The 72089-nt window shown below is 37.3% G+C and overlaps 1 protein-coding gene across 1 annotated transcript; it reads right to left on the minus strand.

Moving 5' to 3' along the window:
• Nucleotides 1-10334: 10334 nt before the first annotated feature.
• Nucleotides 10335-34669, minus strand: Zc3h15 (zinc finger CCCH-type containing 15). Its single transcript, XM_070019527.1, has 10 exons — nucleotides 34497-34669; nucleotides 25914-26015; nucleotides 22582-22693; nucleotides 21975-22127; nucleotides 21456-21547; nucleotides 18422-18604; nucleotides 13586-13732; nucleotides 13379-13480; nucleotides 12737-12860; nucleotides 10335-11151 (listed from the first exon to the last, which is right to left on the minus strand). The coding sequence occupies exons 1-10, from the start codon at nucleotides 34569-34571 to the stop codon at nucleotides 10961-10963; spliced, it is 1281 nt and encodes a 426-aa protein (XP_069875628.1). The 5' UTR covers nucleotides 34572-34669; the 3' UTR covers nucleotides 10335-10960.
• Nucleotides 34670-72089: the final 37420 nt, after the last annotated feature.

Here is a 72089-nt window from a genome sequence, read left to right on the forward strand (position 1 = left end):
AGCAATGGAGAGTATGAGGCAAGTCTGAGATACACAGCAATATCCTGTTTACACACACATCAACACACACACACACACACACACACACACACACACACACACACACACACACCCTTCAGAAAAGTAGACAATGTGTGTGTTTTAATACTTGCTTGGAAGAGAACTACATATATATCCAGTTAAGAATTTGAATTCGTTGCCAATATTGTGAAATGAATTCAAGCAGTTGTGGGAATCTGCAAGGGGCAGAACTTGTTACACATGGGAAGCTTGCTCTTTGGTGGCAATACACATTCAGTAACAAGCTGTGAATAGTCAATAAATGAGTGGATAGAATCTTGTCGGGTCCTAGACATTATTAATAATCTCATCAATACTGAGCTGCAATATTGATTTTAAAAAAAGTCTTTAAAGCTTTGAAAGCAGTAAGTTTGGGATATAGACATATCATCCTATGCAGATGGTGACTAGGTTATTATTATAAACTTGTAACAGTGACATATTCTGAGGCTGAGGCAAACTTAAATCTCTTGTCCTGAATTTCTAGAGCCCAGCTTTAAACCTTCAAATCTTCAAGATGTTATCACATCATAGAATTTTCCCTATCTACTATGATGGCTTTATCAGATTGTATTGAAGCTGAAAAATTGCTACCACCTCGTGACATTGTAGCTTTCATGATGTTGAAACACAAGGCATTATATAGGTATTTATGATGATGCTTGTGTAAACAAACATATTTTGTTGCTGGTTACATAAATTCACAGCATCATCAGGTTCCAGTAGCTCATACTTCAAGCCTAGCTAGTGGGGAGGCTGAAGTCTGTCTTAAAGATGTAGGTTCCAGGTCAGCCCAGGCAGAATTGTCCATGAGACTGTTCCAAGCAAGCACATGCTGCCAATGAGAGACGCTGAGTAAAGCCCATTCTCAGAAACAGGGAAGAAAAAAATGTCATTTGGTCATCTAAATTGACAAAACCCAACATTAAACCCTGATAGAACTCTAAATACATTATCTCAGTAAACTAAGAAGCAAGTCCTCAATCTGGCATGAGACAGGTATGAAAAATTTTTAACATGATTTCTTAATGGTATAAGACTGCTTCTCATTTAAGATCCTACACAAGCGAAATGTTCACATTTATCACCTCTAACTCAACATCTTACTGAAGGTCATTGTAAGGCAGAGCTTGACTAACTTTCTGTAAAGGGCTCAACTCGGTGAGGTCTTGGGGCTTGTAGCAACAACTCAAGTCTATCCCTTTACCACGAAAGCAGACTCAGACAAAGCAGAAACAAATGGGACGGGTATGTCTGAATGAAAACTTTTTATGGTTACAGGTTTGCTGCCTCATGAAATAAGAAAAAAGGGATGAAATGTATCCATAGATTGGGAAGTGAAATTTATTTAAAAGAAACCTACTAGAAAGTTTATTAAGGTAGCAGCATATAATAAAAGCAAAAACAAAAAAATACCTCCCCAAATAAGCCAGCTATATTTCTTTGTAAAACAAGTTCTTGCTGTGTAGCACAAATTGGCCTGAAACTTGTTACGCAACCTGGGCTGGCTTTGAACTAGCAATCTTCCTTTATCAACCTCCAGAGCACTGCAATTTCAGCATGTACTATCACACCTAGCTATTAAATTATACTTCTATGGCAACTATAAGTTATAGATTGAATTAAAAATCATTTATAATAACATAAAAAACTATCCAATACTTAAGGATAAAGGATACTTTAATTGTATACTTAAAATCATTAACATTGCTGACAGATTAAGTTGGAGATTCATTTCAACACTTCATGTAAAGAAAGCTGCAGTCAAGATAGTAAGGCAAATTAAGTGAATCAGACTAAAGTTTAAAAAAAAAAAAACTTTCGGGGGCTAGGAAGGTGGCTCAGTGGTAGAGCGCTTGCCTTGCATGCATGAGGCCCTGGGTTCGATTTCTCAGCACCACATAAGCAAAAAGAAAAAAGCCGGAAGTGGTGCTGTGGCTCAAGTGGTAGAACTTAAGCCTTGAGCTGAGGGACAGCGCCCAGGCCCAGAGTTCAGGCCCCACAACCAGACCCCCCCAAAAAACAAAAAACTTTTGATAGTGAAAACAATTCAGGGGAAGAGAATCTTTTCAACAAATGGTTATAGAAACGGGTTGTTCACCACACACGAAAAGGGAACTGTGATTTGGATTTGAGACTATATATGCAATTTAACCAAAAATGGATTACAAATCCAATTTAGAACTGACCACATCAAATGGTAGGATTCATTGGAACTTTTGCAAACTGCTCATAAGAATATATGATGGCACAACTTTGGAAAACACAGTGGAAACTTTCTAAAAATTTAAAACATATAGCTAGACATTCTACTTTGTATTTACCCCAAAGAAATGAAACCATATGTTCATATGTTCATACAAAGACTTGTACCGGAGTGTTCACATCACTTTATTTGTAAGAACCAAACACAGGAAACAACCCTAGCACACAATGAATGAATAAACTATTTTATGTACAAAAGAAAGACACTAAGTAACTTAATGGACTATTAATACATGTAATAACAGAAAAATCTCTCATTATACCTAGTGAAAACACAAAGTACATATCATAATCAAATTTATATAAAACTATAAAAAATATAAACTTGCCTGGGAATGAGATATTAAGGTGTTTGCCTTAGAAAGGAAAAGATTAAAAAGGACTTGGATCTTTTGGAAGATAAATACACCTTATATAATATACATCATATACATATAATTAAATATATTTTATCTTGTGATTATTTGTCAAACATCAAGTATATGTTTAATGTGTTAATTATATCTTAATAAAGCTGTTAAAGTTTAGTAAATATGTATAAAAGCCTCTTTAGTATACCAAAGGAATTAACCAAGCACAATATTTACCTCTTTTGAGAGTTGGCTTGTTTTATACTTTCAGATGTTTATACCCACTATATAATCTCACATTTGAGGCAGGAATCACTTAAAATTGTGGCCCTGGCCCAGTGCAATGGCTCATGACTACAATCCTAGCTACTCATGAGGCAGGTGGGGAAGATCCTGGATTGAATCCAGCCAAGAGAAAAGTTCAGAACTCTATCTCAACCAATAAAAGGTGGTAGAGAGGCACAATTGTCATCCCAGTCCTGTAAGAAGCATCAACAGGAAACTCTCAGTCCAGGTAGATCCCAGTGTAAACATGGATCCCTATTTGAAAAATAACGCATAGTTCAAGTGGTAGAGTACCTACCATGAAAGGACAAGGCACTAAGTTCAAACTGTAGTACAACAACAAGCATACCAAAAAAATACATCCCCGCAAACCTCCATATTTCCATAAAGTTAATGCATGACCAAGTATTAAAGTTTAGTGACATTTTCATAGATGACTCATTCTCATCTCAATTGGCAGTATAAAAACTCACTTATTTGTGCAATTTAAAGCAGATATAAAGATTTAAGTATGATCCTTTTAACAGTAATAGACAAGAATAAACCTGCTGGCAGTCTACATTTGTTGTCAAAATCTTTGATATACTACTGGTTCACTTTAAACATTTTCCCTATGCTTTTCATTCTTTGCCTCTGAACAAGTTCTGACGGTTAATTTTGCATTTGGCTTCTAACATTCAGCTGTCAAAGGGGAAGAGACGAAAAAAAAATACTCTTTGGAAAACTATACCATGTCATTCTGTCCTGTCAGAATGAGGAATGATGCCTTATGTATTTAAAAAGCCTTTTTCTTTCTTTTTTCTTTTTGTCAGCCACAGGGCTCAAACTCAGGGCCTGAGCTCTTTTGCTCAAGGCTGTGCTCTACCACTTTGAGCGACAGTGCCACTTCCAGTTTTCTAGTGGCTATTTGGACATAAGAACCTCACAACTTTTATTCCTGTGCTGGCTTTGAATCCTGAACCTCATATCTCAGCTTCCTGAGTAGCTAGGATTACAGGCATGAGCCACCAGCACCTACCTACCAGTACCTGGCCTTAAAAAATCTTAATGAAACCTAAAAGAAACCCCACACCCTTCCACTTGACTTCTAAGAGAATTTGCACCAGAGTTCTAAGAAGTAAATAAAACTAATGAAGCTTAAGATGACTGGCTACAAAACTACTATGAACTTTGGAATGTTAACAGCTAATCCCTTTAAAGAAAACCAAAGTTCTGCTGGCCACCAGTGGTTTACATCCATAATCCAACCCAGGGAACTAAAAGCTAGAGGATAGAGATTCAAAGAGCTCTCAAGATTGAGTCCTGAGACTCAAGTCTCCAATTAGCCCGCAAAAAAACAGGACTGAAGAGTGGCTCAAATGTTAAGAGTATTAACAAGTGTAAAGCCCCGTGTAAGGCCCCAAATTCAAGCCCTCATAGAGGTTAAATTTTTTTTTCTCATTTTGCTGATCACTGAATGGTGTTTTATTTTGGAGAAGGGTTACAGTAGTAAATATTTGTCTATTTCCTCCTACTAGTTTAACGTCTAGAAATGCTCTAAGAACCATCTTTTGAATACCTAATTTATTCAGTTGACAGACTTAAAGATGATTTGAAGGCAGAAATGCCTGAAAAATTCAATACTTCACTTTCAGGCAGGGGATGCGCCTCAGCTTACCATGTAGGAGTACCTACGTTCAAACATAAAACTTCACTTTTATGGCACTTCCAGTGTCACACAAAAATTTTCAAACTTGATGGGCGTTGGTGGCTCACGCCTGTAATCCTAGCTACTCAAGAGGCTGAGATCTGAGGATCCAGGTTCAAAGCCAGCCTGGGCAGGAAAGTCCGTGAGACTCTAAATCACCATCAGAGAACTCGAAGTGGTGCTGTGGCTCAAGCAGTAGAGTGCTAGCCTTGAGCTGAAGAGCTGAGGGACAGCACTCACGCCAGAGTTCAAGTTCCATGACCTCTTGTGAAAACTTGATCCATTTCTAAATATTACCAGTAACTGGTAATTCTGCTTTAATAAAAAGTTCACTGTATTTAATCTTCTATCTCTTTGAATTAGCTGCACATTAACTTCCATACTCAAACTGGGGGATGGAAGTAGTGGACATTTACAAGTATGCTTGCTTCTTCCAATCTGATGGTTTTTATTGTGGCTTATTCCTTGCACGGACAATTGAAATTGCCAAGTAGTGCTGGTGAACGACATTCCCAAATTTGACACTCAGTGACTAAATTCTTTCATGTGAAACTGTTCTTTTTATGGTTATATTTTATAGTAATGTATTTAAGAGAATTCATTAGATGTAATCCAACACACTTAGCCAAGTAATCAAGTTTTTATCATTTACATTTCCCAAACACTTTTTTAAAAAAATTCTTAAAGATGGCTATAATGGCTTTATAATTCTATCATTTTCAGAGGCAGAGATCGAAATTGAAATTTCAAGCCAGCCTTGGGAAAAACAACAACAAAAACTTATGAGATTCTGTTGACTAAGAGCTAGGTGCAATGGCATGCCCCTGTTTATCCCAGTGATTCAGGAAAGCACAAATAAACTGTAGACCAGATCAGTCTGGACATAAAAGCAAGAACCTATCTCAAAAACAACCAATCAAAAAGGGAAACAGGGTGGCTCAAATGGTTAGAGCTCACACTCAGCTAGCACATGACCCGGAGTTCTAATCCCAGTACTGCCAGAAAAACACAAACTTTTCTTCCTTATGAATTCATATGTAAAGAGTGGAAAGTGTATTTGTTCTTGCTTTGATTTTATTCAAGTAAAATTATCAAAGGATATTGAATTTTTGATATCTCCTAGCATTCTTTTTATAGGCAGTATACTTTTTTTTAAAAAACAAGAGCAGAGATACATGATTACAACTCATTGTGTTAACATTTCTATCACTTCTAAATATGATTCAGCTGGACATCAAAAATCAGAAATCACCTGTGATATATCTCTTAAATAAACTTTGTTCTTACCCCAAATACTAAAGATATAAAATTATTTACCTAGGTATACTGACAAATGACTATAATCCAGCATTAGGAAGGTTGAGGCATATACAGAGTTTGAAACCTCTCTAGGATACATAGCAAGGCTGTTTCAATAATTCTTTGTTACCACAAACCTTTGTGGGGAAGAAGAGGGGCAGAGTATGTGTTAAGATAGGCCTAGGATCTCCTGTAATTAACATAGATTCGTACAAACATGTTAGCTGGGTGTTGGTGGTTCATACCTATGAATCTAACTACTCTGGAGGCTGAGATATGAGGATCATGGTTTCAAGTCCCCTCAGGCAGGAAAATCTTTCAGACTCTTATCTCCAATTAATCACCAGAAAACTGGAGATGACACTGTGGCTCAGTGGTACAGTGCTAGCCTTGAGCACAAAAGCTCTGACATAGCACCTAGGTCCTGAGTTCAAACCCCTTGACTGACAACACCCTTCCCTCCCCAACCTCAACTTCATGTTACATATCTAACCTTTTCCCTTGTAAGTAATCACTGCTCTGAAATACAAAAAAGACCAATTAAGTAACTAAAAATTTGCAATTAGCTCAACTTGATTATGTGATTCTTCTTTACTTGTATCTTTTCATCAAGAAAAAGGCTGAAAGTATCACTCACTTTTTTGTGCAGTAGAAAATGTTAGTAATCATAAACATACATGACTATTTTTCAACTAAAAATGAATTTAAAAAATTTAGTTTTTACTTTTTCCTTTAACATGGGTATCAGTGCAAGAAATAGTAACATTTAATAAGTCTTGATACATAAGAAGAAAATGGTCCATGGAGTGAATCAATGTGGTTAATTAGCATGTACATAACCAATAACTACATATCTCCATAAATTACTCCCTTTTCCAATCAAATGTTAATTTATATATTACCAAAATGATTTAATTACTTTCACTGCCTATTGAATTCTGCATAAGTATTCAAAGATGAACATCTCCCTAATACAGTGAATTCTATTTCTCCCACATTGAACCCTTATAAAAGCAAATATATACAATATATACACTAGTGCACAAATTCAAAATAAGCTACACAATTAATTATTATATACTATATATTTTGACTTGAGAGGTTTCAGTTAAATACTTTTGAATTACACAAGTCTTTGACACATTTCTATACATGCTGTAAAGTTGTAAACAAGATTACTCAGAATAACTACAACTTAAATATGGTAACACACCAAGTTCTTTAAATGTACAGTAGTAAGAGGCATAGGATAGCCTTTGTCATTAAAACAGTTTCCAAGTACAGACAAAAATAGAAAGGATTCACATGTAACACAGTTGCACATTTGGGAAGAAACTGATATATTGGTCCTTTGAAAATACTGGTATAATTTGGAGATGAATTGGCAAAAACACTGATAAGTACTCACTGGTATGTATCTGGGTATACACACAGTATTACAGGAATCAAACCTAGAATCTTAATGCTAGGCAGACACTCTATTACTCAGCACCTTCCCAGCCCTCCACTTTCTTTTGGATTAATAAGGCTAACTAAACAAGACTAAGGAAACTAAGCCCTGGTGCGTAAGTCCCATAAGGACCAGTTTAATTTTATCTACATCTGTTTAAAAAGCAGATCAGTTGCACGTGAATGTTTGTCTCAGCACAAAATAACCACCTTTGCCTGAAAAATGGCCATCACAGTATTTTCATGAAGACATTTATACTTAAAAAAAATTGATGTATGAACACAAAATCACTGAGCTTGTCTGTAGTCTGAAGGTATCCCTCTTAATGGCTAGGTACTACTTTAAAGTTGCATCTCCCTTCTAAAATATATACTTATTATAAGGGACAATCATGTCTAAAATTACAACCTATAGTTCATATTATCTATAGTGTCTAAAATAAGTATTATGTTTGAAAATACACAAACATGTATTGATCAAAATCATTTTCAAATAAATAAAAAAAACAAAAGGGATGTATAACATTAAAAAAGAGTAATATGGAAATGTATTTTGTTTCCAAAGCTAATATGAAGTGTGGTTTAATATATCACAGTGGCCAATTTTACTGTAATTAGATTAACTTCTAGTACTTTTAAGTAATGGAGAAACAAGTTCTATTTTCCAGAAAACACTATAATTAGAATATATAACTTTAAAAACAGAAGATTTTGGTCGTATATATAGTTGAGTTTGTAGGATATGAACAGTACACTGTATTAAATTCCTGGAAGCATTCATGTAATAGTATTTATATCAGAATCATTTCTGTATGTGATATATGGAAAATAGGAAGTTCATTACTTTGAAAAAGAATAGAACTTATAATACCATGAATGTTGTCTATGAAGCACTGTCACAAACTCTTTTTGTGAGTTAAGACCAGGGGATAGAAACAATGCTTTCTTCTTCTTCTTTTTTTTTTTTTTTGTCAGTCATGGGCCTGAACTCTGGGCCTGAGTTCAGTCCCTCAGCTCTTCAGCTCAAGGCTAGTGTTCTACCACTGAGCCACACAGCACCACTTCTGGCTTTTTCTGCTTATATGGTGCTAATGAATTGAACTCAGGGCCTCATGCATGCAAGGCAAGCACTCTACCACTGAACCACCTTCCCAGCTCCTACAATGCTTTCTTATGATTTACTACATCTAAATGTTCCATCCGGTCGTTTCATTACTATCACATTCTAACCATCACAGTTGATTACTTCGAAATCAAAACACAATGTTCAATTATACAATTTACATTAGTCCATGTACTGGAGGACAAGCAATAGCAGAAAAGCTATCTGTGCAATATAAAGTAATGGTCACAATTTATTTTTTAGTATGAAGGTTCTGGCAAACACAGAATAAATAACTATGGACCAGAATAGCTACTGAGTATAACAGTACTCTGGAGCAGGATTATGCCAATGACACCTTATAGATATTGAGGACAAAAAATTTTCTCATACATGCAAAATCGTCTTTTAAAGCACATAGGTAAAGAAGCACAAAGTCCCATTTCCTTTGTGGTAGAAAGAAAATATTTTAAGTTTTTGTTTTTCTAAACTATAATCATTTTAAAATAAACCTAAGCCACATCACTGAATATAGATTATATAGATAGCTTATGCTAACAGTGGGAATTATGTAAGAGAAATTTGGAAGAAAAACTACTTGAAATTTAGGTTATATACAAATGGATCAGTAGTGATTAACTACTAATTTGGAGTGTAGCTTTAGCAATACAAGTTATTAATATTAGTTGCTGGCATAACTATTTTAGAAGCACATTTAATTTTCCATTTTGATTTTCTCAGAATAAATGCTTCTGCTTTGTCTAGTAAGTGTGCAGTCTTAATGATCGAAAAGACTTTCAGGCCAGATAGATGAAGGCCATCCAAGAACCACTGACTACTTTCATTCAGAAACATTTTTTCTTTGACATCTCAACATGACTTATTTGCATTTTTAATTAATGCTTTAACTTAAAAACCTTTTTCTTTTGTTGGTCATGTGCTTGAACTCAGGGCCTGGGCACTGTCCCTGAGCTTTTCTGCTTAAGGCTAGCACTGTACTACTTTGAGCCAGTTTGGCTTTCTGGTGGTCAACGGGAAATAGGAGTCTCACAGGTTTTCCTGCCTGGGCTGGTTTTGAACCTTGATTCTCAGATCTCAGCCTCCTAAGTAGCTAGAATTACAAGCATCAGCCACCAGTGCCTGGCTTTAAAAAAAAATTTAAAAGATGGAAATGATCTTGGCTCAGGATATTCTCTATCTTAAAAAATGTCAACTTTATTGCTACTATTGGAAAGATGTTGATATTATTTGACAAGACTTATAATCATTGTTTAAATTTTAAAATTGTATAATTCATCTTAGAATCAATAGTTACCTTAAAAATTCATTGATAGTTGCAAATAAAGCCTATGTGGTCTTCAGACAATCAATGAGACAATGTAATGATGGTAATCTTTATGTAGCAAGCATGTTATTAACAAATTAAGTAAAAATAAAATGTGTTACGAACCTTATTTTCTCAAAGAATTCTCAATGGTGAACATTCTCAGCCCCAAATTTCCTGGTAAATGTTTACTTTTGCAAATAGAGCAAATTTTAGAATGTATGGATCTCAATATTGATTCTCAAGTATAATTTGGTTCAATTGTAGGCAATCTTTGATTAGGTCGATAATCTGTCAATTCAGTAATTACCCTTCCATATAATAGTACGTAGGGTATCTTTTGGAAACTTAGGATTTATTAAGCCCATTGTTAGTACTGTCAGTTCTGTAATAAGCATAAGGAAACACAATGTGTCTTTGCCTTTAGTGATACCTACCAGATATTTAGCTAAAATCCTCATGCTATAAACGTTAAGTACATTTTTACAGAAAAACTTAAAACAAAGGCCCATATTTGGATTTTAATGTATGATGGTCTTTATTTACAATTTTATTGGCAAAAAAGAAGAAGAAAAACTCTTAAGACAGTTTAACACACGACATTATAGCTGATCCTATCTGATCAAAGAAGTTCTATTTCAACTCTCCATCTAATTGTCCACAGATATACAATACTGAATCTGCATATGCAGTTTCCTTTATCAAGTACAGTGCTCACATTTTAGGCAGTCTTTAAGACACATAAATACAGAGGAAAGAAAGAAAATCATTCATTAAAAACTGCATCAAATGTAGGGTACTTTAAATATAAATTCATGTTGCTCCTAGTAATTACATTATGCAATGAAAATCAAAAGCTAGGCAAGCAATTGAACTTCCTAGGAACAGTTACAACAACCAATTATTTTCTGCAACGACCATTATATTTTTAATTTATCATGAACTACTCTGAACTTACTATGAGATGTAGCCAAAGTCAGAAGAAAAGATGTAGGGAGAATATTCCTTTTTTGGAGGAGAGTAAGCCCTCCAGAACCATGGGAAATAAACATCCTGTTGTTTCTAGGTGAAAAAAAAATTAATGCAGTCAATTTCAACTCATGATGAGCTGACTTAACTTTTTATCAACTTGTTTGGTGTCATTCTTCTAAATCAAGTGTGTTTAATTCTTCTTCTAATTCATCCAAATCTTCTCCAGTAAAAAGATTTTCATCAACAGGAACAGCATCGATGGCTCCATTTTCCTGTCCCTCCCCTTCGTTGTCCTCTTCCAAATCACTTCTTTCACCATTTTCTGCCCTACCTCCAGATGCTTCGCTTAATTTGTTTTCTACAAATAAAAACTGAAATCAATAAGGCACTCAACAGAAAACACTACTGCATTAACAATCGAATGCAAAGAGTAATTATCCCTTTAACTTTTCGCATTTTTCATGAAAGCATTTCCTGGGATTACAGAAGCAAGAACTGGTTTTTCTTTTCCTGAGCTCATTTATACTAATTGTCTATGTTTACTGCAGCATCTTGATTTTTACTGTAGATACTTGACAGATTTATGGTTTATACATCTGAAGGCAAGATGAAATGTCTACATCTGTTCCTTACAATAACCTAGTGATTTAACTTTATAGTCAACTTCCAAGTAATGCTTTGCTTGAATAAAAGGTTATTGACCAAAATATACTTTGCAAATAGTAGCTAAATTGCACTAGTTCTAATGTTTTGACATGAAAAAAAGACTATTGGGACTGAGGATGAAGCTCAGTGCTATAGTGAGCTGGAGAAACTTCTGCACGACCATATTTCCTCCCTTCTGGTGCGCTACCCCCCACTCTACATACAGACAAGACTCTAGCGCCTTGTACCTTTTTCTTATAGGCATAAAAGACTGGAAAAACAAAAAAGATGATAACGAAGTCTTGGGAATCATAAATTCTAAAATATTTGCAATTGTGCCTAGGGTCACCAAAGCCTTACTTAAAAAATTAGGCCTACCAGTTGGTATATTGGGGAAGACAAGAGTGTCAGAATTCTCAGATGCTACTTTTACATTATAACTTGTATACTTTTATTGCAAAAATAGTTTTGCCATTTTTATCTCAGCTTTGTCCTTAATTAGTATTCCTTTCCACACTAAGCATGTCAATCTTTTACTCCTGTTTTCAAACCCATCCCTCACTCCAAGCATAAAATGATATAATACAACCATTGTCTCCAAAAATAGTTCTGCCTTCTCCCATTTTGACACTTAATCATCATTTTTATTTCCAGCTCTTGCTTTCCCCTTTTAAAAATCTTCTCCTCTTCTATTAGATCCTTTTCTCTGATCTAAGTACACATTTCAGTTTTCCATGTCTTAAAAAGCTTCCCTTCTTCCCATGATCATGCCTCCTTCTCACATTAAGTGTGGGCAGTCTGTATTCATGTTATCCTCTTCATTCTCCTATCACTGTAGTGAACACTGGGACCCTTTCCTCTTTTGCCTATCATAAAACACTGCATCAGTGTCCGTATGTACCATATGTTATCTATGGCCTGTGCTGGTGAGCTCATTTACTCAGACATCAATGGAGATGACTTTCAAAACTTTGTTCTTCTGCAAAGGTTACACAGTATCCTAGATAATACCACTTTTTTGGTAAGAAAGGAAACAAAAAACCCTCAAATTCAAAAAGGATACCAACTGAACAATCTATAAACTTGTTTTTGCTCCCCTTCTAGTTTTAGTTAATGGTTTTAATATCCACTCAGATAATTAATTCTACAATTCCATTATTCACTACTACTTTTATATATGGTCAAACTATGTATTTATGTTATTGGTCTAATACCTGCACATATTAAATTTGCCAAACCTGGCTTGATCTTTAGATAGCATCCTAGTTCTTAGAATTCTTCAAAATTAAACTACTTACCATCTTTATCCAAAGCATATGTGTTGAATCTTTCAAGACTGGCTACTGTAATACCTGTCTCGTCCACAGCTCTAGGGACGTACAGACTTAAATCTATGTCATTTACACTCATGGAATCATCAACCTTTAACACAGAACAAGAAAAGTTGTTACATAGGAGAACAATTTTCACAAATTACTTTTACTTCTAACATTTAACATAATATCACTAATGTCAAGTAAAAACAAATGATCAACTACTGCCAAAATTAATTTCATTTTCTAAATTTCTCTTGTGTCATATTTGGTGCTTTTCCTCTACTATCATATATTTAGAGTATTATATCCAACTTACAATTTTGTAATGGCTATAAAAAATGAATAGTACATTATTGATTACTACTAAAATTGCTCACAGTCACATGACTACTCATATCTCTTACTCTGTACTTTTTAAAGCAGTATGGACTATATGATGTAGAGATTACCATTATATCCACATTGCAGATCGGGGTGGAATTCCACAATAAGCAATTTCCAACTGATGGAATAAGGAATGAATGGAGGAAGTCTGGTTCCAGGACTATGGTTTTTCACATGCTACTTTAGTCTATTATGTTTTGTTTTCCAATGAACACAGGCAAATGGAAATTTTCCTCTTACCTCATCACCTCCTGTTCCCTGAATGTAACGGGTATCATCTGCTTCTTCATCATCATCATTGACAAGTTCAGGACGAAATTCAAACACTTCACGACCACTGATCTATTCAGACACAAACATATTTATTAATTTTAAACAAATGCATGATTAAATAAAGACAGAATCCTGCCACTATTATCAATTAGTTTGTGTGAGCTCAGGACATACCACCAGTGCCTTCCCTGCTTTGAAGTCTGCTTTTCTTCTTTCCATATCTTGTTCAAGTTTATCAATCTTTTCTTGTCTTTTCCTTTTCTTCCATGCAAGAAAAGATTCTAGAGTGATTTTGGTAACGTTTGGACCTAGGGCAGAGCGCTGCAAAGACAGAGGGAGTTAAGGTTACCAGAGTAAAATTTAATAGAAGCATTCTCTCAAGGTAATTATCTCCTTGACTATCATACTCAAGACAAAATATGAACTAAATTAATGGACTTTTACCTTATATGGCAAAAAGCAAGATGAGCACCCACAAACACTGGTGCTCAAGATAGTATGTGTTATGTTGATCTAGATAATCTTCTTTTAATATTAAATATGAGTAGTAAAATTTATCAAGAAAATTATTTTAACACAAGGGAATTTATAAAAACAATAAATATAAAAAAGTATCAAAAACGATATCCATTGCTCATCAGAGGAGAAACAAAAGTAAACCCACAACAAAAAACCACATCAGCTCCTCAGGGTAACAATTAGGTAATAAATATATAGTAATAGTATTTGGTAAATACCTGACAAGTATTCAGTGTTAAAAAATACATAGATGTTAACACAAAAGCAAGGATGACAGGGTATTTTTCAAACATTAATAGCTACCTGATGGCAAAACAAGACACAAAAAAATTCCCACACATCTGACTCTAAAGTCTACATTTTTTATTATACTATGTTGTATCTTGTGCCACAAACCAAATAATATGCACAAATGTGGTTAGCCTTATTTGCCTAAACCTACATGGTGGCAGTGATGACTGTGTATCAAGTTCTGCATCCTCCTTAGCAGGAATTCCCATAAGTCTCCGGTGACATAGTCAATCTAATCCCAAATAAGGGCCTCTAGAATTTGTTTTTTTATTTTTTTGCAGTTAGTTGATTGAGGAATGTTGAGGTACAAAGAGAGCTTCTTTAATTCTCTAGGAAAACTTGCTGCTTGGTTAAATCTATGCTGACTACAAAAGGTTCTCTCATGCTCAGAGATGCTGTCCTGCTCTGGTGTCTCCAAGCTGAGGAGCCTTTCAATTTCTGAATCTGTCTGCATCTATAAAAGGGTGACCGAAGGGGTGAGAGGTGATACTTAATTCTCCATTGGCAACCAAATGTCTGCATTGGTAACTTGACCTTTCTTTAGACTATTTACTTGGGCATTTCCATACTTATTAAAATGCACAACTTGGGGAGTGAGGCATGAAGGTGTTATGAGCTGACATTAGTTCAATTAAATAGGGGGTGTCTGGAACAGAAGAGTAGTGCAATTTGTATAGATGTTAAGAGGATACAATAGAAACCTGACAGCCATTCTGTTTCATAAAATCTATTGATATTTGGCAAGTGGCTGTGATTATTATCCTTTCCAATTAAGTAGTTGCAATGAAACTAAGACACAGAAGGGTTAATGAGCAATGTCACTAAAAAGTGGTAAAGTAGCTGGTTATTACATGAATCGTGGTGAAATTACAACCTGAGCCAGGTTTCAAAACCTATCTTGAACTGAAACCCACTAGGTAATACCTGGTGCACTGGGTCTTTTCTGAAATAGGTGGGGGCCCTACTGTGCACCATCGGTATCTTTCCCTAGGATTGACTGCAGCTACCTGAGGGTGCCATTTCAAACTAGACTGTCCCTTTAGTGAGTTGACTTCCTTTACAGTGCTGAGATCCTTTAAATTGCTACACTGAATTCGAGGATGGCTTTTTCTGGAGAGAGAAGGCATGGAGTGGGGGAAGAAATGTGATTACCATCTCACTTTTGGAATATCACTTCTCATCCTACTCTAGATCACACTAATATAGGCTCTCCCTGGAGTCTACATGTACTCCTAGGCAGCACATCTTGAAGTGCAATTTGGCCCCACAGAGTCCTATGCTACAGACACAGATATTTAAGAATTCAACCATGGTGTCTGGGAGCCCTGGCCTAACATTTAAAAAAGTCAGTTTGAAAATGAACAGTTTCATCATCTCTTTACCTGAATTTTGGTGCTTACCCCCTTTAAGATTTCAAGGGAGCTAGACTGGAGCTGGGAAACAAGCAAAGGGCCCAAGGCAGCTCCATCTTGGAACCAAGGACGAAACTATTAGGGTGTGCCATGCCCTACTTGTATGCCTGGGCTACTCTTCTGCTCAAAAACCAAACATAATAATCAAAAACAATGGAGGGGACAATTCAGCAACATCCACCTCTAGGAAGAAAATTCTCCTTTGGTAAAGTGCATATGAACTTTCCAGCCTTTAATTTACAGCTTGAGTTTTCATATTTGCCAGATTAGTCATTATCCTGAGTGTCTGGGTTCAACAGTTTGAAGTCTGTGTCATTTATGTACACTTTGTCCATTTTGCAGTACTCAGTGACCTTTTTCTTCCCTTTCCCCTGTCATACCCCTGCTTTTCTGGGGTCCTAGGAAGTTTTAACTGTGGATGAAATTTGAAATTATCATCCAGCTGTTCACTTTGGGAAATCCTGTGTGGAAACAATAAACATCAAGGCCATACACAGTAGTCTATAAACCTTAGAATCAATGAGAAGACCTGCTCCACTGTTTGATGTGAACTGTAGGGTTAAGCAGTGTTTCATTCTGGAAGTCATTTGTTGCTATCAGATAAGAGCAGATAATCAGTACACTAAAATGCATTGGCTCTAGAGCACCAAAGGTATCTGAATTCCTGAATACGTTGTCTTTTCCAGAGACAAATCCAGAATTAAAAGCCACTTGTCATTCTTAGGAACCCTTTTCTATATTATGTGTCTGTTTCTTTTCTTTTTTTTTTTTGGGGGGGGGGTCCAGTTCTGGGGCCTGAACTCTGGGCCTGGGTGCTGTCCCTCAGCTCTTCAGCTCAAGGCTAACACTCTACCACTTGAGCCACAGCGCCACTTCCAGCTTTTTTCTTTATGTGGTGCTGAGGAATCGAACCCAGGGCCTCATGCATGCAAGGCAAGCGCTCTACCACTGAGCTACCTTCCTAGCCCCTGTGTCTGTTTCTTTCTAAATTGTATACTGTAACCTTCACGAGAAAGTAGGCAAGCAGAGAAATATTCTGGGAATGATCTTGAGAGATTTGTTCCTTGTCTGAATATAAGATCAGCTTAACCTACCAAAAGAAGACAGTTTTCCATCCAATTTATAAAAATTCACTTGGTGATGACTATGTCTATACTAAATAGTACTGAATGTCTCCAACATATAGAAATGGCAAGTGTCTGAAGTCAAAGATATGACAATTACCATGGCTTCATCATTATACACTATATACATGCGTTAAAATATTACATAGCTATCCACAGATTATAGTTAGGGCCAGAAACAAAAAAATGTATCTGGAAAACTGTGAAAAATAAACAAGTATACACAATTAAACATTTATATTAGATTACCAAAGATGAAGAATACTTTAAAATAGGCACTGCTAAATTTAGTATTTCCAGTAATCTATCAAGTCATTCTCTGAAGTCACATGTTAACTCAGAGTAAAATTCATTTTTGCTGAGCAGAAAATAGTTTAAATTCAGAGTAAAATTCTTTTTTATTTTTAGCCAGAAAGGAGTATTCAAAAACCTCTGTCATACTGCTCAGAGGGGAACAGTACTTTGAGTTCAATGACACAATATATGTGTATACTAGATCTAAAAGATAACATATACATAACACACATGGGATTACATACACACCCACACACACAAGGAAAGAAAGAACATGCCTGTAACTGTGGAACAGACTGAGGTTGATGGTGCAAGGTGGTAGGAAAGTGTTAGCAGATGTACATTACCAATTCCATCTGTGAATGAAGATAGCAAAATGAAACTCACTGAAAGCTGTTGAAGAATAGGAGGTGGTAGACATAGGAGAAGAGCAAATGAGTGGGTCAATATGATTAAAATATTGAATGTAAATGTAAAAAAACCAAGTGAAACCACTTTGGGCAATTAGCATATAATATAAAAAAGGACAGTAATAGAAAACAAGTACAGGTCCTTCTGGGATGGGGTACTGGTGGCAGGGGGAGGCTAACAGAGGAGGGTGAAAGAAGTGGGTATGGTCAAAATGTTTTATGCACATGTATGAAAATGTTACAATGAAGAGACGGGTTTGGGAAGGGAGATGGAGGGGATGAACCTGATCAATTACATACCATGCACAAATGAAATCTCCTTATACAACTGATGGATGCTAATTAAAATGTAAACAAAAATACAAAAAATACTAGACAGGAAGTTTTCTCCTTCCTTTATATATTAGTAATTATTGATAGCAAGGAAAGGATCTAAAATTAAAATTTTAATCAAACTGGAAACTGACTAAACATCTTTTTTTTTTCTCCTGGTGCAGGTACTGGGATTTGAACTTAGGGCTAGGCATTGTTGCTTGGCTTTTTGCTTAAGGCTGATGCTATACCACTTGAGCCATTCTTCCACTTCCAGCTTTTTACTGGCTAGTTGCAAATAGTCTCATGGGCTTATCTGCTCCAGGTGGCATCAAACCACAATCTTCAGATGTCAGCCTTTTGATTGCTAGTAGCCTGACTGACCAAGCATTTTCAATAATTCATTCTCAGGAAAACAATTTGCTAATCAGTAGCTAGCATTTAGCAATGTTACGTAATCCTGAAACAAATGTCCTGATTGGATAGTGTACAGGGTAAAGTTTACATTTTATCAGAGTTTACATTTTAGATACGAAAATAAAGTAGCACAATTTTAGGAAAAGACTGCATTTTTTAACTTTTCATAACATGCTATTGCCCCCAAGTGGTAAATATTAGAAATCACATTAGGAAGTAGACAATAATTACCTCTCTTTCAATCAGGTCTTCCAATGAAATTTCATCTTCTTTCTCCTCTTTTTTTTTGTCCTTTTTCAATACAAATCCAGGAGGAAGTGCATGACGATACATGCAGTTATCACCTCCTCCAGGACATACCCAAAACCAGCCATACTTGTTATTTTCAATAGCTTCAAGGAAATGCTTGCACACCTAGAGAGAAAATATTATTCAGAAATACAGGCTCAGTGTAGTCTGTTTTACTGGTAAACACTCAAATATATGGAACAAGTACATTTGTTCACATCTTGGTGCTAACTTTATGTACATATGCAAGCACCTTTATACACATAAAAAGTATCCTAAAATATTTAATACAGTGGCAAATTTCACATAACTTTTCTGAACTATATGATTACACTTGCTTCAGGCCTTTGTAAATGTTCGCCTCAAGTTTTCTAAATAAATTGGCAAGTATACAAGGGTATTAAAAAAACAAAACAAGTCCATGAAAGAGCTTAATGGTAATGCTTGCCTAGCATGTATGAGGCTCTGGGTTTGGACCTTTGCAGCATAAAAACAAAACAAAAAGACCCACGATGATTTTTGTTTTCATCTTTTCCCCAAACTACATGTGCATTATGCAACTCACTTGAAGTGAACACACTCTAGGGCAGTTCCCCATCTTCAGCCATGTTTACACTCAGCACATCTGCTGAGTGTTACCCTACTCAATTTTTGTGAAAATGTTTCCCAAAAAGCAAAACTTGTAGTAAGCCTCCCAAGACAGATCATATAAAGTGATTTCAGTGATAAAATGAAAATTTTAGATTTGTTAAGAGGCATTTCTCTGAATCAAGCATCAATAGTATTCAGGATAAAGAGCATAATGTAATACAACATAATGATGCTGTATTAATGTATACAATTAATTTTTGTGTTAGTAATGCAGCCTACCCTATGTGGCTTCAAACTATGGATGCTCAGATGCATTACATGTATAATATAGGTATGTTTTAGTAATTTTTTTAGAGCTCTGTACTCTATGTATATGGAGTATTCAAAATTTCTCAGGAATGGTCCTGAAACTATACTTGTGGATACCAAGGTTCTACTCTATAAGCTACTTCATGTTTTAGTCATGAAGGAACATTCTGCCCTTGCAAACATGTAAGAGTCCAGTTATACTGAAGCCTTAGGCAGTAATTATATTCTTTTCCTAAAGAACAAATAAAAAAGACCCTCAAAAACTAAACCCAAAAAACCAATACATGTACGTGAATCCAGCACTTAAACATATAGGACTGTCAAACTTGTCAACTGTACTGTACTTAATATGTAGACAGAATTCAGGGTCTGAGAAATAAATCAATTATTTTTAAAGTTAGATTTCCTACAATACTAGAGCATCTGCATCTACCTATCAAAATTTCATTTTGGAATTCATAGGTTAAATTTAATTAAAAAATTCTCCATAAAATCAAGGTTTTTTTATGTTTTTTGTTTTTGCTTGGTTGTGGGGCTTGAACTCTGGGCCTGGGCACTATCCCTGAGCTCTTCAGCTCAAGGTGAGTGCTTTACCATTTGAGCCACATGGCTACATCCAGTTTTCTGGTGGTTAACTGGAGATAGAGTCTCACAGACTTTCCTGCCTGGGCTGTCTTTGAACGGGATCCTCAAATCTCAACCTCCTAAGTAGCGAGGATTACAGGCATGAGCCACTGGTACCCGGCCACCCGGCTGTCTCTTTTTGTTTATGTGGTACTGAGAAATCGAACCCAGGGCAGGCCTCATACATGCTAGGCAAGCTCTTTACCACTAAGCCACATTCCCAACCTTCAAAGATAAATTCCTAATAGGTTAACTTATTTACAAGTTTCTTTCTAGTCATTTTGAACAAATACTTTTTTTGGATGAGTACTGGTAATTGACCTCATGACCTTGGTCTAGCTGGCCATGAAGAATACCAGACTCTTTTTGTTGGTTATTATTTTCAAGCTCCCAGGACTCTGGCTTTATAGTTAGTCTGGTCTGGGTAGAAATACTATTTGTAAGTTTCCCTGCCATTGGGAGACAGTTGTGTAATACTGCACTCAGTCTTGGATTAAGATAGTCTCAAACTTTTAAAATTTGAAACTTGTGCTGGTTTCAAACTGTGATCCTCTGATCTCTGTCACCTCAACAGCTAGAATGACAAGTTTATGCCACTGTGCCAGGCTTGGATTTAATTTTTCAACATTATCCAAAGTAAACCATCCCAGATGATGATGCATTTAAAGGACTTTATTCACATTGATTTTCCAAAGATGTTTTTTCCTGGGGACATTACTGGGATGAACTCAGGGCCTTATGCTTGTTAGGCAGACCCTCTACCACTTGAGACAATAGCCCTTTTTGCTGTGTGTGTGTCCCCTGAGTCTTGAGTTCGGGACCTGGGTGCAATCCCTGAGCTTTTGTGCTTCAGGCTAGAGCTTTACCACTGTGAGCCACAATGCTATTCCTGTTTTTTTGGTTTTTTTTGGTCACTTTTGTTTGTTTGGTTTAGTTTTTTTTTTCTGGGTAGTTAATTGGAGAGTCTTCTGGGCTTTCCTGCTGAGACTGGCTTCAAACAATGACTCTCAGATCTCAGCCTCCTGAGTGGCTAGGATAACAGTAAACCACTGGCACCTGGTGCTGCTGTCCTTATTTTTTAGACAGGCTCTCTCATTTTTTTCTAGGCCAATTTTCTATTATGCCTCTCCCATACCTGAGAGCTGTGCCCCACCATGCCCAGAAGATTGGTTGAGATGAAACAACTTTTTGCCTGAGTTGCCTGGACCATTATGTTCCTGCTCTCTTACTTTCAAATACCCGAGACTATAAGCTTGAGCTACCTACCATACTTGATCTCAAAGTCTCCTTTTGAAATTCATTTTCTAAAATCTTGTTAATTAAGCTTGATGTAACTTACACTGATGAAATTTTCTAACAACTTAATAATCCAGTAGAAAATAACAGATACCTTGCCATATAAATCTCCCTAATAATAAATGTCACAGCAACTCAATTCAAGAAAAGGACATACTATTTGAGTTTTTGGTTTTTTCTTTTCCGCCTCACCGTGCTTCTTGTTCACTACTTCTTCCAGCTTTTTCTCATCCCAATTTTCCATTGTGTCTAAATAAAAGAAATGAAGACTAAATGTTTACTTCTATCTTTGGGTCCTACCACATACACTTCTTTAAACAGACAACAATTCTCTTAAAACTCATGGTCAAAACAATATTTTTTTTAACCACTGAAACACTAAAAGATTGTAAAATTATTTACCAAATCTCTCCAAGTGGTGTGGGCAAATGAGAATGTAGGACCAGAGTAAAGAATAACAAATTCAAAATAAATCAATCACTGTAATTTTAAGCATCCGTATTTACAGAATCAAAGACAATAATATGAGAAATTCAACTTTTGTAAAAAAATTAGTAAAACCAACTTAATTCTTTACAAACAATACCACTAGGACTGTTACGTTTTTCAAGTTACTATCATATTAACAAACAAAAAATAATAAGCATTTATTTTTAAGATTATTAAAAAGAAATACCTTTTTCAAGTTCTTCATCCCTTGCATCAATGTAAACACTTCGTTTTTCACATTTTCTCTCCAAAGTCAAGTCATGAGAGAACTTACATTTATCTCCTTTAGTACACTGTCCTTGCTTGAAGAAGGCACACACCACAGACTTGGGATCCGCACCTGTACCAGATGGGATGCAGAACTTGTATTACAATCTGCCATGCCATTAAGTACAGCTTGAATTATGGGATACAGCTTGCTTTTCTTCTATTCAATCATGTGGGAGAAAAATACCCCTTACAGGAAATTAGGATCTTTCCAAAAGTTCTTTCTATAGAAGCAGTTTATGTATGTTTCTTTTTTAAAAAAACTTACTAAAACAGACCGCAGAAGGAGGGAAACCAAACTCATAGGTTATTCCAGAGCAAAGAGTTTATACAACTAAAGCTTTATCTTAGCTATTGCAAAAGATCAAATATTATATAAAAAAAATTTAATTTCTAATTTTGTCTTAAATGTGAGGCTAATGGCTGGAGTTGCATTGTACAATGACACAGCTAACAAACATGAAAACCTGAAAGGAATAAAATAATAATTACATCTAATAAAAATACCTTTGTTATTTAAATTTTACCTTTACTTATTTTTTGAGCAGCAACAACAGGTTTGAACAGCTCATTAAGTTCTTGTAATTCTTTCTTCTTATCATCCTTCTTCAATTTCTTTTCAGCTTCACTCTGTGCTACCTACAAATATTTCCAGGTTTAACATGTAAACTTGGTTGTTTATAAAAAGTGTTTTTACCACACAGTAATCACTAATAAAGGTATATGAATATTTAGTTTTTACCTCTTATGGTATATATTAAATATTGTGATTAAACTGTTAAATGAAACTGATAAACTTTGTGATGGATTCTCTTTTGGTATATAATCAGTACCATACCTAGTTAAAAGCACATTCAGAATCTTTTGACAAGGATTGTTGCCAATTAAACATTTAATACATGACCAACATTTTTATCAAATGGCTCTAAATTGAGGCATTTCTCCAATGAAAACGACCACTTCCAGAAATGGATGGCCTATTTTGATGATGTATCTCAAGTATACAATCACACAATCATGATTGTACCACTCAAAAAACTAGAGGATAGTTGTTGAAAAACATATAGTCTAAGTCAATGTAAGAGATTAAATAAAACACAAATGTATAACATAGCTTTAGGTATATGATTTATATACGTATCTAATACAATTAAGAGATTTCATCCAAACATTTATATATCAGCTCCTATGCCAGGTAAACAAAGATGTTTAACAAAGCTCAGAGTCCTGTGGGAATAGAGATATGTCAACAAATATATTATCATGGTATTTTGAGAAAAAGGAGTGCAATATGCCTAAATAAATTGTTCTGATGAACAAGCAAAGAACACAGAAAGTGTTAGCCAGTGTCAGGTCAGAGATGAGAGGAAAAAGCTATCAACAACATCAATGGGAGGACCGGGACTATGTCAGTAGGGGACAGGGTTCAACTTAAGGGTACAGAAAGCAAGCAACAAAGATTATATCCTACTTTATCTAGATCAGGATGGCAGTACTGTGGATACACTGGGAATCAAAGAATACAGATGAAAAACTTAGAACAATTGCTAAAGACAAGAAAACACAAGAGCTTAGATCAGGCATTAAGAGTAAGGATAAGAAAAGACTGCTCAGGTGAAGAATGGATAAAACCAAGTGACTGAAGTGTTCAGTGTACAGGAGCAAGAAAAATCTAGGATTATTAGATGTATGATTAATGTTGTAAACAAGACAGGAAATACAGGAGAAACAAGTTAGAGGACAGAAGGTGGAGACAACTCTGTTTTGGACATACTGAATACAAAATGCTTACACAGGATCTGGGTGGAGCTATTCAGAAGGCTGGTGCACTGGTTATAGACCCACTTCACTGAATCTAGAGAGTTTGGTCTGAGACTGAGAATTTTAAAATAGCAGTTTATAGATAATTGTTTACAAGTTTACAAATAAAAATTTTGAGAATGTGTGAAAATTCAAGGACAGTAATAATAAAAAGTTGCAAGAGCAGAAGACAATTCCTTGAAGATTATCAATGTATTAAATAAGTCAACAGAACCTGAATAGTAAAGAAGTCAAAAACATTAGAAATCAAAACAGAATGTTCAAGAAAGAGGAATTTTAGGGAAGGAATAGTCAAATGCTACAACTGGGTCACAGACTTTCCAAATTCTTACTCTGGCCAGATGGTGGAGCTTATGTGTTTATAAAGAAATAATTAAGCCATTCTCTTTTTAATAAAAGTATCATTTGCTCATTAGGTTCATTTCAAACAGGATAGGGTTACAACAAGAATGTAAGGGAAGACACAACTAATATATTAGAAGTTACAAGTTAAGTGTGGCAGCCTATGCATGTAAATGCCAGTGTTCAAAAGTCTGAGGAAGGAGGATCACAAGTTTGAGGGCAGCGTAGGCTATAGTCAGACTTCATCTCAAAAAAGAAAATAATAAGTAATAAGCAAATAAAATGAGTTGTTTACCTAGTTGCTATATTTTATGACCTGTAAGAATAGGTTCAAATTTAAAATGTAGGCTCATGCTACAGAGTTCTACGATGAAATCCAGCAATAACACAGTTCTAATGTAGCCAGCCCATGGCTCCTTTTCCTCTCTTTGCCCCTTGTTTCATCTTATCTTGCTGTGTGTAGGGTAAGCAGAAGGTGCTGGGGAGGAAATGGTGTGGATGTAGGTTCTGCCCTCATTCGTAGGTGTAAGAAACGGGACTTTGTAGGTCCTGTAAGGCTCAAAGTTATTGTAGGGGACTTCTGGATGGACACATCCTCTCACTCTCATTGACTCCTTCCTGCTGGAAAAAAAATGTCTTGGGACGACAAAAGAGTAGGGACATCCTCAATAACACAGGGCTGAGGGCAAGGTAGCTCAGACCCAGCAAAACTGCTGTTCATTTTCAAAAGTTACATAGTAGTTAGGTACTCTGTTTGTAGAGAGCCCATTTACACAAGGCTCAAGCCTATAAAACTAGTACTTATGAAAATGTATTTTTGTGTGTGGATTGATCTAAACTGTAGTCTATGAAAATGAGTAGAAAAAAATCTAATGAACAGTGCCTTGGAAAGTAAAGCCTTTAAACCGTATTTCACAAACCTAGACCTGTCTGACATAATAAAAACTAAAAGTCCATTGTTCTTAGTTTAGTCTGAAAAAAAAATCACAAAGTATCTACAATGTGTACAAAGTACACTCTCAAAGTAACAAGAAAAAGATAACAAGGAAAAAATAAAGAAAAGAAACAAAATCCACAAGGATCTGAACAGGCAAATCATATAAGTATAGACTCAAACATCTAACAGCACGTGAAAGATTGCCTCGTACAGAGGAACAATGCAAAAATACAGTACCACTTTATACACATATCATACTGGTAAATACTAAAGAACCTCAGAGACTATTACTCATGCATAGCAACTGAAAATTTGAAGTATTACAGCCCTATGGAATCTAATCACATGAATTTATTAAAATTAGAAATCTAATTTCCTTCCTCCAGAAACATAAAGACTACTAGCAGACAATTTCTGCCAAGAAATAAATGAACATGTTTAAAGAACACACGGAAGAGATTATCGCTTGTAGAAATATTCTTGGTGTCATAAAACTGAAAACAAATCATTCATGAGCAGCTAACAGATAAACTAAATATACCTACCCTGTAGAACAGCCATTCTACTCTAGGAGAACGAGAGCTGTATCAAAATGGCTTGGAGGAATAGACAAGAGGTACTGATGCATCAACAAAGGTTAATATGCAAAAATTTTAGAATAAGATTCTATTTTGAAATACAATGACAAAATCTAATACTTTTATATGTCACAGATACTATATAATAATGTATCCTAAGAAAATATGGAAATTTATTTACCTGACGTGGATTTTGTTGACCAAATTTAACTTGGTGAGTGACAGCCTTGATAAACTTCTGTTGTTTTGCTCCTTTCTTATTCTTTAGGCCAAAAGTTTTGTCCTAAATAAGAATATAAAAATATCTTAGCAATTTATACAGCCATTTTTTTCAAGTGATATCTAAAAATCATTTACTCATTAAGAAGTAATTCCCTACACCACAGGAAGACATTTAAAACAGTAAAACATCAAGCCAAGGCAATATAGAACCTCAAAACATCACCCAATATTAATGAATGAGAGGAAAATAAATTGAATTTGTTGGTGGGTTGTGTTATTAGGAACCATTGTATGTATGCACAACTAATAAAAACCACCATAAAAAATGTTAGTATGCTGCATTTTTTCCACAGTGTGGAAATAAATGAGTAGTCCTATAATCAAATCAGTGTGGGGAAAAAATTTAAGAAGTATTCTTAAGTCTTTTTTATTTTTGTTGTGGGGATCAAAACTCAGGACCTCCATGCCTAATGTTGTTCCTAAAACAAAGTAACTCTGATTCTTCTCCCTTGAGAATATACCTCCTGTTTGTTGTAGTTAGGAAGTCACAAGTGGTTGTGGGTAGAACAACTAGCTATATCTAATGCTTCTAATCCAGTTCAAAGGTATCCCGGGCAGGAGAGACCGTGATCCTCCTATCTCCAATAAACCACCAGAAAACCGGAAGTGGCGCTGTAGCTCAAGTGGTAGAGTGCTTGCCTTGAGCTGAAGAATTGAGGGACAGTGCCCAGGCCCAGAGTTCAAGTCCCACAACCGACCAAAAAAAAAAAAAAAATCTTCACATGCTAAAGCTCAATGCTACAGATGGCAACTGATTCCAAAATAGAATTTGTATTTTTCTTTCTCATTCTGTTGCTGCAGGGTGGTTTCAGAAAGAAGGAAGAGGTAAGAATGTCTTTATATTACATTGGAAAATTTTCCAAGGCCCTCTCCTAGGCATTTATCTGAAATAATAGTATTGAGAAAAAAAATGTTAAGTAAATAACGTCAGAAAGACAAAAGATGCATATTTGCTCACATATGTGGAAGTCAGGTCTAAATTATAAATATGTAAACAAACATGCCAAGTCATATGCAGATGTACACAAAGCAACTAACACATAGTAATGCAGAGGATTCCAATGGTGTTACTCCTTTGAACAACCAACTTATGCCCAGACATTTTCCAGGAAGCTCCCATGTGACTAAACAAGAAAGCCACCTCTAAATCTATGCAAGAGGATAAGGAGACCCTAGAAATGCCTGACTGAAGAAGCAAGGGAAACAACTACAAAGTGTACTACAAAGATGAAGAGGATGGAGGTAAGATAGCTAGAAGCCCCAAGGGGGTAAAAAGTTAAGAAAAGAGAAAGTTTAACAAAGTGACTGATTACCAGGAAGATAGAATATGTGTTGGGGTGGGGGTGGGTAATTCAAGAGGAAGAAGTAGACAAATGGAGAGAGGAAGGATGGTTGAAGATAGACATACTATTCAATGAACTTATACAAAAAAAAGAATCTTAAGAGGATCAGTGATTGGAACAGATGAAAACCCAGGGGTAATGATTACACATAAAATGACATGTTGAACTGAAATTCTTGTACAACTACTTTTTAGATATAAATGAACCACAATACAATTATGACTATCTCAAAACCAGTAAAACAGATCTTTATTAATTTTAAGGTTCAAAAGTTCAAAAGGTTTTGGTTTAAAAAAAGGCTACTTCTCATTGGAAATACCACTTTATTCACAATACCTATTGTCCATTCATACACTTTGCTTTTCCATATTTAAATAACCCAAGTAAGTACTACAAAATTAGACATAACTTTTCTACAGTTTATGCATATGAAAAAAGGAAGCAATATGAACCAACATTTTCTGCACCAAGCATTTAATAAATGACATTCCTTGTTTTAGGGGGGACGTCTTTAATATTCCATCCACTTCAAAGGTAAGATGGTCAAGGTAATATGACTGAGAGAGAAATGCACACAACACAGCATCTAAGCGTGAAATGGCATACTTTCTTTAGAGAAAATATGGGTTGTCATGAGAGGGGGAAGAGACTACATAAGAACACATTCAGAGCCTCTGTAGATGTACTACAAGAAAGGAATATAACTGGGGTTCAACTCATGCCTCATATATAATTATAGAGAGGAAATCAAGCTTTATGTGTAAACAAGACCAAATAGCAAGGTAGACAGTGACATTTACTGACTTAGGGAAAATGAAGTCTCTAAGGGAACATGGCCAAATAGAAAATAAAGTAAAAACAACAGCAGTTTCTAGTAGAGGTGTATAAACTCCAGATCCCCAAAGGGGGGAAAAATCAGGTTAATGATACTGCTATAGCACATAATTAGCCAGTCTAAAGAGACAATGAATAAATTGTATTTTGATCATCTCTAGAGTTCACAAATTTTTTCCCAGAGAAAGGGAATAGATATATCTATTATTCACTAAACATAATCTCTTAAATACAAACTCTGAATCTTAATACTTTGAGTGTTATTTATTCCTTAAAGTACAGAAACTCAGGAATGTCCAATTCTTTTGAAGTTATGTGGTTAAAAGCTGTATAAAGTGAATGTTATATCAAATCTTAGAGTTGGGTCAATTAGCCTCTGAGCTATAGTTTACTTACTGGAAAATAGGTCTCATTCTAACCCTCTAAAAGCTGAAAGACTTACAACAGAGAGGCAGTATAACAGAGTGGCTGTCATTACGAACTTAGGAGCCAAATTCCATGGTTGAATTCTAACTAATCTCTGTGCCTACTTTCTTAACTGTAAAAAAAGAGAATAAGAAATATAATTCTAACTGGGGGGTAGTGGCTCACGCCTGTAATACTAGCTACCCAGAAGGCTGAGATCTGAGGATCACAGTTTAAAGACAGCCCCGGCAGGAAAGTCTATGAGACTCTTATCTCCAATAACTACCAGAAAACTGGAAGTGGTACTGTGGGTCAAGTGGTAGAGCTGAAGAGCTCAGGGACAGCACCCAGGCCCAGAGTTAAAGCACCATGACTGACCAAAAAAAAAAAAAAAAAAAAAAAGAGAGAGAGAGAAAGAAATCTAACTCTAAGAAAATTAGAGGAGCTATGTATTTATTGCCTTTATTCAGTTGTTCTTTCTTCCTCCCAAACACTGAGAATTGACTGTATTAATTAAATGACTTACTTGACTGCAAACGAAGACTTAGTTCTTTCCTCTACGAAAAACTAAGTACTTTACAGAGAAGCCTGGTTAAGTTATAGGATAGTTCAGTACACAAAAAACTTTCTAAAAAGCAGTGTGGATCTGGATTAACAACAGTGTCTTTTTTCCCCTCGTGCAGGTCCTGGGGCTTGAACTGGAGGCCTGGGCAGTGTCTGTTCAAGGTTATAATTTTACAATTTGGGCCATTGTTCCACTTCTGCCTTTTTGAAGTTAAAGAGCCTCTTGGACTTTCACAGTCTGGGTGATCCTCAGATCTCAGCCTCCTGAGTGGCTAGCATTACAGGTGTGAGTCATCGGTACCTGGCTCAACAAAGTGTCTCTTGGCAGTAGGATAGTTCATAATTTGGGATCCTCCAATAAAGTTATTTCCCAAGGACAGATTCTTACCTTAAGACTGATCTAGACTTGGGAATGGAGGCATTAGGTAGGTTTTGGTGAATTCTAAGGTATGATTAAAATAAAAATAGGAGGAGAGTGGCCCACATTGGATTAATAAGATCCTCCAAATTAGGCTAAGGGGAATGAACAGTAGATTTGAAAAACTGAATACAAGGCAGTCTGGGAAGCATGCTGTAAGCTGTGAATTGTGCTGGGAGGCTGAGGCAAGAGGACTGAAAGTTGGAAGCCAGCCTAGACTACTTGGTGAGTGAGACCCTGTCTTAAATTCACTTAAAATTCATTCTCTCAGTTCTCACCCTCAGGACACCCCGCTCCTATACAAGCCAGCCTCCATTTCTTAAGGAATCAGGTGAAATGAGTGAGCAAACAGTTGTCCAAGACAACTGGACACTGGGGTAAGCAGGGGTAAGCAGGTGACAGTTTTACCTTATACACCCCTGCCTATACCCTACCTTCCTCAATGCTCTCTCCATGTCCATATTCTAATGGATTTTCAGGTTCATTAAGCTAACTGATTAAGTTAGCTTCAAATATTCAACATTCACATCATTTAAAACACACTGGCAATCAATAAATTTTCTCTATCATTTTAAAACACACCTGGATCTAATTTACATAGGTCTCTATCACTACTTCTTTGCTGTTACAAGTCCTTAGGTAGAAATTCCTTGAGTATCCTTAAAGATTATTTTCTCTTTGTGGGGCGTCAGTGGCTCATGCCTGTAATCCTAGTTACTCAAGAGGTTGAGATCTGAGGATCACAGTTCAAACCAGCCTGGGCAAGAAAGTCTGTGAGTCTCTTATCTCCAGTTAACCACCAGAAAACTGGAAGTGGTGCTGTGGCTCAAGCGGTAGAGTGCTCTCCATGAGCTGAAGAGCACAGGGACAGCACCCAAGCCTAGAGTTCAAGCCCCATGACTGACAAAAAGAAAGAAAGAAAACAAATGGTATATATCATTTGAGACCAACGTGTGACTAGTACAACTAGAACTATAATCATCTTATATATTCATCTCAGAAAGTGTTCATACAAATAACTCATGAAACTTTATTGTAAAAGAGGAAAGGAAAAAAATACTGGAAATATGTAGACTGTGCAAATAGAATTATAATTAATTCCCTTAACGAGTTATCTTTTGTTTTGGGGGGGGGGGGGTCCGGTGGTGGGGCCTGAACTCTGGGCCTGAGCACTGTCCCTCAGCTCTTCAGCTCAAGGCTAGCGCTCTACCACTTGAGCCACAGCACCACTTCCGGCTTTTTGCTCTATGTGGTGCTGAGGAATAGAACCCAGGGCCTCAGGCATGCAAGGCAAGCACTCTACCACTGAGCCACCTTCCCAGCCCCACAAGTTATCTTTTTAATTATTATTTTTGTTGTCAGTCATATGGCTTGAACTCAAGGCTCTGAGCTCTTTTCCTCAAGGCTAGAGCTCTACCACTTTGAGCCACAGCGCCACTTCTGGTTTTCTGGTTGTAACTGGACATAGAGTCTCAAGGACTTTCCTGCTTGGCTGGCTATTTTTTTTTTTTTTTTTTTTTTTGCAGGTCCTGGGGCTTGAACTCTGGGCCTGGGGCCTATCCTAAGACTCTTTTTGCTCAAGGCTAATGCTCTACCACTTGAGCTACAGCACCAGTTCCACCCTTTTCTCATTAGTTTATTGGAGATAAATAAGAGTTTCATGGACTTTCCTGCCCAGGCTGGCTTCAAATTGAGATCTTCAGATCTTAGCCTCCTAAATAGCTAAGATTACAGGCATGGGCCACCAGCATCAGGCCTGGGCTGGTTTTGAACCATAATCCGCTGACCTCAGCCTCCTCTGTAGTTAAGATTACAGGTGTGAGCCCAGCTACTAGTTTTCATTTATAATATTAACAAAAGCTGTCATCTATTGAATATATACCACACAGCAGGCACTTTATGCATTATTTAACTCATAGCTCTGGAATAATAGAAAAAATTAGGCCTATTTTACAATAGGGGTCTTGAACTCCAGTCCACCCACACACTTTGAAGATGATGCTCCCTTTACTGAATTCTGCTATATCCCTTGTCTCCCATAGGAATACAGCTAAATGGAACAGGACTAGACTGGTGTGTTCAAGGACCTGGGTTTGATATTAAGGAATCGAACCACAGTGTTACCTCTCCTGCCTGCACTTTTTGCTTTTCAATTGAAGCTCTCAAAAGTAGGATGTTGTTCCTTTTTCACAGTGAAAAGCAACCATAGCAGCACCTTCCAATAAAAGTACAGAAGGTGGGACAGATAGGAAAGACAATCACTTATTTAAAAAGCAATGATTAAAGGACTGAAGATGTAGCTCAGTGATGGCCCGCATGTTTTAGCAATGCCCTAGGTTTGATTCATAAATACAACTGCTGAAAGTACCTATTTTACTTATTAATTTTCATTGATTTAGGATTTAAGCCATATGTCTATAAGGTTGTTCAAAGTTGGTCTCTCAAGGGATTAGTTTTTAAGATGTGAAATAGACCAGAGGTATTTTTCCAGAAACTTAAAAAAAAACAACCCAAAACTCAAAACAATAGCTTGAACTAGATTATGTTTATTATGAGGTTATCATAAAATAAATTTTACTTCAGCTTGTATGTGTTGATAACAAAAGCCTTTTCTAGTAGAAACTTTACAAATCTGACAGAAATTGATTTTAAAAACTCTCTAGATGAAGTATGACTGGGGAGCTGAGAGCTAAGCTTACTCTGCATTTCCTTATCTCCTTACAGTAGTCATCAAAACATGGCTGGGGCTCTGGGGAAGTTAAAATCACAAGGAAACCCCATGCAGAAAAAAAAATATATATTTATATATTTATTTTTGATTGTGGGGCTTGAACTCAGTGCCTGTGCCTTGTCTCTGAACTCTTCTGCTCGAGGCTAGCACTCAACTACTTTGAGCCGCAGTGCCACTACTAGTTTTCTGGTGGTTAATTGGAGATAAGAGTCTCATGGACTTTCCTACCCAGGCTGACTTCAAACCACAATCCTAAGATCTCAGCCTCCTGAGTAGCTAGGATTACAGTAGTGAGCTATCTGTATCCAGTGGAATTTAAAAAATCAGTTAAACAATGCAGTTGTCTTCTTATGCATTCTCTTTTGGAGTTTACTTTCACTAATGAAAATGAAGCTGCTTTCTATTTACCTTAAAGATAAGCTTATTGGCTGCATAATAATATTTCAAAGGCAAAACGCATGCTTTGAAAACCAAGGACCATGAGTTCAATATCCAGCAACTGTTTCCCCCACGCTCCAATTTTTTTTTGTTGCAAGATTAAAGGAGTCACACTACATGTCTAATAGTTAAATAGTGGATAGCCTACTATAAATAGCTTTATACAAAATTCCTTTAAAAATTTCCCTTCCCAGACAGTAGGAGAAAAACAGCGGGGATAACAATGCTCAACAAGAAATGCACTCATTACCTAAATCATGTAACTGTAAACCCTCTGTACAGCACCTTTACAATAAAATAATTAAATTCCTATGTAACTCTATGCTCTACAATGTATCAAGTGTATTTTAGGTTGTCAGGTAACATTTGTTTTCACGTTTTACTTTGTATCTTCATCGGTTGAGATAGTACTGAATGACATCAGATATACAATACCTAAGTGTGAGTAATACAGTTTGATTTTTAAAAAGACATGACAGTAAATGTACATGATAATCAATTTGCTTTCTCAAATTTCTGGCTGTAGCACTTCTTGATAGTTTTAAGCAGTGCAGATTATGAATTCTCACAAGCATTTTATTTAAATACAACCAGGCAACGTAAAAATTATGTGTACTTTGACAGTTATGAGGTATGTACAACCAAACCCAGAGATCGTCCACTGTAAATTTAAAGACTAAACGTTGAAAAAACCTGTTGTATTTTTTAAAAAATCTTATTTGAAAACAAGGATTTTGGTCACGAATTTTGAAAAGGTACCTATTTCCTAAGAGGTTATGTTATTCAGATATACCTTATGCTGCAAAATCGTCATAGTCGCTTCCAATTACACGCAGAATTCATGAGATACTCTTTATGTATGAAGATTTATAGCAGAAAATGAGAAAACAAATACCTTATCAGGGGCTATAGGATGTTTATGGGGTTTCGTCAAGCATGGCTCACTATCTTAGGGAAACTAATACTGGCGTTGCAGAAGAGGTGAGAACCCTTGGGAACGTCATCCAGGCGGTTCAGGCTCAGGGCGCTGCGCAAACGTGTATATGTGTGTGTGTGTGTGTGTGTGTATGCATACACACTCTGCTTATGGGGCACAGCATTTATCACAGCTAATGACACACGCCTCACAGCTTTTGGAGCGTTACTCCAACCTAGTTCAGACGAGGGACACGAGTCCAGCTCCGACTTCGGGGAAACCTCGGCTCTTTACGGGAAAGTTCACAGGTGGATCCTTAAAGACAGACCGACACCAGGTGACAGCTGTGGGGGTCGAAGAAGTAAGCAGGACTAACCCGGGACGATGGGCACGGCAGCACCAAAGGCCTGTCCGAAGGGAGGCCTTCCAGAAGAGCCCGACCCGAGCCCGTCCCGCCGGATTCCTTTTCCACATCACCCCGGGAACCGGTGCGTCGGTGAGAGGTTTAGCGCAAGACCAACCCCCGGGACCCGGGCACCGCTGGCCCCCGAGTGGGGGACGGCAGGCGCGGGGGGCGCAGGCGTGGAGCCCGGGCTCGGCTCGTCGGCCGCCGCCCGCGGCGTCACTATCGCAGGGGGCGGCGGCGGCGTCCCGCGGCCCGGAGCGGGGGTCGCAGGCCCCCGCGGGCCGAGGGAGGAGCACGTGGCCCCGGGGTAGGCGCGCGGGGGGGGGGTCGGGGGGGGAGCCGGAATCGCGCGCGGGGGTCAGGGGTCGGGGGTCGCGGGCCGCCGCCCCGAGGCTCGCGGCGCCGTGGGGGAGGGGAGGGCACTCACTTCGATAATCTTCTCCTTCTTCTTCTGTTCCGCCTTTTTGCTGCCCCCGGCCTGAGCCTGTTTCTTGGGGGGCATGGCGAAGACCGATGGCACCGGCCAGACCTAGGCGCGGATGGATACGGTCGGAATCAGAGGGTGAAATGAAGCACCCGGTCCAGGGGAGGAGGAGGAGGAGAAGATCTGGCCGCCGCCGCCGCCGCCGCCGCCGCAGCCGCACACGGAAAGCGAGTCGCTCATTCGCCGCCGGAACGCGGCCTTTGCGACAGGCCGGCGTCGTAGAGCATTGTGGGAAGCGACGAACGGTGCCCGGAAGTGGTGTGAGCGTGCGCAGCGGCTAAGTCCGGCCAGGAGGGGGCAGGGGCGGGACGTGGGAAAGTGATTCCGCGTCGCACGTGACGTCGCGCGCCCCCGCTGGGCCATGCCTAAGTGGCGGCGCGTCGGAGGAGGAGGAGTCTGCGGAGGGCGGGCGGCCTGTGGCCCCGGCTTCGCGGGACGGGGCGAGTCGCGCCCGCGCTCACGGTAGTATATAGTGGGGTGTACCAGCCCATCCTGAGTGGTCCGTCAGGCCGCTCGGGGATGCTGCCAGCCCGACGCCGGGTTTTCTTTCTCTTGCCACCCGGAGGGTCGAGGCTGGAGGATCCTTTGAAGAGGTCTTCAGGAACGGGCCTCCCAGCCACTGGGGATGAACTCCCTTTGGAGTAGTGTATTGAGTCCCGCTCTAGGAAACTGCCTCGATGATCCCCCAACAAAACCAAAAAACCCTTCTAATGCTAAAGTAACAGCGTGCTGGTTCAAAACTTAAATTCATTCAATCTCACAGCTGCACTAAGGTAGGAGTGGTGTGGTCCTCATTATAGATGGGGCACAGACAGGAAGGAAGAGGTCCCAAGCTATGTTAAGGTCTGAGCCAGTGATTGTAACCGTGGCAGTTGGTCTTCAAAGTACATGCTTATCACCTTTCGTTAGAAAAGTGTGTCTTCTTTGAAAAGGTCTTTGAGAAATGAATGAATTAGGGCCGTTAGTATTTGTACAAAACAAAGTTCGATCTTCTTAAAATGTACAGAAGCTTGGCTGTTACTTGCGTTCCATGATATTGCTTAAACTGCATTGTGGAGGCAAGAAGCATCTTTCTAGGTAAGATTTTTTAAATCATCACGTAGAAAACAGTGCAAATGATTTGCTTAGTAACATTGTTCTAAGTAAGATAATGTCAGTTTAGTTTATAAATGCCTGTTTATGTGTGTGCCTGAACTCCACTTGGGCTCCCAATGTAGACTGATAGGCACTCCTCTTTTTACTTAATACTTTGTTTCCTTTTTTGCTTTATTTGTAGTTGTAGATGAGAGGATTGAACCCTGTGCCCTTCTTTACTTGGTACATCACTTTGACAAAGTATCTGAGAGAAACAAATTATAAGGAAGAAAGATTCATTTACTTTTCAGAGATTTCAGTCCAAGGTCTTTTGGCCTTGTTGCTTTGTGCCTGTGATGGCACAGTACAGTCATTGATGGGAGTGCAGTGTGGAGTAGGCCTGTTCACTTCATGGAAGCTGGGAGCAAAACATGGGCAGGTGCCCTAATATCTCTTTCAACCTCTTTCCTCCATTACCTGACATTCCTCCACTAGGCCTCACCTCTTGCAAGTTCCACCATCTCTTGTAGGCTTCCAGGCTTCCACATCAAAGCCTTTAACACATGAGACCTTTGTGGAACATTTTGTATCCGCCACATGACACAATTTTAATGTTTTTTTTTTTCCTTTGGAAATCCTCTCCTCTGGGATTTCTTGTGGAGGTACAGTGTACTTGTCTTAACACCTTGTTTCCCTTGCCTGTAAGCCTTTGTTTTTTTTAATTTTTGTGCCAGTACAGGGACACGATGTCAGCCTTATGCTCTTTCCTTTTCATAGAAGGCTAACACCCTACCACTAGAGCTGTACCATTTTCCGAAGTCTCAAGGACGTTTGCTACCCATGCTGGCTTCAAACTGTGATTCTCAAATCTCAGCCTCTGGATTAGCTAGGATTATAGGCATGAGCTACCAGCATAACCTTTAGGATTTGAAGAATTTTACTGGCAATCATTGTACAACTAATGAACTATGACAAATAAGGGGAAATTGTAAGAATCTAGAATCTAAACTTATAATGCCTCCTTTTGACCTTTGCTTTTATTTCCTTCCTGAAGTTGTAATCCAGATAGTGAAAAAAAGATGTTTCATTGACTCAAGGAGAAAGCATACATTTCTAAATACTGTAATGTTAATTGATAGCCTTCTCCATATATTTATTTTCTCCCCTCACCCCCACAAGTTCTCTATATAGCCCGGATGGTCTCAAAGTCATAAACTTCCTGCCTCCACTTCCTAAGCACTGGAATTACAGGAATATGTCACCTTTCTCAGCTATATGTATTTCTTTGCTACACTAAAATCAATAAAGTCTTTCTCATTGAATTCATCTTTGTTTTGAAATAAGAAAATCATTTTTTTTGTGGTCCTCAAAAAGAAAGGGAAGCAGGATTGGGAATTTTATACTCTCTACTATTTTATTGACTTTAATCAAAACTTCATTCAACAATATAAATTGTGGGCATAGTACAATGGTTACAAATTCAAATATTGAAGAAAGCAAGGCTATAAACTTGTGTTAGGATCAATGAAAAACATGAATAGTGGGGAGAGCGCAAATCCTGAGGTAAATCCTTATTCTAAAAGAGCTCAAAGGAAAATAGTGTCAGACCTGATCTGTTTGATTTAGTAAATAAGCTGTAGCTTTACTGCCTTTCCTGTAGCTATTCTGATTCTTTATATCTAAAATATGTGAGAATATATATTTTGGAATTAAGTTACTTAGCAGAAAATTTGGTACTGAAATAGAAATTACTATTTGCTACCCAGCAACTTAAATCTTAACACTCCCCCTCCCTCAGGGTGTTGGTGTGTACCTGTGAGTTTCTGTGTATTTTGTGTGTGTGTGTGAATTACTAGTTATGTTCAAGTTTCCATTTTGAGAACAAACATACAAATTTCTCTCATTTCCTTATTATAATGCTAGTGCTAGGTATATAAGACTGAGAAGGGAGATTCTACCTGAAGTTTTCCCTCTTTTCCGCCTATGGGTTTTAATCTCAAAAGAATGAGACAAAGACTCAAATAGAATTTAGGAGTTAGTTCTTACAGACTCTGGAGGAATACATGCATTACAAATCATTGGCCAATAATAGAATCCATACCAAACCTTGATTTCTGCTTTTCTTACTGTTATCTATGGCTTCATTTGTTTACTAAGCCTGGTTTTCTAGGCTTTTTATAGATTCTGTGAAGAACATTCACTGTGGTTTTTCTTTGTGAGTTAGATTTTAATTGTTTTCAAGCAAGAACTCTGTTATATAGTCTGAATTATGTCTTCAGAATTAATGTTTAAGCAATGACCCTTATTGCCTCAGAATGTGACTATATTTAGAGATAAAGGTTTTAAAATAGGGCTATTAGGGAAGGACTAATCTCATGTGAATGGTGGACTATAGAAAAGCACATTTGGACACACAGAGTCACTGGGGCTTCATGTGCACAGAAGAAGAACCCCACCAGGCAGAAGGTGGTGATCTGCAAGCTAATGAGAGAAGCTGTAGAAAAAACCAAACCTGCAAATACCTTGATCTCCACAACTATGAGAAAATTAATTTGTATTGTTTAAGCCACAAGGCCTGTAGTACTTTTTTATGATAGTCCTGGCAATCTGTCAAAGACTGATATAAGATCAAGTCCTGTAGGGGTTGCAATTGGCTGAGGCAAGACTTGCTAGTTTATCTAAATTATTTTATTAAGAAAAAGACTGATTAACTGTCCACATAAATAATAAATTTTGTGAATGGAGGTGGTACATACTGCAACATATTTTGGTTTAAATAGTAAATAGTTCAAAAATACTTCTGGTGTATCATCTCCTTTGACACTTCTTTTCTCTCCAAAACAAACTATTACAAAAAGCCTTGCCAGTGTTCCCATAGAGCATGTAAAATCTCTTTTAACTTGTCAGTTTCAATTTTGATGCAATAAACTTTCACTTCAACCTAAACAGACATCAGATTTTCCCAAGTGAGTGACTTATCTGTTTCTATTTCAAATATTTCTTGGTCCATTATGATAATAGTTACTATGGCATTTGTCAAGAAATCATGATGTACAATTTCCAAATATTTTTTGCTTCAATGAAGCTAAAACCATTTTCATGATTCCCATCCATCATGTCATTTCCCTAGTGTAATTGCTTTCTGTTGTTTTCCCATGTCTGTTTGAAGTCAGTACAGAGAATTCTGCACTTAGCCACAATGTCTGGTTTTTATCTTACTCAATTGATACTACTAATTTTAGGTCAGGTTTTCGTATTCTTCATCTCCACACACAACCTACTCCTCTCTCATGCTTTGGAGGTTTCTACTGGATCCCAAACAGAAACTGTCTACCTTCCATCTAAGTATCATAACTAGACATGTCACAATGAAACTCTCCCTCATTTAATGTATGCTATTTTATATATTTTACATATATTCCACAGTATATGTAAAATGCTGTGGAACCACAGTAGAGAAATGACTTCTCACCTAGCAAAGTTAGAGCTTCTTAGAAGAGGTGATATTTAAACAGTAGAAATAGGAATTTACTAACTAGAGCAGAGAATTGTGGGTACTCCAGGCAGAGGAAATCACATTTGCAAATATATGAATGTGAAAAAGTACATGACATTTCAGGCAATGATGATGATGGAGTAAAGAAATGTTGAGATAGTGACAAAAGATGAAGCTGAAAATATATTAGAATCAGACATTTAAAAGGGCTTTACATAAATTTTTAAATAACTTGGGCTTTAAAGTGAAGTTATTACTGAGCCATTCAAAGTTTTTATAGAGATATATGATCTGGGATCTGTATTTTTGCCAAGATAAATCTGACAAAAGATAAATTAGGAGCGGGAGTGGCTAGACATAGTGAAATCAGTTATGCTTCTGCAGTCATCTCCGAGAGAAATGATGAAAGCCTGTACATATTAGTAATGCTAGAGATAAGGAAAAAATGGAGAGTTACTGAGTAGTGGTAAATACTCTGGATAAATAGTATCAAAGGACATGAGGAATGAGAATAGGATGTAGGGATTGCAGATGATTTCATGCTTGGGTAGTAGCAAGGGGAGAGGAAAATAAGAATTTAGTTGGAGACAGGTATTCAGTATTGTCTTTCTAGGTAGAGATGTAGGATAGACAGGTGAAAGGCTAAAGATAATGATTTTAGATTCATCTGCAGTAATAGTCGCAATTGAAAAATAGAGTAGGTGAGATCATTCTGGAAGAGTGAATAAAGCAAGATCAGAGATCCCAAGATCAGATCCATAAGTAACAGTAACATGTAAGAGACAAAGTAGAAGTCTATGGTATTGTAAAATATGCTCCTAAATTAATTTATTCTCTTCAAGAGGTGGTGTATAAATTCTCTCATATGTGAATGTTGGGTTGCTAGTTTATTTCCAACAAAGGAATTCAAAGCAAACATGATTCTGCTTTGAAGAAGGGCATGAAATGTACTGTAGTTCCCTGCAGTGTATTAGGAAACCCATATGGTGATCAACTGAGATTTTTTGCTAGTAGCCAGTGGGAAATTCAGACATTTTTTTTGTTGTTGTTGTTGTTGTTGGTCATGGGGCTTGAACTCTGGGCCTGGGTGCTGTCCCTCAGCTATTAAGCTCAAGGATAGCACTCTACCACTTGAGCCACAGCGCCACTTCTGGTTTTCTGGGTGGTTTATTGAAAATAGGAGTCTCATGAACTTTCCTGCCTGGGCTAGCTTTGAACTGTGATCCTTAGATCTCAGCCTCATGAGTAGCTAGGATTACAGGCATGAGCCACCAGTGCCTGGCTTAGACATCTTTAAAAAATATACGTATATATATCTATATATTTATATTTATGGTAAAGATACTGTACCGAGGGGTTACAGTTACATGTGTAAGGTAATGAGTACATTTCTTATTGAGCATTGTTACCTCCTTTGTTTATCCCTTCCTCTCTCTTCCCTCCCCACCTCCCCAACTCCTTCCTCCCCCTCCTCCTCCCCATACACCTGAAGTTGTAAAGTTTGTTTTCAACATTGTGTTTTGTACATCTCATTTTTACAATTGATCAACCTGCATTCTTATTTAAGCATTTTGTTTTTCCCTTCCCCTCCCCAATTTAGGAAAATGTATATACAGGATGCAGGGCACCAGAGTCAAATACAGTGAATACAGGGGTTATACCTTGGGGGAGGAACATACCAGAGAAACAAAAAAAATCACATAGTACATTATAAATATCTTAAAAACAATAGAAAAAAAACACTTGTGTCCCTATCTTGGGGTTCATTTTGCTTAATATCATCTCATATGATCATATGTACATAGCTTTTGACCTTTTCTGCTTGTCATTTTTTTTTTTTTTTGGTCTGAACTCTGGGCCTGGCCTTTGTCCCTCAGCTCTTCAGCTCAAGGCTAGTGCTCTACCACTTGAGCCATAGTACCATTTCTGGCTTTTTCTTCTTATTTGGTGCTGAGGAATCAAACCCAAGGCTTCATGTGTGCAAAGCACAAGCACTCTTCCACTGAGCCACCTTCCCAGCCCCTCAGCTATCTTTTAAAAGTAAAACATACTAGGGTTGTGGTGGGTACCAGCGGGAGGACTAATGAAGGTCAATAAAGATGAATATGGTCCAAGTAATTTATTTGTATGAATGTATTTATTTATTTATTTATTCATTTATGTACAGTTACATAGATCCAGTATCAAGTACATTTCTTTTTGAACAGTGTCATTGCTTCCCTTACTGTCTCCCAGTTTTCCCCATCTGTCCCCACCCATAAGTGGTAGAATTCGTTTTCAACATAGTGTCTATTGAGTACTACTGGTTCCTATGTTCACCCTTTGTCCCTCCATTTCTTTGCTTCCCCTACCCTTCTAAAGATAGATAAACAAACAAACAAACAATGCAAAAAGAAAAAGCAACAAAGGATAAAAACCCTTGTTTCCATTTTCTGTAGTTCATTTCAATAAATATTATTTTATATGATCATATGCCCTTAGCTATTGTGTCTTTGTGATTCTCTCCTAAGAATATGTTTCTTTGGGTCTGGCTTACTTTTCTTCAAGTCTTTCCATTTCTTTATGAATAGTACAATATCATTCTTTCTGATGGATGAGTAGAATTCCATTCTTAATCCATTCATTCAGTGAGGGGCATCCGGTTTGATTCCATCTCTTGGATATGGTAAACAATTCTGCAATGAACGTGGTTGTGCTGGTAGATTCAGTGTGGCTTTGTTTATAATATACTGGATAAATGCCCAGGAGTGGAATTGCTGGGTCATAGGGGAACGATGTTTAGTTTTATGAGGAACTGCCATACTGCTTTTTATAGGGGTTGAACAAATTTACATTCCTACCAACAGTTCAATAGAGTTCCCTTTTGGCTACATCCCTGCCAGTATGTTATCTTCTCCTCCTCTCCTCTCCTCTCTCTCCTCTCCTCTTCTCCTTTCCTCTCCTTTCCTCTCCTCCTTCTCCTCTCCTCTTCTTCTCTTTTCTTTTCTTTTCTTTTTTCTTTGTTAAAGGCTTGAACTCTGGGCCTGGGCACTTTCCCTCAGCTCTTCAGCTCAAGACTAGCACTCTATCACTTGAGCCACAGTGCTACTTCCGGTTTTCTGGTGGTTAATTGGAGATGAGAGTCTCACAGACTTTCCTGCTTGCCAGGGCTGGCTTTGAACCATGATCCTTTGATCTCAGCCTCCTGAGTGGTTAGGATTACAGCTGTGAGCCATAGATGCCTAGCTTTGCTATTGGTATTTTCTTGATAATGGCCATTCTAACTGGGGTGAGTTGGTATCTCAATGTTTTTTTATTTGCATTTCTTTTATGGCCAGAGATGATGAACATTTCTTCATGTGTCTATTGGCTATTCTTACTTCTTCTTTTGAGAATTCTCTCTTTATCTTTAGCCAATTTATTAATATAAGATCGTTGTTTCTTTAAGGTTTCTGTTTTGGGGAGCTCTAAGTGTATTTTAGATATGAGGCTCTTTTGGCTGTATGAAAATAGGTAAATCCCATAGGAATTATTTTAAGAAGTAGGAGAGGATAAGAAAAGTGACAAAGGGGAGTAAATTTGGTCAGGGTAATTGTATGCAAGTATGGGAATGTCAAACTGTAATTCCTTTTTTCACAACTAATATATGCTAATTTATAAAAGCATTAAGGAAAAGCTAGAAGGAACTTGGCATCTTTCTGGCAACAGCTTGAGTGTGAACCACTGTGGAAATGGATCGCCCATTCCCATTCAAGCCTTCAGATGATTGGACCTAACCAATACCTTACTGCAGCTTTATAAACGTGAGCCAGATCACCCTGATGTTTCTGAAATAAACAACAGAAACTTTGAAATAATGAATAGTTGCTGTTTAAGTTCTCTAGGCTTTAGGGTAATTTGTTAAACAGTAATGCTTATCTAATACAAAGGAATTAAAGAACAAAACACAGAGAATTAGAAGGAAAACAAGAAAAATATGTTTAAGGAAAAAAAGAAGAGTTTGGGAGGAATGCAAAATAGGCAAGAAATTCATTGGCAGAGTAAGATCAATTTGATTCAAGTTGGTAGCAATGGATGCCACATTGTAATGGTAGAATAGTCAAGAGAAAGGGTAAATCAATTCAGCAGTGACCCACTAGACATGTTGAAAATGAACTATACAACTTGGCAGGGAGGGAAGTTGGGAGGGGAAAAACTGGGAGAGAATGAGGGAGGCAGGGACATTGTCTTGTGCCCAGATAAGGATCCCCAAAGACCACCAAGGAGCAGATTCGGATGCAAGCACACCAGAGTCATTTATTTCAAGCTCAAGCCTGGACTCACAACTGTCACTGATGCATCGGGTCAGAGTTGAGAGCCCCGACTCTTCCTCTAGCAGGGTTTTTATAGGGTTTTTAGGGACTTCTATGAGTCATTGCAACATTTAACAAATCATATCACACCGCGAGAAAAACATAAAATAATTCTAAAAGATGATTAGCGTAACCAGTGGTGGGAACCGACCAGGTACTGGGGATTGGCTGGTTCATGGGGTTGAGTCTCTTCAAAATGATTGGCTAAAGCTGTTGGTCTGAGTCACAACCAAGTGGTCTCTAACTTGCAGGAACATCTGGAACAATCGGTTTTTCCTGTTATCTGCTGATTAGCTGTAGTTAGTGCAATTTACCATAAAGGGGGTTGTTCCTGAAATTTGGGTTCAAGGGGATCAAGGGGAGTTGCTGACACATTTCCCGGACAAAATGGAATCCAAACCTAAAATTGCTATATTTTGTTCAGGCTTCACAATTGTTCAAAAAGAAATGTACTCATTACCTGACTTATGCTACTGTAACCCTTCTGTATATAAACCTTTAAAATTAAATTTAAAAAATGAAAAAGAGAAAGCAAAAACAATAACACTCAAGGATATTGTAACCAAAAGTACATTGAGGGGCTGACTGTCATAAGGAAAGATATATTCCGAATGATAGAGACAATTAAATATATTTAGAGAGGTGAAAAGTCAGCTTACATATAGGTTTAAAGTGCATTATTGAAGTGAGGATTTGACAGACAACATACAGAGGGGTGCCAATAAATTGAGTATGAATGGACACATATAGCTACTTGGAGGAGAGGTCAGCAGTATTAGTATTTGAACCAAGGGCTTTACTCTTGCTAAGCAGACATTTTAGTACTTGAGCCATATCTCTAGGACTTTTACTTTAGTTATTTTTTTCAGATACAGTGTTAGGTTTTTCATTTGGGCTTGCCTAGACTGAAATCCTCCTTCCTGTGTTTCTTGTATAATGGGATTCCAGGTATGGATGTGGTAATCACCCAGCATTAGTTGTTGATGAGGAGTCTTGCTAACTTTTTACTTGTGCTCATTTCCAACTTCTATTCTTTTTTTTTTTTAATATTATTTTATTTTGTTTCAGAACATACTGTACAGAGGGGCTACAATTACTTGGGCAGGATAATGCATACATTTCTTACCAAGCATTGCAGCCTCCTCCTTTGTTTACCCTTCACCTCCCTTCCCAGCCTCCCCCCTTCCCCCACCCAATTATACCCCCCTCCCGCCCCCCCACCGACATTGTAAAGCTGTTTTTGACATGACATTTTGTACTTCTCATTGTTGCAACAGGTCCACCTGAATCCTTAAACGACTTGTTTGCCCCCATCTCCTCCACATGTTATACTGACATCAAATATAGTGAAAGCGGGGGTTACACTGTGGGGGAGGGACATACAAAGCAACAAAGAAATAATCTTATAAATGCGTTATAAACATATGCATGAAAGAAACGAAAACATTAAAATACATATTTAAGGGTTCATTTTCCTAACATCACATTATCTGACCTTTTCTGCTTGACTCATACCTATACTAGATATTGCAAATAAGGGAAACCATGGGACCTATGCTTCTTTGGGCCTGGCTTACTTCACTTAATATAATTTTTTCCAAGTTTTTCCATTTCCTAACAAATGGGGAAATGTCATTCTTTCTGATGGAGGCATAGAATTCCATTGTGTATATATACCACATTTTCTTGATCCATTCATCTACTGAGGGGCATCTGGGTTGGTTCCATATCTTAGCTATGGTAAATAATGCTGCAATAAACATAGTTGTGCTGGTAGCTTTAGTGTGGTCTTGTTTGTAAACATTTGGGTAAATGTCCAAAAGTGGGATTGCTGGATCATAGGGGAGATCTATGTGAAGTCTTTTGAGGAACCTCCATACTGCTTTCCAAAGTGGTTGAACAAGTTTACATTCCCACCAACAATGAAGTAAGGTTCCTTTCTATCCACATCCCCTCCAGCATCTGTTGTTATTAGAGTTCTTGATTTTTGCTGTTCTAACTGGAGTGAGGTGATATCTCAATGTTGTTTTGATTTGCATTTCTTTTATGGCTAGGGAGGTTGAACATTTCTTCATGTGTCTATTGGCCATCCTTCTTTCTTCTTCAGAGAAGCTTCTCTTTAAGTCTTTCGCCCACTTATTTATTGGGCAGTTGTTTCTTTGAGGATTTGTTGTTGGGTGGTTTAATTTTTTGAGTTCCAAGTATATTTGAGATATGAGACCCTTGTCCGTTGTATGGCTAGTAAAGATCTTCTCCCAATCTGTGGGCTTTCTATTGATCTTGCTAGCTATGTCATTTGCCCTGCAGAAGCTCTGCAACCGTATGCAATCCCATTTGTCCAACCTTTCTTTGATTTGTTGTGCTTCCGGGTCTCTATTCAGAAAATTTCGGCCTGAGCCAAGGAGACCTAAGGTTTCTCCTATTCCATCCTGTAATGTTTTCAGTGTCTGCTTTGAGTTCAAGGTCTTTGATCCATTTGGAGTTGATTTTGGTGCAGGGTGATATATAAGGATCTAGCTTTAGTTTTCTACATGTAGTTAACCAATTTTGCCAGCACCATTTACTGAAGAGGCTGTCTTTCTTCCATTCTATTGTTTTAGCTTCCTTATCGAAGATTAGATGGCTATAGGTCTGTAGGTTCATTTCTGGGTTTTCAATTCTATTCCATTGGTCCTGAGGTCTGTTCTTATGCCAATACCAAGCTGTTTTGATTACTATGGCTTTATAGTAGAGTTTGAAATTTGGTATTGATATTCCTCCAGCAGTGTTCTTTCCGTTGAGGCGCGTTTTTGCTATTCGGGGTCTTTTATTGTTCCATATGGATTTTTGGATTGCCTCCTCTATTTCCTTGAAGAATGAGGGTGGAATTTTGATAGGTATCGCGTTGAATTTGTAGATAGCCTTGGGAAGTATTGCCATTTTCACGATGTTAATCTTGCCAATCCAGGAGCATGGGAGGTTTTGCCATTTTTTAAGTTCTGTGTTGATTTCCTTTTTCAAGATTTTAAAGTTTTCATCATAGAGGTCCTTCACTTCTTTGGTTAAGTTAATTCCTAGGTATTTTATTTTTTGTGGGGCTATTACAAATGGAGTTGCTTTCCTAATTTCAGCCACACTTTTCTCATTGTTGGCATATAGAAAAGCCATTGATTTTTGGGGGTTAATTTTATAACCTGCTACTTTGCCAAAGTTTTGAATCAGCTTGAGTAATTTGGGAGTGGAGTCCATGGGATTCTTTAAATACAAGATCATGTCATCTGCAAAGAGGGAGAGTTTTATTTCTTCTTTCCCTATTTGGATCCCCTTTATGTCTGCATCTTGTCTTATTGCTGTAGCTAGGCATTCTAATACTAGATTGAAGAGAAGTGGAGAGAGTGGGCATCCTTGTCTCGTTCCTGAGTTAAGAAGAAATGGCTTTAGTTTTTCACCATTGAGTATAATGCTGGCTGTAGGTTTGTCATATACAGCCTTTATTGTATTGAGGAATGTTCCATGGATTCCTAATTTTTCCAGAACCTTCATCATAAAGGGGTGTTGGATCTTGTCAAATGCTTTTTCTGCATCTATTGAGATAACCATGTGGTTCTTATTCTTGCTCCTGTTGATGTGATGAATAATATTAATTGATTTGCGTATATTGAACCAGCTTTGCATCCCTGAAATGAATCCTGTTTGATCATGGTGTATGATTTTTTGGATGAATTGTTGAAGTCGATTGGCCAAAATTTTGTTGAGAAGTTTTGCATCAATGTTCATCAAAGAAATGGGTCTATAGTTCTCTTTCTTTGATGAGTCCCTGCCTGGTTTTGGGATGAGGGTTATGATGGCTTCATAGAATGTGTTTGGTAGTGAGCTTTCTCTTTCAATTTCATTGAAGAGTTGGAGGAGTATTGGTGTGAGCTCTGCTTTGAAGGCCTTGTAAAATTCCGCTGTAAAACCATCTGGTCCTGGACTTTTCTTAGCTGGGAGGTCTCTTATTGCTGTTTCTATTTCAATGCTTGATATGGGCCTGTTAAGCTGGTTTAACTCATCTTGGTTTAGTTTTGGCATTTCTGTTTTGGTCCATTTCTGTCAAGTTCTCAAACTTATTAGCATAAAGTTTTGAGAAGTATTCCCTTATAATGTTCTGAATCTTGGTTGTTTCTGTGGTGATGTTTCCATTCTCATCTCTTAGTTTATTAATTTGGGTGTGTTCTCTCCTTTTTCTGATTAGATTTGCTAAGGGTCTGTCAATTTTGTTAAGTTTTTCGAAGAACCAACTCTTTGTTTTGTTGATTCTTTCTATAGTTTTTTTGGATTCTAATTCATTTAATTCTGATTTAATTTTGATTATTTCTTTCCGTCTACTGGATTGGGGTTTATCTTGCTGCTCTTTTTCAAGGAGGTTTAGATGTGTCATTAAATTGTTAGTTTCCGATCTCTCCAATTTGTTGATGTAGGAGCTCAGAGCTATAAACTTGCCTCTGAGTACTGCCTTTGCTGTGTCCCAGAGGAGCTGGTAATTTGTGTGTTCATTTTTGTTGAATAGCATGAACATTTGAATTTCCTTTCTAATCTCTTCCATGACCCACTCATGATTCAGCAGTGTGTTGTTCAGCCTCCATGTGATACCGGACTTTCTTTGGTGGCTTTTGGTGTTGAGTTCTAATTTTATTCCCTTGTGGTCAGAGAGAATGCAAGGTATAACTTCAATGTTTCTGAATTTAGACAAGTTTGCTTTGTGGCCTAAAATGTGGTCTATTTTAGAAAACGTTCCATGTGCTGCTGAGAAGAACGTGTATTCTGATGCTGCTGGGTGAAATGTTCGGTAAATGTCTGTTTAGTCTAGTTGATCTATGCAGCTGTTTAGATCTGCGGTTTCTCTGTTTAGTTTTTGCCGAGTTGATCTATCTAGTGGGGAGAGTGGTGTGTTAAAATCCCCAACAATTAATGTCTTTGGATCTATATGGGATTTGAGGGAAAGTAGTGTTTCTTTGATAAATTTGGGTGCTCCATTGTTTGGTGAATAGATATTTAGAATTGTAATATCCTCCTGAAGGAGAGATCCTTTAATTAGTATGTAGCGACCTTCTTTATCTCTTCTCACGAATTTTAATTTGAAGTCTATTTTATCTGATATTAGGATTGCAACTCCCGCCTGTTTATGAGGGCCGTTTGCTTGGTAGATTTTGTTCCAGCCTTTAACATTGAAGATGTGTTTGTTTTTACGGGCAAGATGTGATTCCTGCAGGCAGCAGATAGAAGGGTCTTGTTTTTTAATCCAACTAGACAGTCTATGTCGCTTAATTGGAGAGTTCAGTCCGTTAACGTTAAGAGATAGTACTGAGAGGTATTTGGGAGTTCCTGCCATGTTATCCACCTTCTTGGGGGCTGCGGAAACTGGGTTCTTCCTAAGGTTCTTGGATTCTCAGTTTGGGTGCAGTTTCTTGGCCTTTGTTGCGGTCTTGTTGGTTTTCTATGTGTAGGACATCTTTAAGAATCTTTTGTAGGGCTGGTTTGGTGGAGATGTATTGTTTCAATTTTTCTTTGCTATGGAAGGTTTTTATTTGGCCTTCAGTTATGAAGGAGAGTTTAGCTGGGTACAGTATTCTTGGTTGATAATTATTTGTTTTTAGGGCATGGCATACGTCATTCCAGGCTCTTCTTGCTTTGATTGTCTCTGCTGAGAAATCTGAGGTAATTCTAATTGGTTTCCCTTTGTAGGTGATTACCCTTTTCTCCCTGACAGCTTTAAGGATCTTTTCCTTGGTCTGGGTTGATCCTGTGTGGATTATAATGTGACGGTGGGATGTCCTATTCTGGTCTGGTCTATTTGGGGTTCTAAAAGCTTCTTGTATCTGAATAGGCCTATCTTTTTGTATGTTTGGGAAGTTCTCTGCTAGGATCCTGTTAAACAAATTTCCTAGACCATTAACTTCTGTTTCTAGGTGCTCCTCTACACCCATTATCCTTAGATTGGGCCTTCTGATGGTGTCTTCCAGGTGTTGGATAGACCTATCATATTTCTTGGACTTGTCTTGGATGGTTGTATGTTCTTTCTCTATAATATCTAGGCTGTCTTCAATCCCTGAGATTCGATCTTCTGAATGGTCTAACCTGCTGTCAAGACTCTCTACTTTGTTTTTTATCTCTTTTCCTTCTAATTGGTCAGCTTTGATGGCTTCAAGTTCTTTGTTGAAGCTCTGTTTTAGGTCTTGTATGCATTTCTTTACTTCCTTAATTTGGTGTTCAGTGTTTGTTCTCAAATCACTTAGTTGATTGGTTATGGTTTCTTTGGACTCCCATTCCTTCTGTTGGGTTCCATTCAGCATTCCCTTTGTGGTCTCCCTGACTTCCTTCAGCTCTTTGTTAATGGATTCCATGAATGCCTTTAGTGATCTTTGTGTATTCTCTACCTGGTCTCTCAATTCCTGAATTACTCTTTGATTAGCTTCTTCCCGTCTGTGGGATTCTTGCAGTTCTCTTTCTTCCCGTTCGTGGGAATCCTGCAGTTCTCTTTGAGTGTTCTCTGCCTGCTCACGCCATTCCTCCCTTTCTCTTTGAGCATTCTCAATTTTTTCACGCAAATCCTGTATCAGTTTTTGAGTAGCTTCCTCACGCTTATGATATTCCTGTATAAACTTCTGGGATGCCTCCTCTCTCTCCCTATCACGCTCATACAGAGTCCTTTGTACATTGTCAAACTTCTCATTTATCATGTTTGCTATTAGTGTTTGTAGAGCTATTTGGGAACTCTCCTCTGGATTATTCTTTATCTGTTCTAATCCCTGATTATCAAGATTGGGAATTGAGATACCCGAATTTGCCATTTTTCTTGTGTTTTTCCGGCTTACTCGGCCCATTTGAGATGAAGATTGCACCAGTTTTATGCTAGAACACTATCTTAAGGCAACCATCAACCAAAGTTTGCGTTTGTACAGTCAATAGTTTACAGATACAATCTAGTTCAACAGATACATCTATTCAACATCAAACAACTATATGTTAAAGTACTTCGAACCGCAGAAAAGAATTTGGAAAACCAGAAATTATTAGGATTAGGGAGAGATGTGGGTAAAATATAGGAATAGATTGGTGTGGGGAGGCACAGGGAGAGTTAACTATGTCCTAATCACAATGCAGGAAATGGGTTGGGTAGGATGCAAGTAGAGAGAGAGAGAGACCAGAAAAAAAATAGAAACGTAAAAATTACTGTTATTATAGAAGTTAAAAGACCGTCTATTTAGAGAGGAATGTGAATATGTTCAGAGAAGGGGAGGGACATAGAGGAGATGTGAAAAGCTTTAAGGATGGGAAAGGGAAAAGAAAAGATCAGAAGTTCAGTAGAGCTAGACAAAAAACAAAAAGATAATTAGGAAAGAAAGAAAAAGAGAAAGAAGACAAGAAAAGAAAGGAAAACACTCATTCACATATTCCTAAAATAAAAATTATAAGATGAGAAAAAAAAAAGTTACTGGAAAACAATTATTTTTTCAGAAGAGGCAAAAATTAAAGATTAATAAAAGTTTTAGAAGGGAAAAAAATATATATATAAGGTAGCAAAAAACAAAAAACAAGCAAAAAAAGAAAAGAAGAAGAAAAAAGAAAAAAAAAGAAAAAAGAAAAAAAAAAGTCTTTTGATTTTTTTTTTGGGGGGGGGAGGAGTGGGAAGAATCCTGTATCTCCCTTTTGTCTCTAACCAGTCTCTTGTTGGAGTCTCTGGTCAGCTTGAGGTCCTGTGGCTTGATTGGTTTCTTAAGTCGGTTGGTTGGAAGAGGCAGAAAAATGCTCTGCTTTACCCAAGATTTTGAGATCCCCCTCCCAGGTTAGTTTTCTGGGAGGGTGATCTGCTTTGAGAGTCACAAAAGAGGGGGATGTGGTGATGGGGCTAGGTTCTGGGTAGAGTTGAGGCCTTTCAACAAACAGTAGCTTTTCCCTGGGGCTATTTTCTGATAAAGCTCACAGCGCCCAGCCTGGAGCCATTCTCAGGGTTTCTGTTTTTCAATTGATTGTGGTGGCTGCTAGAGGGAGGGGCAGCCTCTGGCTCTGGTTACCCAGTGAGGCAAGGCACTCCTATGGCTGGCCCCTGAGCTGGGTGACTTTTCCCTGGATGGAGCTGAGTCTGGCAGGTCACTTCGGCGTTAAGTTCTTGTGACCTGCTAAATGACTCGTTTTATTCCAAGGCCTGAGCTGGAGCTAGCAGCTCCTCCGAGCTTTGTGGGTATCCAAGATGGAGATCACCGGTGCTGGGGGGGGAGGGGTAGCCTTCCCTCCTCTGCTTCCTGAGAAGGAGTGAGGATGTCGGGCTTGTACTCACGCCGAGTCTTGGATCCTGGGTCGTCTCTGGTCTGCAAACAGCAGGATGAAGATTTCCGCTCCTTGTCGGTTCTTGTTGGTGTTGAGTAGAATCCGCTCATCTGCTGCGTCTGGCTCCTTCGTCCCCGACTCTCTGTGTCTCAGGTATGACCCCGCGGCGGTGGTCGCCGCCGCGACCCTGCCGCCGTAGCGGCAGCTGCTGTGTTTCCTTGGCTTCCCCTCTCTTGTCTAACTCTCTGTACTGTGATGGCACACTTGGTGTGATTCTCTGGCTTAGGACTGTTCACTAGAACTCTAAAATTGCTTTCTATGCGAGAGCTTGTTCAGATTCCAGCATCTCCTCCGCCATCTTCCCGGAACTCTCTCCAACTTCTATTCTCCAGCTTCTATTTTTAGAGCAGTGATTATAGGTGTAAGCCACTGTGTTCAGCCTCTTTCAAATGGTAATTTACTAAAAATAAGGTAACAAAATGGATAGGCAAACAATTTAGAGCCTCATTAGAAAGCACTCTGCACCCTTTTGATCTGCCTTTATCTACATCAACCCTTTTAATTTTCTTAATCATCTACTACTGAGTATGTTGTAAGGTGAGAAAACAGAGAAGCTACATTTTGAGAGGTCAAATCTTGGAGTCTTTATTAAAAGGCCCTTGACGGCATGGTGGACTCTTGTCTCAAAGACCAGCAGCCAGCAAATACACTTAGGAAACTGAGCCATGAAGGCCAGGGAAGAAAGAAAGAACAAAAACAATACCAACCCCCCCCCCAACAACATCAACAAAAAACAAAACAAAAACAAAACACAAATTCAGCTTCAATGGAGAGCTGAATTGGGATGCCATGGTGACTGGAGAGAGCCAGGAGACAGGAGCCAGGACACCAACAAAGAGACATATGGCATGGTATAATAGTGCCTGAGCTGGTCTGGGCCTAAATAAGGTCAGATCAGGGGGCAGGGTCACAGGAAATTCTCATGCCCAGGCATTGGACTGACAGGTTTAGTAACCTATCATCCAAGTACCTGCCCCTGCCTCCAGGGATTCAGGCACACTTATCATGTGGGAGGTGGGGTCTTCACCTTCCCCCACCATGAAGACAAGATGCCAGACCCTACCATCCACCATGTGGCCAAGATGGCACTGTCCAGACTAGATTGCTCTATTTCAAGTACTGCTGGACAATTGCTGTTTTCAGTGTACTTTCTTGGGGTAGATTTTTCTTTCAGAGAATATGCTGCCTAATTTCCATTATCAAAAGAAAATACCCAGTGCTTCGTAGAGGCATATGGGGTAAGGGAGGAAGTGGCAGGTTGCTTCCCTATTGAATACTCTGAGTGCTACAGCCCAATTGTCTATGCAACTTTCTGACTCCTATTTATTACAGAAGATTAATAGCCTACTAAATCAGTTTATTATTTGACTTCCCTGTAAAGTTTTTTTTTTAAGCCTTTTAAAATAAATTTACAAGTAAATTGGAGGGAGAGTTTGGATATATTAATTCACATGTTACAGGTAAATAAGACCAATACCTACACACAGCAAATGGTATCCCCAGTACATTTTCTTTTTGTACTGTGAGGCAGAGGTAGCCCACCCTGACGTGAAAGGCTGCAGTACAAACATGGTGCAACAGAAGGTAGAGTGAGAAAACCTGATATTTTTCAATTAAGTTATAATTTCTTATAGAAATGAGATAGATCCCCCAAATGAGATAAATCCTCCAATCAGATTCATGATTAAAAACATCATGAATGTTTTTCTAATGTGTGTAAATACAATTAGGTTTTTATGTTCTGCTGCCATAGTTCAAGGCTGAAAATCGGCACCTACATTTTTCTGTCAGTTAAATGGAAAGGAAGTTTTGAAATTGCTGTAATCCAAGTGACATTTCAGTGATTATGTTGGACCTGTCTTTCTTGTATAGCAACAAGAATTATACAGTGGTCTCAGCTGTCATTGCTTCTCTTACGTAATATGACTTCATCTGCTATCTGTTTTTGTAGGTGGAATTAGGGTAATATCTACTCTTGAAATGAAAAAAAATGAAGTTTACATTTGTTGTGCAGTCATTTATTAGATAAAGTTAAGGCACTCTTCTTACTTCAAAGACCAGTCTTAAGTTATTCAGCAGTGAAGATTTTACTGGTGTTTGGTTTTCAATTCAACCACCAGTTTTAGAAGTTTTTTGATAGTGTACTTTTATTACCTTAGTGAGGTTTCAGTGATTTAGAACTCAATTTTTTAAAAATAGTTTCAATTTAATTTAGGAAATTATATATATGTCTTTTCCTCAAGTTTATTTTATTTTATTTTATTTTTTTTGTCGGTCGTGGGGCTTGAACTCTGAGCCTGAGCGCTGTCCCTCAGCTCTTCAGCTCAAGGCGAGCACTCTACCACTTGAGCTACAGCACCACTTCCGGTTTTCTGGTGGTTTATTGGAGCTAGGAGTCTCACGGTCTCTCCTGCCCGGGCTGGCTTTGAACCTCGATCCTCAGATCTCAGCCTCCTGAGTAGCTAGGATTACAGGCGTGAGCCACCAGCGCCCGGCCCTCAAGTTTATTTTTATTAAAGTGATTTTATATGCTATATCCATTCGGTAGCCTATTTTGTGTTTTCAGATATTAAATATTGAAAAATTACCTTGTAGAAACTGTATATATTGTTTAACAGACTTAGGAAGATCTTCCTTAATATCCCTCCCTTCATCCCTTCCTCCTTCCTTCTCTCCCTGCCTCCCTCTGTTTGTTTATTACTTCCTTTTTGGAAGTCTGGGCTGGCCTCAAACTAACTGTATTGTCTAGGCTGGAATTGAGCTAGTAATACTTCTGCTTCTATCTCCTAAATGTTAGGATCATATGTGTGTACCAAAACACCCAGTCAGGAGTTTTCATTATTAATTGGGTGATCAAATGTCTTTATTACATGACATAAACAATTCCAACATTATTACTTCTTTCACAATCTTTTATCAATTATCTGATTTTTTTCCTAAAGTTCTTTCTGGTAAACACATTATGACTCTATATTTATTTACCATATCAACTAAACACTGTCTTCTCATATTTTTCCTACATGAGTCTTAAGTGTGGTTTCTTCATATTCTTTTTTTTCGCCCTGAAGATACCTTATTTTTCTCATGGCTACATGTTGGTAGTTATATGATATGCAGGCTCTTTGGTTTTATTCATGAAAATGGCAGCACCAACCAAATCAGTTCCACTTGCCAGATTTTGATGTGCTCAGATTTTATGATATAGTACAAATGGCACTCAGTAAAACCTTCCTACAGTTCAGTTTTTAAAGATACACAAAATATCTTCTTATCTCTTCATTGTATATAATATATACTTCCATTTGCTAATATATCTCCGTTATTCTAATTTCTTCTGAGTTGAGGGGGCCCAAGACCTCATCCCACTACTTCTCTCCTCGTTAGAGTGACTGGCATGAAGACATTTGATAAATGCTCATTGAATGAATAAATGAAGGTTGAGCAACTTCTCCTTCTGTATTAGTTCCCAATGGCAATGTAATGAATGACTTCAAGTGTTAGCAAGTAGCTTAAAACAAGAAATATCATCTCATAAGTTCTTTCTGTCAGAGATCTGGACTTTGCTCTCTGGGACTTCTGGTGGCATTCCAGGGATTGCCAGTGTTGGGATCTTATCTGAAGGCCCAAATAAGGGGGGAATCTACTCAAAAGTCATCTACATGGCTATTGATAAGATTCTGGCCATCATTGGATTTGGAATGAATGAATCTCCCACAGGCTTGGGGTGGAGACCTGCCTTAAATCAGTATGGAGTGGGATTCTCAACAGACAATAACCACCACATGGCAGCTGACTGACATCCAAGAGAAAACAGGAACAGCAGAGCAGGAGAATAAGTTGGACATGGAGGCCTTTTTTGAAGACGCCAGGGTCACTTTGAAGTGATGGCTTGATATTTTGGTCATTATTGTATTTACTAAAAAGCAAAACAAAGAGAGAGGAACACATAGGGAAAAGAGATTGAGACAGGAATGCTGAGATTATTAGGATTATCTTAGAAAGTAATTATAATATAATCTTCAATAATTTAAATGTAGTAAGCTCACAGGCTAATATGTGGACTGCCTCACATTTCCTTCCACTAAACAATGGTGTGGTTTGTTCTTACCAATTAATCATAAGTAAAAATACAAAGAATTTAGTGTAATCCTTTGACTGGCATACTGTATACAGTCATACTCTCTATATAACAGTTTGCTTATTGTGGCTTCACTGTATCACCAATTTTTTAAAAATAAAATAAGTAAATAGTGATCCCTTACCTATGATGGGAGTTATGTTCCAGAGACCACTGTGATAGGTGAAAATCTGTGAATTATCAATAAGTGAAGCAGGATAGAGCAAGGGATGACTATCTAACAGTGCCATTTGGTGGATTTTCACCCATCACTGGAGGTGTTTGGAATGTAATTCCCAGGATAGTCATGAGGGATCACTATAATAGTGTTCTGTTATAGTAGCTCAAATGGACTAAGTACCAGGCATTGTTTTCTTCACAGAACAAAAGTGAAATTTCCCTCAGAATCTCTTGGGTAAAGTAGTAAACACCAGTAATTTTTAAAAAATTGACCATGTCTCTGCAGCATTATTTATGACAAGATGGTGTTTATAATACTTCTACCATATACAACTGTGGACTCAAGCAAAACTCCATAGCACTGTTTGAGTTGAGAACTGAATTACTATGTCTCAGAATTCTTACTTGAAAGAATAAAATATGAACAATGGTGGATATTCACTTATTGGCATTTGGCAAGCATTTTGTTGAGAAAGAATCTAGTAAGATTACTACTTCATGGAAGTCACTGGCACTTTTTTATGGACATTGTTAAAATGCAGTTTTTCAAGGGAAAAATGTAAAATTTTGAGAAATTTGAACTTCATAGCTTCATGACAGCTAAATGCTTTTCTACTGCCAAGATGGTGATATTAACAAATACAGATTTCTGAAGCCTCTTTTATATTCCATTCATGAGCATGAAGCCATCCTGACTTACACACTTCCCTGAAGGTGGGAGAAACACAAACATTCAAATTATATTAAAAAGATACCCACCTTCATTGGGCCTTGAAGGGCCATTGAGCACATTGCAGGAGGGTGATGTACTACAGGCAACAACTTGATTTTCACATCCATCCCATCTACTATTGATTCAAAAGGTAGATTGACCAACTTGCAGAAATTTTGTGTTTCAGTTATTAAACATACTATTCTTAAGAGCTAAATTGTGGGCCAGGCATGGTGATACACATCTGTAATTCAGCCAGCATCAGAACAAATTAGCGAGACCCATCCTTACCAAATAATCTGGGCATGGTAATACATATCTATGATCTCAGCAGACATGGAAATGAGGGGGAATACAGTCTGAGTATGGCTCTGGATAGAAAAATAAAAAAGGGAAAGACAAGGCTACTGTGGTTCAAGTGTTGAGTGCCTATCTAGCAAATGTAAGTCCCTTAGTTCAAATCCCAGTGATGTAAACAATTATTCAAAACATAGTAAATATTTAGCACATGTTTATGAGGTTGTAACTATTCTATCTGTATAGTAGCAATACTGTATAATAGGCTTTGAAACATCTCTTTCCAGCTATGTGTTCAGTGATGTTATTTGGTGAGCTTGAAATGAACCACAATGGAAGTATTTCCAACATGGAAATCAACAAATCATACAAATTGGGTTATTTTTCCTTCTGCTGCCTACTGCTTAACATTTAACAATAGAACACTGATTTTTCGCCTCCCTCTCGGTACTGGAGTTCGAAGTCAGGGTCTTGGTCACTTGGCTTGCTTGCTTGGCTGTTCCCCTACCACTTGAACCTCTGTAGCCAGAGTATGATGATTTTTTTTGTGGTTTTTAATGTACTACGTGATTTTTATTATTTTTTTATTGTGAAAATACTGTACAGAGGGGTGACAATTACATGGGCAAGATAATGAGTACATTTCTTATCAAGCATTGTAGCCTCCTCCTTTGTTTCCCCTTCCCATCCCTTCCCATCCTCTCCCCATCCCCCCACCCAATACTCCTCCATCCCCCCCCCCACCAAAGAGTTCATTTTTGACATAACGACTTGTACATCTCATTGTTGCAATGGGTCCACCTGTATCCCTATTTAAACGAGTTGTTTTTCCCCTTCCACAAATTATACCGACATCAAATACAGTGAAAGCAAGGGTTATACTGTGGGGGAGGGACATACAAAGCAACAAAGAAACAATCTTATGAATGTGTTAGAAACAATCGCATGAAAGAAAAAAAAAACATTTGAATACATATCTTAGGGTTCATTTCCCTAACATCACCTTATCTGACCTTTTCTGCTTGACTCAGATATATACTAGATATTGCAAATAAGGGAAACCATGGGACCTATGTTTCTTTGGGCCTGGCTTACTTCACTTAATATTTTTTCCAAGCCTTTCCATTTCCTGACAAATGGGGCAATGTCATTCTTTCTGATGGAGGCATACAATTCCATTGTGTATATATACCACCTTTTCTTGATCTATTCATCTACTGGGGCATCTGGATTGGTTCCATATCTTAGCTATAGTAAATAATGCTGCAAACAACATAGTCGTGCTGGTAGCTTTAGTATGGTCTTGTTTGTAAACATTTGGGTAAATGCCCAAAAGTGGGATTGCTGGGTCATAGGGGAGCTCTAGGTGGAGTCTTTTGAGGAACCTCTATACTGCTTTCCAAAGTGGTTGAACAAGTTTACACTCCCACCAAACAATGCAGTAAGGTTCCCTTCTGTCCACATCCCCTCCAGCATCTGTTGTTATTAGAGTTCTTGATGATGGCCATTCTAACTGGGGTGAGGTGGTATCTCAATGTTGTTTTGATTTGCATTTTTTTTATGGCTAGGGAGGTTGAGCATTTCTTCATGTGTCTATTGGCCATACTTCTTTCCTCTTCAGAGAAGGAGTATGATGATTTTTAACATTTTATTTGAGGTTTACATTTACATTTTTATCTTTTGTCTGATATTATCAGAAAGTTTGACATTTGTTTTTTTTCCTAAGAGAAATTTGCATAAAAGTAGATACTGCTTTCAAACACCTTTATTAGTTTTTGAAGAATATTCCAGGTAGAGAACTGAATTCCTTCAATGGGAATAAGTGAAGGAAGAGAAACTCCCCAAGACTTGAGACTACCCAAAATATCATCCATAACTTGTTTCCAGGCAATACCCTCAGAATTTGCAAGATGTTTGAGTGAATTTGTTCTGTGGTTCTTCAGAGAGACAGGGCAGCAAGACACCCAGCTTTGACCAAAATTCTTGTAGTCAGGTTTGTCATGGAGCAAGCAGAATTGTTATCCTTAAGGGACCAAGTGGTCTTAGAGAAAATGTCAAAGGAAATCATGTCAAAGATGAGGAGGATGTCTGAGAACTGAAGGACCTTAGGTGAATTTCCTGCTAATCTTTGTGATGGAAACTTAGAGTTGAAATTAATTTGGTTTATAAGAAATAAAATATTTTGATATTTCTTGTATATTATTCATAGCTGAAAACAGTTATATCTTAGTAGCCCTGAGGACTGTCTTTAGAGCCATACTGGATACCAAAATCTTTAGATACTTAAGTCCTTTATGCAAAATAGCATAACATCTACATGCAACCAATGTACATCCTTCTTTAGAGAATAGTGACAAGAAAAATGTTTATTTTTTCCTCTGTGAATCTTTTATTCTTTTTAAATACATTTTTTACTATACAGAGGGGTTACAGTTACATGAACAAGGTGCTTTTAGTCTTAAAATTGTTAGAATTGGTGGCAAGACTCACAGAGTAAAATGTTTGCATGGAGAGTGAAAAACAGTTCTAGCACCATTAATATGAAAAAGTAAAAATTGCCTGTATATCTGCTTTTGTGATCACAAAATATGAAGGGTATGATGTCAGTATAACATGTGGAGGAGATGGGGACAAACAAGTCGTTTAAGGATTCAGGTGGACCTGTTGCAACAATGAGAAGTACAAAATGTCATGTCAAAACCAGCTTTACAATGTCGGTGTGGGGGGGGGGAGGGGGGTATAATTGGGTGGGGGGAGGGGGGTAAAATTGGGTGGGGGGAGGGGGGAGGCGGGGAAGGGAAGTGAAGGGTAAACAAAGGAGGAGGCTGCAATGCTTGGTAAGAAATGTATGCATTATCCTGCCCATGTAATTGTAGCCCCTCTGTACAGTATGTTCTCAAATAAAATAAAATACAATTAAAAAAAATATGAAGGGTATCAAAATTTTGAGAATAAAATATTGACTATTTTCTAGTAATTTTTATAAGTTAAAAAGTCTTAAACAGATTAATTCTAAGAAACAAGCATTTACACTATTTATTATTATTCATTCCTTTATTTTTAAAATTTTATTATTATTATTATTTTTTGGTCTAGTCTTAGGGCCTGAACTCTGGGCCTGGGCGCTGTTCCTCAGCTCTTCAGCTCAAGGCTAGCACTCTACCACTTGAGCCACAACACCACTTCCGGCTTTTTTCTTTCTGGTTATGTGGTGCTGAGGAATTGAACCCAGGGCGTTATGCATGCAAAGAAACGCTCTACCACTGAGCCACCTTCCCAGCCCTCATTCATTTATTTATTTTTTGTGCAGGTACTGGTGCCTGAAGTCTGGGACTTATGTTCTTGGATTTTTTACTCATGACTGGCATGTTTAAAAGGTGAGCCACATTTTTATTTTTGGCATTTAGCTGGCTAAAAATGGAGATAAGAGTTTCATGGAGTTTTATGCTTGGGCTGACTTTCAACTGATCCTCAGATCTCAGTGTCCTAAGTAGGCAGGACTACCTGTCTGAGCCACCAATACCCAAATACATTTTATTTTTTTTCTGATCTTACAGAAATCTGTTATAACTTTTCATGTGCTGAATATCTAATTCATTTCCATTTCTCTTGCTTTCCAAATATTTTCAGAAAACACAATTACTGGTATTTGGCAGACCTTCTATCACTAGTAAAAATAATTTTAATGTACAAACAGACACTTTATTATATTTGGAAAGAAATGGGAAAAATGATCTGAATTAATTGACATTTCAAAGAGGCATAAATGGATGATTTATGGTGCTGCTTTTCCTACAGCACTCTCAAGGTCCTTTTATTTTATAATAAGGCAAAAATAAAGTTTAATCATTAGGAATGCGTTTGGTTCCAAGATAAGAGTTAACCTGGGGTTTGAATGATTCTATTGATTTGGCTTTATGATCCTGTGTTTGAGCACCAGGGTATAGTTTAGTTTAAAATGAGTGCTTCTTAAATTGTTGGCGAAAAGACTCAAATCACCAATGAACTTGGTTTAGATAGTCTAAGACAATATCTAAGCTCATACAGAGATAATGACTCAGTCAGAAAACATTAACTTAAGAAAACTTCCTATGTTGTAATTATCAAAATAAATATTACCAGTAAGAAATGAAATTATTAAAAACATCCCAAGGACATTCGTGAGCTTCAGTGTAGAAAATAGAAGCATGGTTTCCTTTTTTCTTTCTTTTTGCCCCAGGAGCTGTATTGCTCTTTTTACTTCTTCCTTTTACTTCCACAATCTACAACATCAAATTTACCTCATATTTTCAGAAGCTTCTTAATTTCTGAAGCACTTATCAGTGTCTAGAAAAATATTTCTACTCTTCTTTCCTTTCCTTCTTCCCTTACCTCACGACTGTAATGGTGACATAAGAGTACTTCAGCTACTCAACAATGAACTTATAGGAGAGGGGAGGAAGTTTACTCTTGGTGGTAGTGTAAAGATTATTTAAAATGTTTTGATTAAGCTCAGTGTGGTTTTAACTAAGGTGAGTTAGATAGAATATTTTGTTTTTATTTTTATTATCTAGAGAGTTAGGATGCGAAGTGAATAAGGTATGACTGCTCTTCTCAGTTTAATGGCAAGATGAACATGAAACAATTACTCTTAAGTCCTGCAATACAGGTTTGCCACATGCTCAGAATGGATAGAGTCAGGAACAATGAACACTGCCTGTGACAAGAAACATAAGAAAATATGATATAGGTCTTACTGTATTTTGAAAATATATAGACTTAATAATAGGAAATTAAGAAGCAGAGGGTTTAAAAAATGTAAGGATAGTTAAAAATCATTCCCACCAGCCTAACACAAGCAGAGAGGCATAATAACAGAACTCCCTCTGTTATGATTTTATGCAGATGAGAGGAACCTAGGAGTAAGTCAAATGCAATCCCAGAAGTGGTCAACGGAAGCAATGAAGGGGTTTTGTTTCTGTTTCTTATTGTATAAATACACATATCTAAGCCTGTGCACTTGAGAGGCTTTTAGTCACTACAATCCTACAATCTTCTAATGACTCATGGAAAACCAACGTAGATAAATTGATGAAATTGTTGGACTGTATTACCATACTTTTTCTCCTAGTCAGCACCACTGAATAGGACCCTTTCACTGGGAAAACTGACCAGATAACATCAGAGGCCAACAACGGAAAACAGGTGCACAGAAGTTAACTTTTGCTAAAGGAAAATTTCCAAAGGAACCGTATACAAAGCCTCAAGAACATAGCAAGATTATCAGAAGTTTGATCAAAAATCTATTGGAGGAGGTAGAGAAGCAGCAACTTTCAGAATCTGGCAAAGCACATTGTATACCATTTTCTTTGAAGTAATCTTCAACCTTAGGAACAGTAGGCAAAGACTTTATACCTTTGGAAATTCAAGAGAGCTGAGTAAAAAGTTTCTGATACCAGATGAACTCTTTAGAAGTTTTATCTATAGGGCTGAGATTCAGTTTGTGGGGTAATAGTGATTTATTACATCTCTCTTCTTGCCCTGGTTTCCTCACCATTAGAAGTCTGCTGATTTTAGAGCTGGGAGTGTAGCTCCGTGGTAGAGCACTTACTTAACATGCATGAGGCCTTTGGTTCAACCCCCTTGACACACACATAAATATAAATATGTATATATATGTACTTATATTTGTATGTGTGAGATAGGGCTTGTATTCATTTCTCATTCTGTGCTATTTTTGCATTTAAGGTCAATATTTTAAATCAGAATTTAAAATAAAGATGCACCACTGCTTTAAACTTAAAAGAGCTCTGGGTTGGAGCTATTATAATTAAATACTGCAGCTAAACTTTATTTAAATTGCGCATTTTAGGATAAAGTGCATTCTACAATAAAAGGATATGAATATATAGCTATCATAAATGGTTTTCATTGCTGATTTTGACTTCTTAGGATGTATATGCCTTTTATGAACAAGGACATAAGTCCCAGTGAATATTAGTGATATTATGACACAGAAAGGGAGAGTTATAATATGCTGAAAGGCATAATTTGCTTAATGTCAATAGTTTTCTATTGACATTAAGCAAATTATTACAAATTGCTTTTTCTCAGGTCTAGGCACTGGGTCTCTGCTCAAGGTCTCATGGGCATCAGTGAAGCTCTTGAATAAAGCTACAATGTACTTGGTTAAATTTGAGTTTCAGAGGTGAAGGATTGAAGCCTTCAGTTTCTGGGGACAGCCTGCCATTCCTTGTCACATGGCTCTCTCTCTAGGCTGACAGAAGAGTGTATGTTACTTCTGGATCTCCGATCAGCTCCATCCAAGTTATTCTTCTTCATGAACTAATCAGAGATCTTAATCAGACCTGCAAATTTCCTTCACTTTTGCCATAGAATTTAACCCGAAGGAGGAGACTGATGTCCCTTCACTTTTCACAGGTCCTTCCACACTACAGGGAGGGGACCATGCAAGGGTATGGATCACTGGGAATTATTTAGAAAAATCTGTCCATTATGTGTTAGTTTTCAATAGATAATGTTTCTTATGTTCACAAATGAGCTGAGAGCCTTTGTAATACTTTTGTAATATTTAAGTCTTGGATGCTATCACAGAATTATTCTATAGAAATATAACTCAAACTGTGAATATGAACCATGGATAAAACTTTAAAATTTTTATTTGATGGGTAGGAAAAACTGAAACAGAAACAGGTGAAATTAACATGTTTTATTTACCTAACCTATCTACAGAATCATTATGCCAGTGGTAATCAATATAGAATATAATTAGTGAGGTATTATGCATGTTTTTAAGCCTAGTCTTTGGATACTACATTTCCATTTGGAGCAGTGACATTGTGTTCCTAAGCCACAGGGTTTGGACAACATAATGTTTTTTCCCATTACTCCCCACCAGTGTCACAATGGGGTTTCCACTCTAAGCCAGCAGTATCAACAAACCTCTCTTGGAAACAAAAATTACTTACTTTGTATTCACATAATTTTTACTTTTCATGAATTTGGAATTTGACTTGCAGTTTTTGCCTATTTAAGCAACACAGCAATGTGGATTTTACTACTTAACTAAGTTCAAATGCAAAATTACTTGTGTGCCACACCCATCATTTCTTATATTTTCTATAATTCCATCCTAGATGATTTGCCTGGTGAGAGACCAAATAATTGTGAATTACTGGCATACTCAACAACATAACAATTATTTTAAAGTTATATAATCTCAAATACCCAGGGAATTTTCACATCCAGAAGCAATTAAATGATGTTCTTTTTACTTTCTCAAATAATTCAGTGGAACACATTAAAAATAGAATAGAGTTCTTAAAAGTGACAAAATGTTTTTTTTTTTCTAGAATTGCCTAACATTACTGTAGTTACTAATTAGCAATAGAGAGCTTTCTACTTATATACACTGTGAGTCCCCATGGGATTATGATGTTTGGGCTTGTTCACACTTATTATTACTTTGAAAAGCAGAATTATATAAGAATTTTCATTATATTTGCAGGTTATTAAAAGATTCCTTTTTAAATGAGAGAGAAACTGCTTTTGTAAAGATTTAAATTTTGCCTTTAATATTTCCTAGCAAAACTAAATGTTCATATTTGAACTAGATTTTCTCAAATACTTTCACTAATTTCTAAATCTTAAGAAAATATGTACAGATGATATGTAAAAGTAATTATGAATGAGAAGATCTAAATATTTTATTAACTTCCATAAAATGAGTATGTTTTATCTGAGCATAGTTTTACACCAGCAAGTAAGCCTTCTTTTTGTTCTACGAGGGTTGTTTTTTTTTTAAAAAAAAATACCTTTTGTGGGGCTTGAACTCAGGGCCTGGGCACTGTCTGAGCATTTCTTCTCAAGGCTAGTGCTCTTACTACCACAGTTCCCCTCCTGGTTCTCTGGTGGTTAATTTGAGATAAGAGTTTCAGACTTTCTTACCTGGGCAGGTTTTGAACCATGATCCTGAGATTTCAGCCTCCTGAGTAGCTAGGATTGCAGGTGCAAACCATCAGCTCCCAGCTTGTTCTAATAGTTTTAGTACATGATGTCCATAAGATAAAATGAAACTTGATTTTAATGAGACATCATAAATATTTATCAAGAATTCATATGAATTGCTAAATCAACTTCAGTAGAGCTACAATGTGGTTAATGCCTGAACTTATACATTAAGGAAAGAAATGACCACTGTCATAGACATAATTACACAGGAAGAGAGAAGAATTACTATGCAGAGACATGCAAATATTTTAAATAAAAGCATGATGTTTCAAATTAGGGTAATATATATATATTTTTCTTTGTCTTCCACTTTCTTAAACCTTTTTCTCCCTAATGCATCCAAGAAAATGTAGACATAATGTATAAATTTTTCATATGCTAAATATCTAATGAAATAATGAAGTACAGGCAAATAGTATCTCTTATTACTCAAATATTTTCTGCTTTTCCTATTATTTTCTGCGAAGAAATTTTAGTAATGAATAGCTTGAAGGTCTTATTTGTTTGTTCTTCTTAAAAAGCACAATGCTCAAACAGTCCAAGAGATGGCAGCCAATACCCTTTGTAAAACAACTTACACTGCTACCTTATCATGGTAATTCTTCTAGATGATTTCTTTATTTTAATAACAACAGCACAGAAGCAATCATTAAAAGAATGAAAATTGGTGAAATTCTAAATGTGGCTGTTTCTGTATAAGTATCTTAAAGAGGTTGCTCAGAGTATTTTACAAGTAAACTGAATAGGTTTCTCTCTTTTCCTTTTAGTTCCTGCCTTGGGAGCAGTGATTTCTGCCAAAATAAGAACATAGAATTACCTATGAAACCATAGGGCTAAAAAATAAATTGTGCATTAATGAATATTTTAGAGGTATTAAAAATTAAACACATCATTTAGAAAGCATGCCAAAACTGAAAGATGAGAATTTCTGAATACTGTTCTTTATTATTGTTTCTTAGACTTATAATAAAAATTATTCACTTTTATGACAAGTAGAAGAGATTCTTCACAGTGGAAGAAAAGAATATTAAACAGAGTAAAAATCTTATTAATGGGTTTGTCATAAGGGTACATCTTAACCTCTGAGTATATTATTTTTGTAGTAATAAATGGTAAGTGAATGAAGTTTATTAAAGAAATATACTTTCAATAGACTGAAAGCAGGTCATCTTTAGGGTGAGAATGATCAATCTCTGAATATATTATCTGTATAAGATTTATTTGCTTTGTATGGAATATTACAGGATAAAGAAACTCATTAAGGGGAGCTTCTGTCTTATTTTAAGCCACTGCTATAGTTTGGGTTTTAAAAGTCATGGATAGAAAGAATGCTGGGAAGAGGTAGAACCATTAGTGGATAGGACCTGTGGGAGAAAGTTAGGTCATCAGGAGTACATTTGATAGAGATATAGGACTCTTGGCTTCTCTTTCCCTCTCTCCCTCTTTCTGTTTTCTTCCTTCACCTCCTAACCCCTTCTCCCTCCCCTCCCACTCTTCTCCTCTGTCTCTTTGGTGACCATCATGAGGTGAGCTTCTTTGTTCCATCTCTGCTTTCTTCATTACCAGAGGCCCAAAGCAATGGGGCCAAGTGACTATTTATTGAACCCTATGAAATGGTGGGTCAAAACAAATCACACTGAAGTTATTAATCTTAAATGCTTCCTTACAATGACAAAAATCTAACAATTCATATTATAAATTTAATGGCTCTAGGAAACTTGGCTACATTGAATTCTAAAATTTAAGCACACAGCTTATTACATTAAAGTTAGTTTTATGATGATGTACAACAAAAGAAAACAAACTTCATAGCTTGAAATCACTGTAGTCACAATGATTTCAACTTTCTTTCTCATGATCTGTTGACCTGCAGCAGGAAGAGCAAAAAAACTTCTCTAGCTCTTTTATGGAATAGCTAGATATGAGGAAACCTGACCAAGAAAAATAACTTGTCCCAGACTCCAGTCTCTTAGGGACACATGCACGGCCCAAATTTTTCTTTCTAGACATTCATATGTAATTCCTTTCATTCTCTTTTCTATGTCTTCTCTCTAATAGGAGAGCAAGATAAGGAAAATGCCAATCTACATCTCTCCAATTGCTGTAACTCAGTACAGATGGCTGACAACCTGGCACAAAGACCCTAATCATAATGTACTATGCCTGGAGACATTTATTAATACTGGGGATTGAAGCCAGGATCTTGTGCACACAAGGCAAATACTCTAAAATTGAGATACATTCCAATTTCCTGGTTTTTGGAGTAAGGGACTTACTATATAGCTTAAGCTGACTTTGAACTTGGCTATATAGCCCAGGCTGGTCTTGAACTCATCATCTTCCAAAGGGCTTGAATTACAGTCATGAGATGCCTTACCTGGCTCTAATCACAGGTGTTTTTCTTTTTTCTGAACATTTCTCAATTAGCTATCTATCACTATGGTAGTTGTGAAAGAAGTAACCACAAAGCCTCTGTGACATAAAAAATGCATTTTTTTGCTTATGAGTATATAAATAGGCTGATTTGATCTATTTAATACTAGCTGTGTTCACACATGGATCTGTGGTAAGTGGTAGATCTTATGGGGTTTAGTTCATTTTGTTTGACCTTGTCTGGGATGACTCAACTTTCTTTCTCATGGTCTGTTGACCTGCAGCAGCCTAGTCCTGACTTGTTTTCATAGCAGACAGGCTTACAAAAGGTGAATAGAAGTACAAAAGAACTCTGGAAGCCTATGTCTGGAACTGGTATGTTAACATTGCCCATACCTGCCATATACTATTTGGCCAAAGCTTTGTAGGTTGAGGGAAAACTGACTTGATAAAAACTGCTGTTACATTATGTTGCAAAAGGAATGGATATAGGACACAGGGAGATTTGGGGAACTGAAGTAATTTGTATGTGTGTGTGTGTGTGTGTGTGTGTGTGTGCATGCGAGTGCACATATGTATGTGTTGTAGCTACCACAAATGTCATAAACTATTCTGACTCTTTTTTGATGGCTGACTTTTTGCAAAATGGTCATAAATCTGTAGAGAGCTGCGAGAGGCCGCACCTGGAAGATGGCGCCGGCTTCCGCCCTCCGCCTTCCCGATGGCGAGTGCTCTCTGTGGTAAACAACTCCTTAAATGGCTAAGGCAAAGAATCTGGCTTGCTTCCGTGCACCTGAACCTATTGGTGGTTCCCATGTGGCGTATCAGGGTTGGCTACCCAGCGGTACTTAAGGCTGTGGGGAAATCTCCCCGGGGTTGGGGTCAGAAGATTACTCAAAGGTCCTGAATAAACTGCAGAGAGAAGAGTTCAGTGTCGCGTCTTCCTTGCTGGTCGAGGCGGGTAGCGACATAAATCCATATTTTTCATACTGTAAGGGGTTAGCTATCTTGAATCTTAGTTTTCATTTTGATTTTGGAAACACTTGTTAACTTTTGGTAAACATAAACATTGAATGCAGTATTGGAAAATTCTAAAAACTTACATTTATACTCTAAAAATTAGAGTGTTCATACATATAATAAAAAAGAAAGAAAAGAAAAAACAAAGAATGACTTATTTTTAAAATAGTTTTCCCTCTATCTATAAATAATGCTAATATCTTATTATTTCTTCATTTATCAACTCTGTGTGTGTGTGTGTGTGTGTGTGTGTGTGTGTGTGTGTGTGTGTGTGTGTGTGTTGTTATGCCAATGCTAAGGCTTGGACTCAAGGTCTAAGTACTATTCCTGCGCTACTGTTCTCTGTTCTATTACTTGAGCCAAACTCCAGTTTTGGCTTTTTTTGGTGCTTAACTGAAGATAAGTCTAAGTTCTATCTTGCTTAGGCTAGCTTTGAACCATGATTCTCAGATCTCAGCCTCCTGAGTAGCCAGGATCACAGGCACAAACCACTAGCACCTGACCCTCAACTCTAGATTTTATCAAGTGACTTTTTATTATGAAGAATCAAGATTTATCTTGTGACATTCCTCATTTCCTATTTATTCTCTTCTACCTAACATGTATTTTGTCTTTCAGTTATTTTATAACTTTAAGTAACATACCATGTTCATCAGTGTTATTTGAAGGGTAAATTGATAATAACTCAGCAGAATATTTTATAGTTTGTATTATCACTATTGCGTTACCTAGCATATATCAATTAAATTAATATACCAATTTTATTTGATCCTTATAAAAATTCTCAGAGGTATTTTAGCTTAATGTTAATGCCAAGGAAACAAGATCGTTATGCTAAATAAATTTCTTTAAAATCATGTAATTAGTGTTTTGTATAGCACTAGCTAAAGCCCCTGAGTCTAATCTCACAATTATTTTGGATCTACTACTCACAACCAACTATACAGCTAGAAGAAATTGAATTTTTGATTTATCAGTTTTCAGATAAATTCCTACCACACTTTGCTCACAATTTCATTTTTCAAAAGGTCAAGAAAGACTAAGGAGGATTGCTATTCTGTGCTTAATTCTAGGTAAGAAAGAATTGATTGATGATGTAGAACTGATGTAAAGCTTGAGAGAAACTTTTTCTGAATGTTGAGCATAATCAGATACGGTAGAGTTTAGAAAAATTTAAAAACTCCAGCACAAAAGAGACAAGAAACAGTGGCTGCAAATGTTCAGAAAGACCAGGAAGTTTGAAAGAAAATGCAGAAGAGCAATGTGTGCTACTGGCAATGCATAGAGAGCCATGATGAAAGAAACCAGTGTGGATAAAACACTGAATGGAGACATATAAGTCTCTGTATTAAAAAAAAACAGAGATATGACTTGGTACTGGTGGCTCGTGCCTATAATCCTAGCTACTCAGGAGGCTGAGATCTGAAAATTCAAAGCCAGCCTAGGCAGGAAAGTCTGTGAAACTCTTATCTTTAATTAAGCACCAAAAAAGCCAGAGGTGAAGCTGTGGCTTAATTGATAGAGTGCTAGCCTTGATAAAAAAGGAGCTCAGGGACAAGGTTCAAGCCTTGAGTTCAAACCCCAAGATTGCAGCGTGTGTACATACACAGACACACAGACACATATACACTCTAACACAAAGATATGGAAGAAAGCAAAGAAAAAGAATAATATGGGCCTGTAAATGTAAGAAGAATAGGGAAAGGTGAAAAAACAAAACAAAACAGTTTTACTGTTTAGAGTAGGTGGTATAATATGCTAATCTGCATTAGGGAAAAACCCAAGTATCCAATGTGCTATTTTACCAAATAAAAGAAACTAGTCTTCATATTATGAAGTCAATATAACAGAGAGAATTGAATCTCAGTATTGGTGAAAAGAAATAAAAGAATAGTTTAAGTCATCTCCTTGGGCTGGCTGAATCATATTGTAAATTGTTCCTTGCATATGTGTTTAAAGAGCTGGAGGAAACTTTTGAGGACCATTGAAAATGAAAACTGCCAGGCACCAGTGGTTCATGTTTGTAATCCTACCTACTCAGGAAGCTTAGATCTGAAGATAGCAGTTTGAAGCCAGCCTGTGCAGGGAAGTCTGTGAGACTTTCCAGTTAACCACCAGAAAGTTGGAAATGGAGTTGTGGCTTGAGCAAAAGAAGCTCAGGGACAGCACCCAGGCCCTCAGTTAAAAAAAAAGAAAGGAAAAAAAAGGAAAGAAAGAAGTGATAGTAGGAGAAAACAAAGGAGGGGGTAACAATGTTTGACAAGAAATGTACTCATTACCTTACTCATGTAACTGTAACCCCTCTGTACAGTATTTTTACAATAAAAACATATAAGAAAGAAAATATTGAATGTGAAATATTGTGTAAATCCAAAATGAGCTGCTCAGTATTGGGAAATACAAGTTGAATATGGACTTGGGAATCATCATTTGATTATTGAAGCCTGAATCATTCTATATCCTAAAGGCTTATGGGATGCTATAAAAGGATCAAAGTTAGAATCAAGGTGTATTGGGCTGGGAATGTGGCTTAGTGGTAGAGTGCTTACCTAGCATGCATGAAGCCCTTGGTTTGATTCCTTAGTACCACATAAATAGAAAAAGCCAGAAGTAGAGCTGTGGCTCAAGTGGTAGAATGCTAGCCTTAAGCAAAAGCAAAAGAAGCTCAGGGAACAGTGCTCAGGCCCTAAGTTCAAGCCCCAAGACAAAAAAAAAAAAAGAAAAGAAAAGAAAAGAAAAAGAAAAAAAGAAAGTGTGTTCATGTGTTTGGCTTAATGCAAATGTTTCAAATCTGAATTTTGCAATTTGCATCTACACTTCTTTGTTAGTGTGGATCTGCCTCAAATAGTAGAGTGGCCAATTAGAAATCTAGTCAAGTGTGAGTAACATATCTTCCCTTTTAAGACATCTTTTGTAATTAAAACTGACTTCTTGAACACAAAACTTAAAGATAGAGTTATGTAATGAGAAGTACAAGTTGTCATGTCCAAAACGAGCTTTACAACGTCGGTGCGGGGGGAAGGAGAAGGATTGGGATGGGGGGGGAGGAGGCTGGGAAGGGATGTGAAGGGTAAACAAAGGAGGAGGCTGCAATGCTTGGTAAGAAATGTACGCATTATCCTGCCCATGTAATTGTAACTCCTCTGTACAGTATGTTCACAAATAAAATAAAATAAAATTAAAAAAAACAAAACAATCGCTTGAAAGCAAATAAAAATCACTCGAATACAAAAAAAAAGATAGAGTTATGTAAATTTTTCCTTTATGAGATTTTTTTGTCATGTCACTGTGGCCAGTGAAGTCTTAATATCTAAGTACTATTTCATAGAATTTTATAAAGCTTAAAATATTTCCAAGAGCACTACTCCAAATTATTTCTACATATTACTTTAACAATTCATTTATTGAACAATGCAATATATAACAGGTAGATATCTGCATTTTTTCTTCACATTTCCTATGTCTTTTCATGCTGGATTAAATGCTTTTATTTTAGCTTCTACACAACTCAGATCCTTTTTTCACACTACTTGTGTTATTAATTTGAATTGTTCTCTGTGCATCTATCACCAAACACTTC

The sequence above is a fragment of the Dipodomys merriami genome, unplaced genomic scaffold (genome assembly GCF_024711535.1).
Source record: "Dipodomys merriami isolate MVZ:Mamm:240054 unplaced genomic scaffold, mDipMer1.0.p SCAF_1, whole genome shotgun sequence".
Lineage (NCBI taxonomy): Eukaryota > Metazoa > Chordata > Mammalia > Rodentia > Heteromyidae > Dipodomys > Dipodomys merriami.

What these genes read in the sequence shown, in the direction of transcription:
- Zc3h15 (XM_070019527.1), bottom strand. Translation starts at nt 34,571, where the DNA reads ATGCCCCCCAAGAAACAGGCTCAGGCCGGGGGCAGCAAAAAGGCGGAA. An exon ending in AAAAACCAAAAACTCAAATA is followed by an intron (nt 18,605 to 21,455) that starts GTATGTCCTTTT and finishes TTTTCTCTCTAG; the next exon opens with GTGTGCAAGCATTTCCTTGA. An exon ending in AAGCAGGGAAGGCACTGGTG is followed by an intron (nt 13,481 to 13,585) that starts GTATGTCCTGAG and finishes GTGTCTGAATAG; the next exon opens with ATCAGTGGTCGTGAAGTGTT.